At 59.2% G+C, this 69,533-nt stretch overlaps 1 protein-coding gene and 1 pseudogene across 1 annotated transcript; both read left to right on the top strand.

Annotated features, from left to right (window-relative positions):
• Positions 1–11,074: 11,074 nt before the first annotated feature.
• On the top strand, positions 11,075–25,709 carry LOC101435347 (mitochondrial dynamics protein MID51-like; annotated as a pseudogene).
• Positions 25,710–35,462: 9,753 nt separating this feature from the next.
• ADRA1D (adrenoceptor alpha 1D) lies at positions 35,463–54,700 on the top strand. Its single transcript, XM_058287489.1, has 2 exons — positions 35,463–36,962; positions 53,396–54,700. The coding sequence occupies exons 1-2, from the start codon at positions 35,867–35,869 to the stop codon at positions 53,971–53,973; spliced, it is 1,674 nt and encodes a 557-aa protein (XP_058143472.1). The 5' UTR covers positions 35,463–35,866; the 3' UTR covers positions 53,974–54,700.
• Positions 54,701–69,533: the final 14,833 nt, after the last annotated feature.

The following is a 69,533-nucleotide window of genomic DNA, read 5'->3' as shown; positions in this document are numbered from 1 at the left end:
GTGGTGACATAGTTAAACCCCCAGGAACCAGGACCCGCTGCAGGGAGGACGCGTCCCCGGACACCTGTCAGGAGAAGCAGAGCAAGCCCCAGTTGGCCGCGGACCCCCTCCTTGCTGGGCCCCTCTTTCCTCTTGGGAAGAGAGCATGGGCTCGAAAAATGCCTCCTCCACAGAGGGCCAGGGGGCTCGGCCGGGTGGCCTGCACCCGGGAACACTGGACCCTGGAAATCCCCGAGGCCTGGCTTCTCACCGCCAGGAGGGGAAGGAGACGAGCTGCATGGTGTGGCCGCGCGGCTGGGAGCGAGGGTGGCTGGGGAGGAAGACGATTCAGGCCTACCGTAAGGCAGCAGGCGCGTGGGCCTGCGCGCTCCCCAAATCGTCAGGACAAAGAAACGGCGGGCTTTTCAGAGCAGCAGGCTCCTGGGGCGCGAGGAGGCCGGTTCCTGGGCACGGACAGCATTCCAGGGTGGGGGGAGCAGGGCTGGGAGGGGGAGCCCGACGGGCCTGGCACCCGTGGCCTGGCTGTGGGCCCATCGGCGCGAGCGGGAGGCCACGTGTGCCACGCAGCGGGCCTGGGGAGGAGGCCCGCGGCCGCAGGGCTGGCGTGGACGGGCAGCAGGGCCAGGGAGGGCTGGCACCCCAGCACGGCCCGTCCTTCTCTCTGCAGGCCCCGTCTCAGCATCCCAGGCCGTCGTGACAAAGCCCCACAGGCCGGTGGCTTAAGACACGCGGACGCTCGTGGCCCAATCATGGGGCTAGCAGTGACACCGCGGGGGCGTCCAGGCCTGGGGCAAGTCCCTCCCGGCCGAGCTCCTGGCTCCTGGCAGCGGCTCGCCGGAACCCGCGGCCGTTCCCCTCTCTCCGTCCTCTCCGCCCCTCGGTGTCTCCTCTTCCCACCAGGACACCAGCTGGACGGCCTCATTGTCACTTGCCGGATTCATCTGCGAAGACCCCACTTTTAACGAGGCCACATTCTGAGGTCAGCGGGTCAGCATTGCAGCGTCTCTTTCTGGAGACGCCATTTAATCTGTGACAGCCGCTGGCTAGAGCCTTCAAGCACGTGGACCCCGTCCGTTCCCTCTCGAGCCGGCTCCACCCGGGACCGGGGCCCCTGTCAGCCGTTTCCCGCCTCCCACCAGCTCCTGCAGCCCCCCTCAGGCCCCCTCGAAGCGGCCGGCCCTCCTACCCACAGCTCACCCAGGCCTGCTCGCTGAGAACAGTTGCCCCCACCCCACACCAAAAGGCAGTGGCCCGGGGGCAGCGAGCGCGGGAGCGCGTGCACCGCGGGGCCGCGTCTTGATCCCATTCTCGTCCGTCCTTGCCAGAACTGAACCAAGGAAGTGGCGTGTTCATGGCAGGACGTCAGGCCTGTGACAACGGGAGGGAACCTGCGCTGAGGCGGCCTCTGGGTTGGCAGTTACAGAGAAGGGTCTAGAACTGGCGGAGGAGGACGCTCCCGCGCTCATCCACGCGCTCCGTCAGCACGGAGGCTCTCCTGGGACCCAGGCGGGCAGTGGGGCTGACGCGCGGACTCTGCAGAGGGGGACGGGGTGGACACCAGATGTCCGACAGCAGAGCTAGATGATTAACTACTGATTAGTGTGAAAATTCCCTTCCCTTGGCCCTTAGCGACTTTCATTCTGGATAAAATCAAGTCAAGGCCAGTTATAAGAATAGCTCTTTGGGATCTCAGAGCGGGTGGGGTCCCCTAAATGGTACTCAGGGAAAAAATGAATTAATCATCTCCATGTTCTGCTTGCAAGCCAAATGAATATCTGGTTCCGGATGTTTCTTCGTTCAAGAAGAAAAAGACACAGATGAGCCGCGCCCCGAATCACAGGCCCTGCGTGGGGAAGGCCTCTGCCGGGGGGCGGCGAGGCTCAAGGGAAGGCTCAGGGCTGCGGCCTCCCTGCCTCACGGTGGGGTGCCCCCCGGCCCCGTCACCTCCGTCCGGCTGGGGTCTCCCTGCCCGTCACTATCACCTCTGGGAGTGTCACTCTCCCCCTTCGTCATGTCCACCGTCACCACCAGTGATGACCTGCTCCACCTCCACTCAGCACGGCAGCTCAGCGTCACCCCCTCTGGGAAACCCGCCCAGCCCAGCTTCTCAGGCTCCGCGGGCCGCTCCCTCCCCGGTGCTCCAAACAGCACGCACGCACCGATGGGGTCCGTTGTGGGTGATTGCCTCCCCCCAGGCTGTCAGCTTCTCGAGAACTGAACTGCTTTTCCCTCGTTGGCTTCCCAGCACCCAACAAGTGCACAGAGCCCAGAAGGTTCTCCACACTCAGCTACGGAACAGGATTCAGTGAGACGTCCCAACAGCAGGGCGCTTACTGCCACCTCCACCCACCCTGCCTACATGTCTCTACGTGAACCCCCTTCCTCCCACACCCCCACTGCGGCTGCGGCCCTCAGCCAAACCATGTGCCTGTGTCCTCCCTTCTGGGTCTTCCTGTCCCCAAGGTATGGTCTGTCTGGATCCTTGGAGAAGAAGGGACAGCGGTAGGAAGCTTTGGAGAATAAAAGCCTACAAGGCCCGAGAGTGGACAGGACATGGAAAGTGAGAAGAGGGCCGAGCCCGGGGCCAGCAGGCCTGACGCAGGCCGCCGTGGGGACGGAGGGGTGACCTCAGCTCAGGACATGCTGGCTGTAAGCGGTCGTCAGTGCTGGGGGTCGATTTCCCACAGGTCAGTGGAAATACAAGGCAGGGACCCACGAGAAGAGAATATGCCCGGAGCCGAGCTGCAGGAGCGGGGTCGTCCACGTGGAGATGGAAGCCGAGGGTGCAAGTGGTATCCCGGGCGAGCGCGAACGACAAGGGGGCGGCAGGGGAGGGGGCGCGTGCAAGGACTCACGAGCACTAGCGGAGACCGCGGGGGCGTGGGCCTGGGGAGACGGAGGCGGGGACCCCGGAAGTAAGGGACCTGGCCGTGCCCCGCCGAGCCTCGTGGACCCGAGGGCAAAGAGAAATCCACCACACGGGCCTTCTCTTTACGGAAAACTTTTATATTTTATTCATCGTGGAGTTTCGTATTTGATTTTTTTTTTTAAATACTCTTTCTCTTCGAGACAGGAGAGCAACGTCCTTCTCCAGTGGGAGAACGGGGCAGCCAGGCCCAGTGCCTGGAGCCCCGCGCCGGGTTCCACCGTCCTGGGCTCAGATCCTGACTCTGGCGCCTCAGCTGTGTGACCTCAGGCAAGTGGTTTCACCACCCTGTTTGGTTTCCTCGCCTGAAAAAAAAACATCTTCCTGGCCAGGGTGTCCCAGCGCCTCCCCCAGGGAGGCCCTGAGATCTGTCGCCGTCCCCCAGGCACCTGCAGGAGGGAAAGGAGGTGGAGAGGGCCCAGAAGGAAGAGGCAGGCCGAGGAGGAGCGAGGGGCCCGCGGGGCGGATGGCGCAGCCAGGAGACCAGCCGCCAGGGCGGCGCCTCCACTGCCCGCCCCGTGCGCGCAGGAGACCCCGTTCTTTATTTTCTTGACTTCCTTCCGGATGGTTGCACGTGGGGCATCCACAGGCTGGACGGCCTGGGGCTCACGGCAGCCGCAGGCGCCCCCGCCCGCCCGCCGCCCCCGCCTCGTCCTCCGGCCCCCGCCCAGCCCTGTGCGGTGGAAACACGCAGCGGCCCGGGAGGCCTGGGGGAGGCGGCGGGGGCTGCCTCCAGTCCCTTCCCTTCTCTCCTCAGGCGCTTGTGCTCCCCAGCCTGCTTTACCCTGGTGGAAAATGTCCATGTTTGGTGTCTGCCCAAAGAGGAATCTCTATGGAAAGTTTGAGAACGATTCCCTCTGGCTGGGAATGTGAAAAAAGCCTGTGCCTTTCCCGTTTGGAAAAAAATAAAAAAGAACATACTTGAGACGTGGTTATTTTTGTCTCAGATTCGAAAGGAGCTGGTTTGGGCAGTGCTCGCTCGGCCTCGGTCCCCACCGCTTTGTTTGTAAAAGTGGATAGAACAAGCCAGAGAGGTGACGCCGACCCAAAGGCGCGTGTCTCGTGAAGAATCTTTTTGTTTTATTCAGCTACAACCGACATACAATAAAGTGCACAAATCTTACATGCATAGTCTGGTGAATTTTTATATAGTTTATACCATGTAAGTACCACCCAAGTCAAGATATAGGACATTCCAGCACCCCAGAAGCTCCCTCGTTCCTTTCCAATCGATCTTCACCTGCCGGAAGTAACCCGTTAATTGTTCCTGTTGTTGAATTTCATATAAATGAGATCACACACTACGTACTCTTTCGTGTCTGACTTCTTCACTCAACATTTTGTCTATGTGACTCACCCATGCTATTGCAGATAATAACTTTCTGTTTAATTTTGTTCTGTTTTATTGCTGAATTGTATTCCACTATGTGACTCTACCACACATTGTCCATTCATTCTCTTGCCAATGTGCACTTAATAGTTTCCACTTCGGGACTATTACGAATTCTGTGGCCATCGCCATCTGTGCATGTGCTTCAGTGAACATAGCTACTTCCTCCTGTCCAGTAACTACACAGGAGCGTAGCTGCCACGTCCCAAAGAGCAGGGATGTGCGGTGTAGCAGCTTGATATGGTTATGAATTCCAAAAATAGACATGGGATTATGTTTGTGGTCTGGTCTGTACCTGGGCGTGATTAAGTTATGATTGGGGCTTTGATTGGGCCACACCATTAGGGCATTGATTCCCCACCCTTTGGTGGGTGGGGACTCACAGATAAAAGGCATGGCAAAGGACAGAGTTGAGGGTTTTGATGTTGGAGTTTTGATGTTGGAGTTTGATGTTGAAGTCTTAAGCTGGAGCCCCAGGGAAAGAGGCAGACCTTTCACCTGATAGTCTACAGCTGAGCTTGTGGAGGAAACAGGAGCTGAGCCCAGGAAGCCTGAGCCCTGGCAGACGTCGGCAGCCATCTTGCTCCAACACGTGAAAATAGACTTTGGTGAGGGAAGTAACCTATGCTTTCTGGTCTGGTGTATTAGTCAGCCAAAGGGGTGCTGTAGTAGTTTGACATAGTTATGAATTCCAAAAATAGATACTGGATTATGTTTGCAATCTGGTCTATTACTGGGCATGGCTGAGTTATGATCAGGGTTTTAATTGGGCCATGTCATTAGGTGCTGATGCAAAATACCAGAAACTGGTTGGTTTTTATAAAGGGTATTTATTTGGGGTAGTTGCTTACAGAGACCAGGCCCTAATGATGTGGCCCAATCCAAGCCCTAATTATAACTCAATCCAGCCCAGGTACAGACCAGATTATAAAAATAATCCAATATCTATTTTTCGAATTCATAACCACATCAAACTGCTACACCAGGTACCTGTAAGCTCCAACCCAAATAAATACCCTTTATAAAAGCCAACCAATTTCTGGTACTTTGCATCAGCTCCCCTTTGGCTGATCCATGCTGCCCACTCACACGCCAGCAGCAGCGGAAGGGAGAGCTGGCTGCCCCACTCCTTTTCCAGTGCTGGCATCATCAGCCCTTTTTATTTCAGCCCCTCGAAGAAGCTTGAAGACGATTGCATGCAAGTCTGTCTGCAAAATCTATGCTCTTGAGAATTAAAGGGTCTGACATATAAATCCATGGAGAACCCCCACTGGCTCTGTGCCAAGAGCTCTGGCCTTCTGCCCCCACCCACTCCCGATCAGGGTGGAAACCTGCACGTGGGATTTTGGGGGGAAGGCTCCAGAGGTCAGGATGGGAAGGGGAAGGGAAGGCACTGGAGATGGGCCACAGCTGGCGAGTAGCTGACAGGGAGCTGGGGGGAGCAGGGGACACAGCATCTGCACCTGTCGGAGCAGGTTGAGGCACTGATGATCCTCACGGACGGGTGGGCAGCCTGTGAGAAGGACACCCGCGGCTCAGTGCCGAGTTCCCCATGTCGGGCCCACTGGGGGCTTCTCAGAGCACACCTGGACGGCCTCCAGCCCCCCGTCCCACCCGCCCAGGGCCTCAGTCCCCTGGACTGCCGCACCCCCTTTCCTGGTGTCCTCGAACCTCTGAAGACCGTCCAGGGTTAAAAGGAGCAGGCAGTAACACGACTCATCCAGACCCCGAGACAAATCTGCTTCCTCAAAACCAGCAGCGCGGCGACCCGTCTGGAAAGGCAGAGGCAAATCCTTCTCATTCTTTATGCCAAAATAAATCCAGCTGAGGGAAGCAGATGTGGCTCAAGAGACAGGGCTTCCGCCTACCATATGGGAGGACCTGGGTTCGATCCTTGGAGCCTCCTGGTAAAAAAGAAAAAGAGAAAGCGTGCCGGCGCGGCAAGCCAAGCACCCACGTGGCAAGCCAAGTGCCCATGCAGCAAGCAGAGTGTCCACATGGTGAGCCAGTGCCCACACACGTGAGTCACGCAGCAAGATGATGACTCAGCAAAAGAGAGACAAGGGGAGAGTCAAGGTGAAGCTCAGCAGAAACCAGGAACTGAGGTGGCACAAGTGACAGGAAACCTTTCTCCACATCAGAGGTCCCCAGGATCGAATCCCAGTAAATCCTAGAGAAGAAGGGAAAAAAAGAGAAGACGAAAAGGGAAATAGACACAGAAGATCACACAGCAAATGGACACAGAGAGCAAAAACAGCAGGGAGGAGGGAGGGGGAGGGGAAGGGGGGAAACCCAGTTGAAGCGAAGGTTTAAGCGTAAAAAAGAAACCATAAAAGCATTAGAGGGAAAAGGGCCAGTGCATTTACAGCTCTGGAATGCAAAGTCCTTTCTAAACAAGATGAAAATCCCAGAAGCCGTGAGGGGAAGTGCTGAAATGCACAGCTACAGAGAAAGTGAAGGCTTCGAGGGCTGAAAAATGTCATGAAGAACATAAACAGATAAGCAACAGACTGGGGGTGAAATGTGCAATAGAAGTCAAAAGGCTAACTTCCCAAGCTCACCAAAAGGAATTTCACAAATTAGGTAGAAAGATCCTAGAAAACTGAGGCAAGGGTAAGAGCACGAGGTAGTGAAAGACAAAATGCAAACGGCCAGTGCACGTGAGAAAGGAGGCGCAGCCTTCATCATTATAAGTAAACGCGAATTCAAATTGTCAGTTACCTGATCAAATTTTATTTTACTGTTGGGAATATGCTCACTTAGCAGGAGCCCTTACAACAAGAGTCTGGGGACACAGGCACGTGTGTGGCTCTCCAGGGTATGTGTACTGATAGAATCCTTCTGGAAGACAATTTGGTGACACTTTACATTTTAGAGTAGCGTTTATCCAGCAATTCCACTGTTAGCACTTTAACCACTAGATATACTGGCAAAGGTGGGCTAATTCATAGATATGTACAAAATGTTCATTACAGTTCCATTTTGTAACAGCAAAAAAACCTGAAAGAAATCTAAATTTCAACCAACAGGGATTTGAGCAATAAATCAGGCTCCGTCTCTGTAATGGAATATTATGTGCCTATTAAAAAGTATTAGGCAGACCCATGTATAAGGCTAGAAATAAATCTCCAAGATAGAATAGGCCAAGGATGCGATTCACTGAACAATGAGTGATTTGTGTAAAGAGACAGCCTGAGAGCAGCACAGGAGTGCTTTCGGCTACAAATATTCAGACACCTGCACAACAGTGGCTTCAACCCAACGATGCTTAATTTCTCCTGTAACTCATAACCTGAGGGCTGGTACCCAGGGTTGACAAACACGAAGTCGTCCAGGGCCACCTCCGCTGCCCAGCTCGGCTGGTTGCCCTCTGCCGACTCCACGCCACAAGGTGGCCGCCTCGGCTCCAGGAGCCACCGTCACATTCCAGGCAGGAAGGAGGGAGCAGCTTGGGCGCCAGTGCGCGCGTCTCATGCCTGCCTCTTACGTCTCCTGGCTGGAGCCGTGTCACATGACCCCACCACCACCGTCCAGCTGCCAGGGTTGCTGGAGAAGCGAGTATCTGGCAAAAGGGGACCCACGGCCGCGTGGGCTCTGCCTGCCTGTCTGCGGGGCAGGGCACACTGCCACCGAGGCAAACGCCTAGCAGGGAGCATCTGGGCCATAATCCGCATTCTGTAAAGATAACAACGTTATGTTAAGCCTAACCGTAGAAATGTGTCAAATGAATGAATGAACGGGCCACCAAAGTGGCCAGGGGCATGGCCCTCTGCTCGGACTTTACTGAGAGCCAAGAGACGATAACACCGTTTCAGGGACCCGAGCTGGGGGCACTTGAGAGCGCCTGCCTGGAGAAGAGCTGGAACAATTCTCAGAAGGGTCCAGGGTCTGCCTTAAGCCCCCAGGCCACTCCCTCCCAAGGGGCTACCAACAGCACCAGAATTTACCAGCAGCTTGACCGTACCTGCAGGCGTAAGTTACATCCACGTCTCTTCCTGCAGCAGGACCACGTCGTCCCCCGCCGCCCCCCCAGCCAGGTCCGTGGTCCCGTCCAAGGTGCTGACGGCTCAGGTGAGCTCTGAGCACCCCCAGGATACTGAGGGCACCCCTGCTGCAACCTCCTGGGTTCGGGGGGACGTGGGACTGGCCGGGCTCTCGCGCTTGCGGCAAGCGTCCTGATCTTCAGGGGACTCGGTGCCCTCCTTTTAGTAAGCAAGGGGATTCAGGATCTGACAAGGCCCTTCCACATCTGCAAAGCAGCAGCTCTGAGCAAACCTTCCCCCACTAGAGATTCCGAGGACCCAGCACAGCAGGATTCAAACCCAGCGCGCCCATCAGGAGACATGAGCAGTTAGCTCACCCCTCTGAATCCGCTCTCATCTAAATCACGGAAAAACTAATACTTCCCAGCGGAGGAGTTCACCTGGCTGCTACGCCCCCACTCCAGCTAAAACCGCCCCGCCCGGGAGCGCAGCGGCCGCCGGCCGCCAGGAGCACGCTCGGCCCTGCCCCTCCACCTGCCCTGCCCGGCAGTGTCTCTCCTCTTTGAAGTTCTTCCCGCCCCCTTTCTGACCCCAGTGTCTCCAGCTCCTGCCCGGGCCACTGCTTCTCCCTTATCGACTTTCTTCTCCAATCACCCTGTAAATGCCAGTGATTTTAAACCCATGAAAAGACGGTCAACCTCGTTCGCAGGCAAATGCAAATGGAAACAATGAGAGGTCATTTTTCACCTGTCCTATTAGCAAAGCTTGAGGGGTTTGGCGTCGCCGTTTGCGGCAGTGACGCAGGGAAGCAGGCACTCGCGTGCACTGCAGAAGTGTAAACTGGTAAAACCCCTTTGGAGAGCAATTTGGCACAATTAAAAATGTAAGCGTAGCAGGGAAATGAATCCAGCAATTGCACTTATAAGAATCGATAGTGGAGATAAGAGCCACCCAAAGCCCTCCCAGTGCCCCTCTCTCGGTCTGACCGCTGGCAGCAGCGGAGCCGTCACAGGCGTCCCCCGGCCGCCCTCGAGCTGGGGCGGCTGCTGGATACCAACCCGGCCCGCAAGACATAAGGAGAAGATTTTTGAAAGGCTTCCAGGAAATGTCTTAAAGAAGAGCAGAATCAGGAGGCAGTGCCCCTTCTCCTCTGTTGTCCTCCCGCCACCCAGGACGTGCACGTGGCAGCTTAGGACCGTGAGGAGAAGGATGCGAGAGCTGCCGTGACCTCGTTCCACCCCCGAGCCAAGGCCAGCACCTTCTCCCTGCATGAAAAAAAGAAACCCCATTGTATTTAAATCCCTACTGCTCGAATTTTCTGTTAAGTGCAGTCAAAATTAATCCTTAAATGGTGTTTGTATTTACAAAATTTTCTTACTATGCCGTTTATAGAGCAAAAGTCTGGAAATTTCCCACTTGTAGGGAACTGGTTAAATTACGGGATATGAATATTATGCAGCTGTACAAAAGGATGAAGTAGGCTTTTTTGGTACTACAAGGGACGATCTCTAAAATACTTAGTCAAGTTTTAATAGAAAAATGGAGAAAGGCAAACACAGTTTGCTAACGTCTATAGAAACTTGCTTTGTAGGCACAGAAGGTTCCAGAGGAGCGCGTCAGAGTCCGCCGTGCCTCTGGGGATGGCCTGGGAGCTGGGGTTCAAGAGAGGGGCCCCCGCGATTCCCTCTTGTGCTGTCGGAGTGCTAAGAATGGCCTATTTTACCTTCCCCAAATGTCCGTTCATCGGCATCTCACTGCTTCACGGAAGAAAAAGAGGAAAGGGAACTTCGGAGCTTCCCAGGGCTTAGCCTCCTTCTCGCTCCTCCCGTGGCCTCCTCCCGTGGCCTCCAGGCCACGCTGTGGTCACCAACTCAGCCATCCCCGTGGGCACTGCACTGCTCCCCCACCTGCGCCCTTGGGGGGCCTCCAGCCCGCGTAGCCCCCGCGGCCGCCCCCGACGGCCTGACCGCGCACGTCCCGCCTTCCTCCCCCCGCTGGCCTCCGGCCTCGCCCCCCTCCCATCCCCCTAAGACCCCGCTCTGGTGGAAACTTCCAGGGCTCGGCTAGATGCCCGAACCCCATCCCGGGCCCCAGGCTCCGCCTCTCCCCAGCTCCCCCCATCGCCTCGCGTTTGCCGCCCTCCCCACGGGCAGAGCCCCCAGGGAGGGGGAGCACACCGGGTCTCTGCCAAACCCCCGAGTGGATGGCCACCCTGGCCACGGGGACCACGAGCTGGATGGCGCAGCCATTGCCCCCCAACTGCGTCCTGCACGGTCAGGCCTCCGCTGGCCGCGGCCGTCCACACCACCAAAGCCCCCTCCTGACCTTCATCGCGCCTCCCCGGGCCGCAGCGTCCGCCCCACAGGGAGTCCCCATGTCCAGGCCGGCCTCGGCCAACACCCACGACAGCGGAACGCCAAAACCACACGCCCTTGTGCCGCCCACCGAAAACAAGCAAGTGGATGCTGCAAAGGACCCGCTACAGCCCCCCCCCCGCAGAGCCTGTCTCACATCCTTGGCCTCCGCCACAAGGGACCGTGTCCGTGTCCTCAAAACGGCCAGCGTGGAAGCTGCGGCCCCCCCACCCCCGGAGCGTGGCCCCGTGGCTCTGCAGTTCCACCCTTCACCAGGGCTTGAGGCCGCCTCCTCCAGGCAGTAGCCATGCCTGCACATCTGCCAGGGCTCCGCCCTCGGCCCCTCCGAATGCCCAGGCTTCCTCCCCGCCACGGCACTCCCGAAACTGCCGCTGGGTGACCCGACGGGCGCAAGTGAGGCATGGACACCGTGGCACAAGCGTCCACACCATGCAGGCGCCCACCCCCCTCTGGCTCTCCTGTGACCCGGTTTCCTGTCTCTCCACCCGTGGGTACCGGTGGGGCCCCTTGAGGACAAGGAAACACCATCCAGGCGCCCAGCTGCTCGGCTCGCCACGCGCCAGGGGCCCACCCTGACCGCCAGGGCCTTTTCCGCCCCCCCAGGCCCGGGGGTCCCAGGCCTGGCGGTGCTGCTGGGAGGCTGGCGCAGACACGGGTCCTTCCCTCTGAAGCTGAAGGTGACTGAGGAGAGAGACGGGGATGTGGGGGGAGGGCAAGGTGGAGCCCCCGCCAGAGCTGCTCGTGAGGGGCACGGCAGAGCGGGAAGCAGGGCGAGCCCCCCTGGCCCGCCTCGCCTGGCGGTGGCCCCGGAACAAACCAGGTGAGGCCCCTGCAGGCCGGTCCACCGGCCAGTCCTGCTCTGCCCGGGTCCGGCCCCCCGGGGCCTGTCCCAGTTGCCCCCCAGCCCGGCAGGTCCTCCCGCCCCAGCCCCTCCCCGACGCCCAGGCCTGGTGCAGGCTGGGGACGCGTCAGCCCCCCGGGGACGTGGGTCCAGGACGCCAGGCCCGCCTTTCTGGGGTGCTCTGGATGGAACGAGGTGGGCGGGCGGGAAAGCTCTCTGGAAGCTTCCAGGGTTGTGCCGGTTTATTATGACTATTATTCACGTCTGGTTCTGCCGCCGCGGTGGAGCCCGGCTGAGTTTATGCCCACGCGACGCCAAGAGACCCAGGGAAATCCATCAAAAAGTCACTCCGCTGAGTGGGAAACAGTGCAGGCGGCTGTTGTGATACCAGAAAAGAAAGCCACCAGCAGGTCGCCGGCCTTTCTGAAAGCTTGCCACGGGCTGTTCCGGGCGCTGTTTTGAGTTTTTCTAGGGCTTTCACCTCCCATGAACCAAAAACTGTCAGTGGAAAATTCAAACCCTTCGACTGTGCCCCAGAGGTGAGGAAGGCGTCGCGGCGCCAGGCTCAGGGCAGGAGAGGGAGGCAGGCATCCCGGCCCGGCCCCAGCACACCGGGGGCCGTGGGGTCTCCTCAGCAGGGGGGCTCCTTCTCCAGCTGAGAAGCACCCCGGGAAGGCCCCCACATGCAGCAGGGACAGTTGGCCAAGCCGGCCACGGCCATGGGATCCTGGTCCCCAAATGGCATGTGCGGACTCCCAGCTACAGGGGACAGGGCACGGGGGGCTGGCATCGGGGGGACACAAAAAGGCCTGAGAGCAGAGATCTTTTTTAAAAATAAATGTCCCAAGAGTGCTGTTGCAGGGTGGGAGAGAGATGCACGGGCCAGTCAGCTGTGCACCACCTGAGCAGTTTCACGAAGGGCCTGGCTGGGGAGAAGACAGAGGCTAAGCTTCCCGCCGCCCCTGGCTTTAGGATGCTGCCCGCCCCAGCGCTCCTTTCTCGTGAACCGTCAGGAGGAATCCGCCTCTGAAATGAAGTTTCTGGGTGGAAATGGGACTAGAGAGGCGTGAGGACACAAGCCGCCACCTGAGTGTAATTCTGTCAGCGAGCCCCGAGGCCTTCCCCGCATTTCCAGGCCCCAACCAAAGGCAGGTGGCAGGTGGGACAAGAGGCAGCCACCACGAGACGGCCACGCCAGCAGCGGTGGAGCTGGCCCCGTGCACAGGATTTGGAAAAGAGATTTGGGGAAACCCTGAAGTATCTGAATCCAAAAACGTATCTGGATGATGAGTCCACTGAGATGGACGTGCAGGCGGAGGCGGGTGGAGACAGAGGCAGCACCTGCAGCTCTTCTCCTAGAGCAGGGGTTCTTAGCGGGGCTCCACTAAGAGGTGGAAAAACTCAACTTGCCTTCCTTGTGAACGCGTGCAGTAAATAAGCCACAGCAGTTCTCTTTTCACCTGACCCATGAAGGGCCCGTCCCAGAGGCTCCAGGACTGCCGGGGCTGCCCTGCCTGAGCGGGGGCCGGCGGGGCCCACAGCCAGGCCGAGGCCCGCGGGGAATTGCCCCAGGCCCCACCCTCTGAGGGTGTCCCACCGGGCCCCGCCAGCGCAGCTGCCCCCAGGTGAGCGCTCCGTAGCGACCTCACGACAGGTCACTGCCCGTCCCGCCTCACCCTCCTACTCAGGGGCCACTTCTTGGGGAACTCAAATTGAGGGAACCCCAGATAGCATCGTCCTTTTGAAGTTAATTTCCTATTTTCACCCTATTTAATCCTCCAGGAACCTAAAGAAGCAGGAATTACTCTCATTTTCCAGATGATGGAACCGATCGACGAGCACCCAACTGGTAAGCGGCCACCGTTTGTGCGTCTCGTGCCCCACCGCGGCGCTCCGCCCCCGGGCAGCTCCCGTGGGCAGTGACATCCTGGGAGGGAACTTGGAATGACGCGCTTTCTAGGGCTCTGCATAGCTAGCTCGTAAGTAATCGTCCTCATACCCTTCCACCTGAACCACAACTCAGAAGAGTCAAAGCCCTTGGGTTGCCATCCAGCTACCGGGCAGCTGAGCAGGTGCCAAAACTGGCGTATGCGAGACGCTCTTGCGTGGCCATTCACGGAGGCGTGCCGTTTGCTATGGGGAAGTACAGGTTAGCAAAGATAAACCATTTTTTTTTACAGTTAGTGCGCTTTGTCCATGCACAGCTGGGAAATGTGCTTTTTTATCGCACATATTACAATCCCAACAGCGATCTTTCACTAACGATAGAGATGTGGACCTATAGATATTTAGGTGCACTGTGCATAGACCACACCTGGAAAGGTTCCGTGTGCCGCTGTAAAGAGAAACGGGCTGAGCGCGGGGCTGCAAGCGAGGCCGCTCCCACTGCCGGCCTTTTGCTCCACTATATTTTGTATCCTATGTGGCATTTTCTCTTCCTTTTCTCTAATCCCTAAAACAGAGCTGTATAGAAGCAAAGTCATCATACACAACTTTTAAACAGTAGGAGAAAATGCAACAAATACAGAGTAATAGATATTAGGAACCTCCTCCTAATTGGAAGGGGTTGAGCTTATGTTTTTAATTATTTTTATCTTTTAGAAAGATATGACGCATTTATAGATGAATTAATTTAATGTCTGGGATTCTCTTTAAAATACCTTAGCAAAATAAGTGCATCCAGATAAGCTCAGAGAATAATTCCCATCCTACTCTTTTTACTAGATGGATGCAGCTCTCTGGTGAAATCTCCATCGGTCACCTATATTCAAAGGCATATTAAACGTGAGTATTTTTAACTCTCCAGTATCTGAATTTCCTATGGGCTTCTTTTCTTAAGCCACCCCCCCCCCTTTGTTCTCATCAATTGTTTTGCCCTCTTGGTACTCCTGGTAGTATTTTTTTTTTAATATCAGATACTGTTTAAGAAAAATTTTAGAGGGCTCTGGATTATGTCATAGCCTCTTGCTTAGGCCGGACAGCAGGGGCAGGTCACTTTAATCAGACTGAGATGCTCCAGGGCAGGTTTTATGTCTCTTTTAACAGCTCGTCTATTTGCCTTGACCCTTATTCCTAGGATGTGGCACTTGGGAGGCCTCAACTGGAAGCCCGCAGGCCCAGCAGGGAACCTCGCTGGTGGCGGGCTCTGATTTTTTTTTCTCTTTTTTATTTTATTTTTTTTCTGTTGGTAGGCTTTGAGTACCAATTGCTGTCTCCTCAGCACCATAAGGCTCCCAAAGGCTCAGCTCAGTTTTAGACTCAGCGCCTCGACAGATGCGGAAAAGCCATTTGCTACACACCAGCACTTGTTCATGCTTTTCTCAGAAAGTGTGATAAGTTAGCAGTATCAGGTTTCCTTAATCTAAAAGCTGGTACCAACAAAACCCTACACAAGGGAAGCGGCTGTGGCTCAAGCAATTGGGCTCCCGTCTACCATCTGGGAGGTCCTGGGTTCGCGTCCCAGGGCCTCCTTGTGAAGGCAGGCTGGCCGCACCCGTGGAGAGCTGACACAGCAAGATGACACAACGAAGGGAGACAAGCAGACACAGAAAAGCGTGTGGCAAATGGACACAGAGAGCAGACAGCGAGCAAGCCGCAAGGCAGGGGGAATAAATAAATAAAATAAATCTTCAAAAAAAACAAAAACCCTACATCACACATTAAATGTGGGACTGACGCAGGTAAAGCTTCCCTCCTGAGAGCTGGAAGGAGATAAAGGCCCCCTGTGGGAAGGAATGGTCTTTACAATTAAAAAAAACATTGATTACACACTGTTTATCCCTCAAAAAAGGAGACGCCAGACCAGACTTCACAACATGCACAAAAATAAATTACAAGTAGAATGTAGTTCTCAACATACAATGTAAAACAATAATGTTCCTAAAACATAGTATAGACATACTAAAAAAAATAGTATAGAATAGTATACTATAGAATACTATAGAATAGTATACTATATATACGATAGAAATAGCATACTATATACTATACTATAGAAATAGTATAGAAAAGTTTTCATGACCTTGGGGTAGGCAATGAAATACTATAGTATAGTATTCTATAGAAATAGTATAGAAAAAGCTATATATTATATATTTTTCTATATAGAAAAAATAGTATAGAAAAATTTTCATGACCTTGGGGTAGGCAAAAATTTCTTAAACAAAAACCCCCAAAACCCATTAAATATAAAGTAAAATACTGATAAACTGGATTTCTTTAAATTAAGAACATCTGTTCATCAAAGATGCTATTAATAATGCATAAAAGCCAAACCAGAGAGTGGAAGAAGATAACTGCAATATATGTATTCAGCAAAGGACTAGTATCAGAATATATAAAGAATTCTGATCAATAAAAGAGATAGACAACCCAATCTTTAAATAGGTTAAAAATAAATGTTTTAAAAACTTGAACAGGCCCTTTACAAAAGAAGATCTGTAAATGACTAAATGACCAATAAACACATGAAAAGGGCTCAATCTCATTAGTTATCAGGGAAATGCAAGTTAAAATGAAGATAAGGTATCACTACACACACATAAGAACATCTGAAAGAAAAGATTTTAACTGATAATAGTAAGTATCCATAAAGATATGGAGCAACTGGCACTTTCAACACCATTAAAGGGAGTATAAAATGTTACGCCCACTCTGGAAAACAATTTGGCAGCATCTCCTGAAGATGAATACACACACACACACACACACACACACACGAGCCAGGAACGCCACTTGCAGGAGCACACCCAAGTCACATGGCCAAGGCAGTCACAGCATCTCTACTGGCCACAGCCACCACTGGACACATCAGAGCATTTTGTATCCATCAACACTGTTTGACGTCAGAGTGAGACAATTGGGACGTGAGACCAGCGACGCGGGCGAGGGATGGTCGAGGGGACCCAGCAGGAAGGGTCGAGGCAGGAGCTTCCGCCCGGCCCTGGCGGAGGCGGCGTGAGCTTGTGCCGCACAGGACGGGGGGGGGGGGCACGCCTGGTCGTGGGAGGGGCAGGGGCTCAGGTAGGACCCGAGGGCAACAGCGTGGCTGGGGGCGGCGGGCTGGGAGCAGTGGGTTCTAGGGGTGCGGGAGCAGTCGGTGGGTCCTGGGGCCCCTCTGTTCTTGTGAGGAAACGAGCTGTATCTGGACACCTGGCCTCTGGACGGGCTGTTGTGTCACGGGCGGGCTCCTTCTGAGTAAACGGCTGGTTGCACCTCCACAGAGGGACAGGTTCATAACAAACGTGCAGCTTCTGCGAGTCGTGGCTGTTATCCGGGTTGGGGGCTAGGGAGGGGGCCCAGTCCTGTCAAACACCACAATGGATAAATGATTGAAGTAAATTCATATAAAGGAATATTATACAGCAATGAAAAGAGACTACAAGCAACAGCATGGATCAATGGAGCAAAAGAAGGCAGGCACACAAGGTTACATGCCATTTATATAAAGCCCAAAAAGAAGCAAAACTAACCTGCTGTGCTCGAACTCATAAAAGGTGATGATTTCTTTCCTTTCCTTCAGTGTGAGCATCCTCTGTGCCTCCAGCTGTCTGGACCTCGGGGCAAAGCCCTCAAAGGACCCCCCAGAAGCCGTGTGGTAGTCAGCCAAGGGGCGTGGTACAAACACCAGGAACGGTGGTTTTTATAAAGGGTATTTATTTGGGGTAGGAGTACAGTTACCAGGCCATAAAGCATAAGTTACTTCCCCAAGTCTATTTCCACACGTTGGAGCAAGATGGCTGCCGACGTCTGCGAGGGTACAGGCTTCCTGGGTTCCTCCCTTCCGTGGTCTTCCTTCTCTCTGGGCTCAGTTTTCCTCTCTTTCCGGGGCTTGCTTCTCTTTCCTCTGTGTGCTTACTTCTTGGGGTTCCAGCTTAAGGCTTCAGCATCAAACTCCAACATCAGAAATCCCCAACTCTGTCCTTTGCCTTGCCTTTCATCTGTGAGTCCACACCCACCAAGGGGCGGGGAATAAACACTACTGGCACAAGAGTTTCCTTGATTATTTAATCGAGTAGACCTCTGAATCCAATAGAATCTCATGTGCCCAGAGGAAAAGACCAGTCTACACACATAATCCAGCATTTCTTTTTGGAATTCACCAATAACATCAAACTGCTCCGCCCCGCTGGCCTTGTAGTGACGGGGGCAGCCTCCCGCTCCCCTTTCGCCTGGCACGGCCTCGCCACAGCAACAGCACTTTCCAAAGAGATCTCACCAGATCCCTCCTTCGTTGTCTGACCCCCTCAACCCCTTGCCAGCCCAGAGTCGTGGCCTTGGGGACTGTTTCCTTTGTAAATACCACTTCCCGGGATCCATCCCTGGATTCCACATCCATTGTCACTTGGAGTCTTCACCAAAACTTCGGTTTTAATGCCCTACTCTAAGATATTTTAATTTCTGGCCAATTAGATGCGTGACAACTGGTGTCTTGTGCTTTTTTGCCATCATTTGCATTTCTTTGATTGGCGCTAAAGCTTCCCATCTTCTCATGTGTTTATCGGCCTTTCAAGTTTCCTCTTGTGTCTGCATGTTCCTTCTTCAATCCATTTCCGTCTGGCTCCACCTCCAGCGCCACGCTGGAAATAGTTCTTGGCAATGTCCCCGGGGACGTCCACGCTGCCAGACCACAGGGTCCTTTCCTGTTCTCAGCACCAGTCAATGTCCTGACCACACCCTCCTTCTTAAAGCTCGGTCTCCTCTTGACCTCTGTCACCACCCCCGAGCTTTCCAGCAGCTCCTCCTCCTCTCCTTTGCTAGCTCTTCCTCCTAGACCTCGTGCCACAGGGGCATTTTCTCTTCCCTCTCTGTGCTGCCCACCAGGTGACCTCATGCACTTGCAAGGCCACCTGTGTGCCACCCACTCACAGGTGAATGTCGCTGCGACGACTCCTCAGAGCTCCATCTGGATATGAAAATGCCTCCTCGCCACCTCCACCGGGAACTCTCGTGGCCTCCCAAACTTAACACGTCAAAACGTAGCTCAGCTTGCTCCCCACACACAAAATGTCCCCTCCCAGCCTTCTCCACCTCAGTAGACAGCACCCCCACACACTGCACCAGTTATGTGAGTCACTGTTGGGGGTCGTCCCTGACGTCTCCATTCCCTCGACACCCCTTCACATCCATCCCTGGAAGTCTTGTCAGTCCACTTCCAAAGTACCCCTCAAATCCGGCCACTTCTCTCCTCTAAGCCACCACCAGCTCCTGCCCGGACAAGCGCCACGTTCTCCTACTCGGGCTTCAGTGGTTTCCACCAAGTGTGAGACCCGCTGAGACCTGGCCTCCTCCTCACGCCCCTTCTAGATCCTTCTCCACAGCCTTTGCCTCTTCTTCCGGCTCCTTTTTTGTCTTTCCTGTCACATCTCAGATGTCACACACAACAGAGAGAGAGTCTCTGATTCGGCATCTGAAGAAGCCACCCTCAGCCTGCCTTCGTGTCACTCACCAGTGACTCTGCCTTGTCCCCCTGCCAGCAGCATGAAAGCTGGAAACTTCTCTGCTATGTCACCAGCCTCCCCAAAGCTGAGGCTGGTGAGTGACACAGAAAAGGTGCTTCACGAAGATTTGTTAAATAAACGAATGACAAATCAAGTGGGACCAGTCAAGCTCCCCCTTTTGTGCTTCCCATTCTCAAACCAGCCCCCAGAGGGACTGTTGAAAAACACGCGTCAAGGCAAGCTGTTGCTCCTCTTGGAATTCTTTTCTCTACTACATAAAATGTTTACAGTGGACATGTACCCTATTGATAAAAACAACGGTAATTGCTTTTAAAAAGTAAAGCTACCTAAAGATTAAATCCAATCATGTAACACTCCTCCCCGAAGCCCTCTGCGGCTTCCCGTTGCATTTGGAATTCAGGGCTCACACCTTCCCCCCTCCCCGGGCCCAGCTTCCTCTGCAGCTCGCTCTTGGCCTCACCTCCTCCTCTGTGTTCTAAGATCACCAAGATTTCCCAGCCCTGAGACTTTTCCACGTGCCTGCTCTTCTGCCCGAGGTGCTCTGGTCTCGGCTGAAATGCCATCCTAGAGGGCCCCCCCACCTGAGGAGCTCAGCGCCCCCCGCTCTCCTGCCGTCGAGCCCCAGGTATGCTCCCACCGCACTCAGGCCACTTCACTTTTGTTTGTTTGTATCATCTGTCTTTCATAACAGACTCTAAGATCGAAGGTCAAGGCTGTGTCCTGCTCAACACTCTACCTCCAGGGACCAGCAAACTGCTCGACGTATCGTTTGCCCCTGGAATAAATACTTGTGGCATGAATGTAAGTGGAAGGCGATGCTCAACCCAAGAGAAGCGCAGCAGCAGCCTCTCGGCAGCCTGGCAAGAGGTGGTAAGGCTTTGCGGACAAATCCAGGGGCCCCACTCAAGGACCCTAGAGAGGGCAACTGGGATTACGGACTATAGCTAACCCCAGAGCAGACCTTTTAAAGTGAAGGAGCTGCGTTAAACAGCACGACGAAAGTCCCGACCAGCCCACAGGGGAGAGGTGGCATCACAGCTTGTTCTTAACATGGGCCCGGGGCAGGCCTGGCTCGTCAGAGGATGTGAGTCAGGGCATCGGTGTGCAGGTGTGCGGTGCTGCTTTGACCACACAGGCAGCCACGTGCAGGTGTGCGGTGCTGCAGTGACCACACAGGGAGAGGCTGCAGGCTGTAATTCTTCCCTGGGCCCCTATTGTCAAAGCCATGGCGCTTCCTCCCCAGCCTTCGAGAACAGCCAGAAGGAACGCCCAAACCACCAGGCAGGGCTGGGGAAGAGCTCTCCTGTCAAAGGAGATGTAGGGAGCGGCAAGGGCACAACCTTACATGAGAGCTGGTCAGAAACAGGATGAGTTTGGCCAGTTTCACTGAATAAGCCCTACATTGGTAAGTCACCTCCAGAAAGATTCTGGCCAACCCCCTTGCCCTGCTCTGACCTCTCACCTGCCCACATCCTGACCCTTACCTGCCTACAGCCCAGCCCCCACCTGCCTACAGGCCAACCCTCACCTGCCCCCAGCCCAGGCCCTACCTGCCTACAGGCCAACCCTCACCTGCCCCCAGCCTAGGCCCCACCTGCCCACATCCTGATCCTCACCTGCCCACAGCCCAGCCCCCACCTGCCCACAGCCCAACCCTCACCTACCCACAGCCCAGCTCCCACCTGCCCACAGCCCAGCTCCCACCTGCCCACAGCCCAGCTCTCACCTGCCCACATGCTGACCCCCACCTGCCCACAGCCCAGCTCCCACCTGCCCACAGCTCAGCCCCCACCTGCCCACAGCCTGACCCTCGCCTGCCAACAGCCCAGCTCTCACCTGCCCACATCCCGACCCCCACCTGCCTACATCCTGACCCCCACCTGCCCACAGCCTGGCCCCCACATGCCCACAGCCCAACCCCCACCTACCCACTGCCTGACCCCCACCTGCCCACAGCCTGGCCCCCACCTGCCCACAGCCCGACCCTCACCTGCCCACAGCCCGACCTTCACCTGCCCACAGCCCGACCCCCACCTGCCCACTGCCTGACCCCCACCTGCCCACAGCCCGGCCCTCACCTGCCCACAGCCCAACCTTTACCTGCCCACTGCCCGACCTTCACCTGCCCACAGCGCAGCCCTCACACTGGCCTCACATGGGCTCCGGGTCCCAGGCCCTTGAGCACACATCTTACTTCCTTACCCAGACTCTTCACTCTCTGGAGCAAGACACGAGTATCTCCAGAGATCCTGAACCTACAAAAGCCAGTGGCCAGGTCACAGGGTCAGAAAGCAGATTAGTGGTCACCTGGGGAGGGGGAAAGGGGTGGGCAAGGTGAGAGCTAAATGGCACAGGGTTTCCTTTTGATGAGATGAAAATGCTCTAAAATTGACTGCAGTGATGGCTGCACATATCTGAATATCCTAAATAACACTTTAAATGGATGGATTTTATAGTATGTGAATTATATTTCAATAAAGCTAGTATTTTTAAAAGTTTCAGCAAAAGGAAAATTTTGCCAGATGAAAATATGGACCTATAAAAACAAATGAAGAGCACTGGAAACAGTAACTATGTGGAAATTAATATTTAAATTCCTTTAAAATATACTTGATTATTTAAACAAAAGTGATAACAATGTAGTACTGTGGAGGTATATGACATATAAAATTGAAGTGCATAAAAACAAGAAGACAAAGGCCAGAAAAACCAAATCAGAAGTATGCTCTTCTTATAAGGTTCTTAAACATATGTGAAGTGGTATAAATTCACTTGAATATAAATTATGGTAAGTTAAATATATATTATAAAACCTTAAGTAAAAGCTAAAATAAAACAACAAAGAGTTGTAACTAATAATCAAAAAAGGGGAGCAAAAGAATACTCAAGAAATCCAAAAGGCAGAAAATAAGGCAAGAGGGAACAAAGAACAGATGAGATATATAGAAAGCTAACAGCAAAATGACAGGTCTAAACCTAACAATATCAATAATCACATCAAGTGTAAATGATCTACATATCTCCATTAAAAGGCAGAGATCATCAAATTAGATAAAAATAAAACAAAACCCAACCAGATGCTGGCTATAAGAAATGTATGTTACCTATAAAGACACAAATTGGTTAAAAGCAAAAGCCTGGGGAAAAAAATACAGTGCGCTAACACTAGTCAAAATAAAGCTGGAGTGGCTACGTTAATATCAGACAAGGTAGATTTCATAGCAAGGAATATTATCAAGGACAAAGAAAGACATTTCATGATGATAGTCAATTCATCAAGAGGTCATAACAGGGAAACGGACTTGGCCCAGTGTTTAGGGTGTCCGTCTACCACATGGGAGGTCCACGGTTCAAACTCCGGGCCTCCTTGACCCGTGTGGAGCTGGTCCATGTGCAGTGCTGATGCGCGCAAGGAGTGCCCTGCCATGCAGGGGTGTCCCCCGCGTGGGGGAGCCCCACGCGCAAGGAGTGTGGCCGTAAGGAGAGCCGCCCAGCGCGAAAGAAAGTGCAGCCTGCCCAGGAATGGCGCCGCCCACACTTCCCGTGCCGCTGACAACAGAAGCGGACAAAGAAACAAGACGCAGCAAAATAGACACAGAGAACCGACAACGGGGGGAAGCGGGGGGGAATTAAAATAAATAAATAAATCTTAAAAAAAAAAAAAAAAAAAGGATATAACAATCCTAAGCATTGATGAAACTAATAACAGAGCTTGAAATACATGAGGCAAAAACGGATAGAACTGCAAAAGAAATAGACAAAACCACAATTACAGTCAGTGATTTCAATGACCCTATCTCAATCAATTAAAGAACAAGCAGGGAAGTGGATGTGGCTCCTGCCTACCACATGGGAGGTCCTGGGTTCGGGTTCTGGTCCCTCCTAAAGAGAAGACAAGCAGACACAGTGAGCACACAGTGAATGGATACAGAGAACAGATGGAAACAGCAAACAACAATGTGGGGGGAATAAATAAATAAAATAAAACTTTCAAAAAAGAAAGAACAAGTAGACACAGTATATAAAACACTTGCAAAATCTTGCAAAAAACTATCTTCCAACTTAATTGACATTTAGAGAACATTCCATTCAACAACACAGAATATAAATTATTTTCAAGTGTATGTGAAACACTTGCCAAGACATGCCATATTTTGGGCCATTAGACAAGTCTCATAAATTTAAAAATGATTCAAATCATGTAAAACATGTTCCCTGACCACAGTGAAATTAATATTTCTACAATCTAGGGAAAGCCCAAATATTTGAAAAATAAGCAAAACACTTCTAAATAATCCAGGAATCAAAGAAAAAATCAAAAGAGAAACGTGATTTGAACTCAGTAAAATGAAAGCACAAGATCTCAAACTCTGGAGGGTGTCACAAAAGTGATACTTAGGGGAGAATTCCTAGCACTAAACACCTATGTCAGCAAAGAAGAAAGGTCTCAAATCAAATATCCCAGCATCACTTTAAAAAAAAAAAAAAAAAAAAAAACAAAGAAAAGAAGAACAAAGGAAACCCAAAGTAAGCAGAAGCATGGAAATGACAAAGATAAGAACAGAAATAACTAAAATAGAACCAGGATGAATAGAGAAAGTCAATGAAACCAAAAGTTGGTTCTTACAGAAGATCAATAAGTTCAATAATAGTCTAGCAAGACTGATCTGCAAAAAGAGAGAGAAGACAAAATTGCCAGTATTAGGAATGAGAAGTGACATCACTAGAGTCTAAAGATATTAAACTGACAAGGAAAAAATTGAAAATGATGAAAACTGAGAAGAAAAGGACAAATTCCTTGAAAGATGCAAACTATCAAAGCTCACTAAAGAGGAAAGAGATCGCCTAAATGGCCTTGTATCTATTTTAGAAATGAAGCTGTAGTTAAAAACTTGTCCACAAAGGAAAGCTCCAGATGACTTAACTGGTGAATTCCGCTAAACCTTCAAGGATGTAATAACACCAATTCTACAGAAGCTGTTTCAGAAAATTAAAGAGAAGGGAATATTTCCCAACTCATCTTAAAGGCCACGATATGAAAACCAAAAACATTACAAGAAAATAGACCTGGCAGAGCAGGTGGGAGGGGCCGTCATGGGGGGCCCTGGGAGGGGTGCGGGGAGAGGCAGAGCCCGGAGAGCGGGGCGCACCCGCCAGCCCCTGCCAGGCCCCTCCCCCGTGGGCCAAGTCCCCACGCGGCTCCGTGGTGCCAGGGCAGGGAGCTGCGCTACGCGGATCCACTGCGCCTCCGCCCGCCATGACTTCCAGAACAATCAGAAGCTGGAGCATCCCAAGGTCGGGGAGAGGAACTGGAGGAGGGCCTGGGGGAGACCATATGGAGTCCTCTCCTTTCCTTCCCTCCCCGATTCCAAGGCAGGGAGGACAAAGGGGTCCTCCACAGACACCGCCGCTCTCCCCGAGCAGCCGCAGGCGAGCCACGGCAGGTGCCAGCGCGCAGTGGCAGGAGGGATGACAGTGGCACCGGCTCGGCGTTGACCTGTGCTCTCAGTGCCCGCTGGTGCTGGGTGTGGCAGAGCGGCCATGCTGGGCGTTGCACCCTGGCGGCGAAGCGGGTGCACGATTGGGCACTCAGAGCCCCTGCCCGCCCCACCCCCCTGAGCCATTCGGGGAGAGCCCACCTGGCTCCCCAGCTGCTGAACGAGGGCGAGAAGACCGGCGAGTCCCTGCAGGCCCGTGCCCAGACTCCTCGGCCCTCAACTCAGATACATCCTGCCCACCCCGGCCCCGACCACTGGCCAGGAAGGGCCGGGCAGATTTGACGAAGTCACAAGTGCGCGTGTCCCTGCAGGAGAAACACCTTTCTTACTACCTGACCCGGGCATCCACCCGGTGGCAGGCAGGCTCGGGCCAAGCAAGCTGCCGTGGACACGAGTGCAGAGCTGGGGGGCTTCCCAGGGCCAAGCTGCCCGATGTGCCCCCTCGGGACACGGAGCTGAGTGTCGGCCTCTAGGCTGGCCTGCGGGTGGTGACGGCTGGCCACAGCTGACTCATGGTGCCCCCCGTGCTTGAGCAGAACCTGTGGCCCCGTGTCCCTGGCAGGACACCATCATGAATGTCCTGGCTTCTTCCCGGTTCGTCATGAGAACTGGGGACCGCTGGATAGTAAGGGGCCACCTCTCCCCAAGACAGTGGCAGACACGCTGGAGGAGGTAGTGGCTGGCTCCATCAGCCACCGGCCACAGGGTCCCTCCTGGACTGTGGCCCGACAGGCACCACCCCTGCCGGCGCTGACCCTGGACGTGCAGTGTGAGTCAGATAGGCGCTTCGTCATTGACTTCCTGCCATCGGTGACCCCTGGTGACACCAAATCAGTGGCCAGACTACACCAGCCAGCCCTCTATGACAACTCGTGGCAGCCGAGCCTGCGTCCTGCCGACACGGCACGCCTGCGGGCTTTGGAGCAGACCGACTCCGGCTGCCGAACTCTGTGCCTCAAGGTCCTCAAGGCCATTGCAAGTCCACGCGGCCATCTCCCAGCCAGCAGGCTTGCCAAGGTGAGCTTGTGTGCAGAGCTCACTCCTGAAGAAAGAGACGAGTTGGGGTGCACTCTCTACTGCTCCAGACGAAGGGGAGCTGGAAGCCACGTGGAGTGTGGGGCGGTCAGCCCAGGGCGCTCCGGTAGAAACCCGTGGCTCCGTAGCTGGGACCTCCCAGGTTCCCGGGCGCCTCCCGCCTCGCTGGTCATGGCCCTGCTCTCCGTGCTGCCGGGATGAGCTCTTCCCAGTCCATTTCCTCACCAGCCCTTCCTAGATTGTTACCAAACCCTGGGCTGCCCGCCTCTGCCATCCCTTGCCCCAGGTAACTTTTCAGAATGAACTCAGAAGGCCAGCCCCAGCCTGGCTGTTGAGACCACGTGGTGTCTCACATTTTGGCCTAGGTATCCTGCTTCCGTCCGCCCTGCCTTTTTGCCTGCTCCTTTTCAGGTCTCTTTCTTTCCCACATTTTTCCCTCTCGCCTGCTGTTTTGCTCGTTTCCCTGGGGCGCATCTGCCTGATGGAGATGTTGCCTCCGGCCGAACGTCAGTGAAGGGCTCTATTGCAGGTCTTCAGGCTGCACTCCGCAGAATGGGCGCTGAGACAGTATTTAGGGTTTCTCGGGGTAAGGCTGGCAGAAGAGCGGGCTTTGACCCTGGTTTCTGGAAAGAGTAGCCCATCCCCGTCCCCTGAGCACCTCATGTTCGTAAGTGCCCAGGATGTCCCCCAGGAGCACCCAGTGATAGACCCACATGGGAGGAAGGGCACAATGTAAACTGGACATAAAGCTAAAAAAGAAAAAGAGAACAAATAGGACACAATTAAAAGATCTAATACACCCAAGTGGAGTCCTAACAGAGAAGAGAGAGAGAATGGGACAAAAACAATATTCAAAAAGAAAGTCAAGAACTTTCTAAAACGGATAATTGGCATCAAGCTATATGTTTAAGAATCACTACAAATCCCATGCAGGATAAATACAAAGGAAAGCCAGACCTGGGCACATCATAAGGAAACTGATGAAAACAAAATACAGAAAGAAAAATCTTAAGCTCTATGAGAAAACAGGCACTTTACCTTTAATGAAGCAACAACAAGCAAGAGTGACTTTGGAACAGAAACAAGGGAAGTCAGATGAAAAGGCAGCTCCAATGGACAGGGGGGAAATGCCAGCCTAGAATTGTATTCTCAGCAAAAATAATCTTCAGAAATAAATAGGAAGGAAGCAGATGTGACTCAAGCGTTTGAGCTCCCGCCTACCACACGGGAGTTACCTGGTTTGGTTCTTGGGGCCTCCTAAAGAAGACAGTGAGCTGGTGCGATGGAGCAAGCTGATACAAGATGGTGCAACAAGAGACACGGGAAGAAAAACATAATGGAAGACATGACAATGCAGGGATCGGAGGTGGCTCAAGCGATTAGGCACCTCCCTTCCACATCAGAGGTTCTGGGATGGTTCCCGGTGCCTCCTAAAGAAGCAAGGAAGATGAACAGACCCAAAAGTGCAAACGACAAGGGGATCGGGAGAAATAAATAAATCTTAAATAAATAGGAGATAAAAGCATTTTCAGAGAAAAGAAATGATCCAATAACAAGCCACCGTTACGAGACAACATAGAATCTGTGTACATCACAAACAAAATGTTGAGTGAAACAAGGGATGATGAAAGAACACCTCCTGTATGATTCCATTCGTGTAAAGTTCAAACTCAGGCAAACTACGGTGCCAGAAGGAAAGATAACAGTGACCCTGGAGAGGGTGGAGTCGTGGCTGGGAGGGCGCGAAGGGCTGGGGGTTCCTGGCGATGCTCTAGGTCTTGATCTAGGGGTGGCGACATGGGCGGGTGCACCTGTGAGAATTCCACGGGCTGCACACTAGGACCAGGGTACTTTCCTACATGGGAGTTTTACTCAGATTCCAAAAATTAAGAAAGGAGGGAGGGAGGAGGGAGGGCAGGGAGTGGAGCGCTCCTCTCTGTGCACACCGGGGCCTCTGAAGACACCTCCTGGAGGCTGGCGCCCCGCCCTGCCTCGACAGGCCACGTGGGCCATGGGAAAGGCTCCCCGCCCGGGCTGCTGCAGGCCGGCGCCCCGCGACAGAGACGCGCACCCTGGCCTGGGAGGCGTGCGGCTCCTGGCCGTGTCCCACGTGTTCCTTTATCGTTTCCGATTTGCGCTGTCCGCCATCGACTCAGGAAACCCCCCCATGCGCCCAGGGCAGCACTGCTCCGGTGGCTGAGCGCAGAAAGACAAGCGCGACAGAATCACCAAGGCCCAAAAGCCCACTCCTCCAGGAAGGACAGGCCAAGAGCTAAATGGCAAAGCGTGACTCTGCAGGGGAGTATACCAAGGCCAAGGGGGACAGGGAGGAAGACGCGAATGGGGTTTCTGCCTCGCGTGGGGCAGGTTGCTCCCACCATTTCACGCAGGGGGAAAGGGCCGATCGGAGGAAGTGACCAACCCACAGATGCGAGAGAGGAAAGGAGAACTGGCCGGAGCCAGGGGGAAAGCAGGGAATGCGCAAGCGGGGGGACCGCCGAGCCACCCAGGTTCTCCTGGGGACAGCTGGAGTCGTGGGCCCCCGGCTCCTGCTTTCCTCCAGGGACGCTCACAAGGGAGCCCCCCTTTCCTCGCCGACCTCTGCAGAGACTGACCCCGGCCCAGGAGAAAGGAGATGGAGCACGGCCGGGGGCTCTTACTCGTGAGCGGGGGGACGGTCTCCACCCCCGACGGGGAGGGCAGCTGCCAGACCTGCTGGCCTCCCGGGCTAACTGCTGGCCACGTCCTCGGCCAGGACCGGCCTCTTCTAATTCTGTAAGGGAATCTCCCTTACTAGCACTTGCTGCTCCATTCAGGCCCCAGAAGATCCGCCAGGTTGGCAGAGTTTATCCCTGGAAACTTCCCAGCTGTCTGTCACCACAGAATACCCCCCCAGAATCTCTTCTCCATTCCCCCCAGTTCCCCAAGCCACAGTCAGACTCGGGCTGGAGGAGAAAGCAGCCTTGCACGTCACCTCTGCTCGGCGGATCAGGAGTTTGTGGTAGACTGAGAAGCACGCAGATTCTCAGAGTTAAGACCGAGATCATGAGGGGATTTCAGGCGCTGATGGAGGAAGGTGAGAGGTCCCGCTGGCCCTGGGTGGGTTCTACCAGAGAAAACTGCTTCCTCTACACGAAGGTTGAAATGACGCTGAGCCCCAAAGCGCACCCTAATTCTCCTCTGCATGGCCAGGGCCGACTTGAGTTGGAACTGTCACTGTCACCAGCACATTCCCAACGCAAACCCTCTTTGAGCAAGCCATGCTGGAAATGTGCAGATGAGCCTGGTCTGCAAGGAACAGCCAATGAGAAGGTACAGCGATGTCTGCTGGGCCTGGTGGAGTGTCCCTGCCGGTCCCAGCAGCCAGTCCGCTCTCCTGACCATCTGTCCGTCCATCATTGCCTACCTAATGCCTACATTCGGTCTCCTGTGACTCTCGATGTCCTGCAGCAGAGACAAGCTCATCGTCACCAAGTCCTTTCCCTCTTCCTGGTCTCTTGGCTACACCATATTTCCCAGCCCCCTTGCATCTTCGTGGGGCCATGGGACGGTGGGTTTGGACACAAGTGTTGTGCTTGTCTCCTAAAATACCCACGGGATCCTCCACAATCTCTCTTGGCTCGCTGAGCAGGTCTTCGAGTTCTAGAGACTCCAGAAGAGGTTTCTGGGGCCCTCAAGGATTGCCAGGCCCTGGGAGCGGGGGAGCCACCTCGGAAGGCACCTGGACCCCTGGTGGCCCCACGGAGGAGAGGTGCCTGGGAGAGCTGCTCGACCAGATGCACTCACACTGGACTTCGGCCAACGAGAACTAGAGTTCGCCTGTGCCAAGCCATTGGCCTTGGGGGTCGCTCACTCTAGCTCTGAGCCTGTCCTCATTAATCTCTGCCCCGTTGTGAGAGTTCTCCACCCCAGTGGGTCCTTCTCACTTTGTCCAATATCTGGCTTCCCAGGTGATTTCCTCTCCTGAAAAAACAAAAGAATATCTCTTAGGAGCAGAAACGCAGATTCTAGAAACAAACACAGCTGCAAGAGTAGGAGGCCAACAGCCACACACACGCCCCCAAGGGTCCCAGGGCAGTGGGCTTCGTGCCAGGCTCTTGAGTGGGGACCTCGTTCCACTGACCCGCCCCCTCAACGCCTCAACTGCTATCGTTTCCACCTGATGAGGGTCACTCATTCCCAGCTCCATTCACTTCAGGCAAAGATCACCCTCCCTGAGCCAATCATTCGGGGCTGCTAGCCCCCTGCAGCCCCTCTGACAGCGGGTTCTCAGCATCTCCTTCCTGCAGAGACCACTAAAGATGGCCAGCCTTGAGCACCAAGCTCTGCTGTCCTGAAGATGAGCAGGGTGCACTGAGCCCTCCCCCCTCCACCCAGGGCCCGTGCTGACCACAGAACTACCAGGGTGTGGGGACTTGGAGCTGGGGACCCCAGAGAAGCACGCTCTTTATCTTAACCCACTGTAAACAGGTCCTCTCGACGAAGCCACTGCAGGTAGGGTGGGCCCAACTGCAGCAGGACAGGCCTGATGAAGAGGGGTGCCACGGGGAGCAGGACGTCAACGAAACCTGGAAGAGAACAGAGAAGATGCCACCACGGGACAAGACAGCCAAGGACCGAGGACACCAGCCCGGAAGGCCACGGACTTCAGAGAGAAAGCAGCACCTGGCCAACGTGTCGACTTCACACTTCCAGCCTCAAAACCGTGAGCAGGTCAACGGCCACTGCTCACGCAGCCGGGAAGCCAGCACACTGGAGCAGAGCGGCGCGAGCAGGGGGTCGGGCGGGCCCGGGTTGCGGGCGGGCATTTATGGGCGAGGCTGGAGCCAGGGTTAGAGCCGGGCCACCGCGCGCTTGAAAGTCAGGCCGTGTCCGTGGCTAGGGACCAAAAACAGAACGCGTTCCCACGTCCTTTCCAGGGCCCCGTTCCAGAAGTGACAGCCCCAGCCAAGTCTCCGACTGACATTTGTGAATTTGGATCCTTTCAGGTTTCATACTCAGCTCCCCACTGTTATTCTGCGGCAGGGAGGTACTGGGAAAAAGAGGCTTTGAATTCAGCTTGTCTTTGAGGACGTCACTAAGAGTCTCCTCGAGAGGCGGCTAACTACCTCCCACCTCCCCATCCCAAAACCAGAGGAAACATTCATCCACAATGGGATAAACATTGTTACTATTATTGTTGTTGTTATTCCCACAATGGGAAGGCTCGCCTCCCAACTCTTCCCCGTGGTCCTCTGTCACCTGAATGGGAACATCCGGATGGCAGGGACTTGCTTTACTGATATCACATCCCCCCACGTCCAGAACCAGGCCTGGTATGCAGTCGGTGCTCAGTGAACGTGCGTTGAATGAATAAGTAAAAGTTGGCCAGGCTTGGTGGGCTGGGAGGGGACTGGGGGTTGGCCCGGTGGTCCCCGCAAACAGGACGCCTGTCAAGAAGCCTTTGCCACACGCCCAGCCCCCGCCCCATCCAGCCCCCGGGCTCCACGCGCCAGCCTCAGTGGTGGGGGGGCAGCCCCCCGAGGCCCTGGTGGCCTCCTCCGGGGCTCCCCCCAGCCCCCTCCTCAGGGGCTCACCAGCGGGCACCACCCTCTCAGGCGCAGGACGAGCCCTCCTTCCTCCCCCAGCTCTAAGGGCCCTTTCCTCTCCCGCAGCTGCCGCCACAAGCGCCCACGAAGCTGACAGCCTGAGCAGCACAAACGTGTCCCCCGGCAGCCCAAGGTCGGGGGGGGCTCTGGGGGGCTGAGCCTCGTCTCCTCCAGCCTCAGCGCCCACAGCGTCCTTGAGGCGCGCCCTCCCCTCTCTGCCTTGCCCCCATTCTCCGGGGTCCCCTCCTCCGGCGTCTGACCTCCCCGGCCTCTCTCTTAAGAGATGCTCGTGGCTGGACTTAGGACACATGGACGGGCCAGGACGGGCTCCCCCCACGGTCCTTCGTGCACTCACCTCTGCGAAGCCCCTTTCTCCAAATCAGCGTTTACAGAGTCCAGGGATCAGGGCACGGAGGGCACAAGGAACCCACAGGCCGGCAGGCCTTCGCTGGCCAGCAGGTCACCCTGCAGGGCCGTGGGGTCTCGGGGACCAGGCCACGGCAGGGTTTGCCCCCATCCAGCCGGAGCCTCTCCACCAGGGCCTGCTTTACTTACTGGGCTTCTAGGGAAGGTTTCATCTGAAGAAAGATTCCCCTTCCTTAAAAAACAAACAGGGAATTCTCTGATCCAGCCCAGTGTCCTGTACTCCATTCTATGAAGGAGACGACTGGCACCCAGAGATGTGCCCAGCACCCACCGTGCGGGAGTGCAGAGCCCACCAGCTGGAGTCAGACGTGAGGGGGCACCCCCGGCCACACCTGCTGGACGCCCCTGCGCCCAGGACTGCCCGCCCCGAGCAGGCCCACCGCCTCCGCCCCGGCCTCCTGGGGGCTGCTGAGGCCGCGGCGAAGCTCACGCCACCCCACGGCGAGACGGCACCCTGGCCCACCAGTCCTGCTTCCACCACCTTCGAAAATTCCTCAGCTGTGAGCAGCGCTGGACCACACACACTCACACACACACACACACACGGCAGGACCACACAAACATACATCACACACACATACACACCACACACACACACATGCAGCAGGACCAACAAACACACCACACACACAGCAGGACCACACAAACACACTCACACACACAACACACACACCAACCACACACACATACACACACACGGCGGGACCACACACACACCAAGCACACACACGCACACGCACACACACGCGCATACACACGGCGGTTTCGGAAAGCCCCCCGGCATCTCGAGAGCCGCCCCTTCCAGGCCAGGGCAAGGCGGGGACCGCTGAAGACTGGGGACAGCCGTTGACCCAAGGCCCTGAAAGCCCCTGACCCTGGCCCTGAGGCAGCCCTGGGGGAGGGGGAGGGCTGAGGTGGGGCGGGTGGACCGGGCTCGGCAGGAGGCCTGGCCGTTCTGGAGGAGGTCCCTGTGGACGAGGTTCTGTCCCCACAGAGTCGTGGCAGGTGCGGGAACCTTCTGACACATCCCTTCATTTGTAACCCAAATACATCCCACGGGACACAAGCCATCCAGGCTCAAAGCAGCATCTTACAAAGAAACCGCCTCGCTGTGCTTCCTGGGATCACCTCCCAAACACACTAGACACCCCTCCCCGAAAAAAGAAGACGAAGAGGAGAGAGTCCCGTCCCACAGGCCCTTCCATGGGTGAGCCATCAATGAAGTGTTCCGAAAACAGTGAAACGAGATGTGATGTACGTATTTAGAAAGCTCCATATGGCGGCAGACTGGGAGGACAGTGTAGCAGTTTGATATAGTTACGAATTCCAAAAATAGATACTGGATTATGTTTGTAATCTGGTCTGTACCTGGGTGTGAATGAGGCTTTGATTGCCTGATTTGATTAGGGCTTTGATTGCCATGTCATTAGGGCATTAGGGCACCCACCCCTCGGTGGGTGGGGACTCCCAGATAAAAGGCACGGCCAAGGACAGAGCTGAGGGTTTCTGATGTAGGAGTTTTGATGTTGGAGTTTGATGCATAAGAGTTAAGCTGGAGCCCCAGGAAATAAGCTCACAGAGAAAAGAGATGCAACCCCCAGGAAGAGAGGAACCCTGAGCCCAGAGAGAAGCAAGACCCTGGAAGAGAGGAACCCAGGAAGCCTGAACCCTCCCAGCCGTCGGCAGCCATCTTGCTCCAACACATGGAAATAGACTTTGGAGAGGGAAGTAACTTATGCTTTATGCTCTGGTATCTGTAAGCTCCTACCCCAAATAAACTCCCTTTATAAAAACCCACCGATTTCTGGTAGTTTGCATAGCACCCCTTTGGCTGGCTAATACAGACGTGCTGTTGGAGTCAGGGTGAGGTGTGACCACAGGCTGGCCAGGGGGCAGGTTGCCCAGAGAGAGAGGGAGCTCAAAGCGCACGTGCACGGGGGGAACTGGCCGGATGTGGCTGGAGAGCGAAGACAAGGGTCGAGGGTGGGTGTCCAAGGGCGGCCCCCGCCGAGGGTTCCCTGCTCAAACGGGAAGGGTGAGCTCAGGCTCCAGGTGTAGGACCCGCGGGTTCAACTCAACATGTCTAAGTCGGGGTGCTGGGGCGCCCGAGCCGGGAGGGGTGTGCTTGGAGAGGAGCCGGTGCCTCCTCCACCGCTGAGCCCCCCAACATGTCTAAGTCGGGGTGCTGGGGCACCCGAGCCGGGAGGGGTGTGCTTGGAGAGGAGCCGGCGCCTCCTCCACCGCTGAGCCCCCCAACATGTCTAAGTCGGGGTGCTGGGGCGCCCGAGCCGGGAGGGGTGTGCTTGGAGAGGAGCCGGCGCCTCCTCCACCACTGAGCCCCCCAACATGTCTAAGTCGGGGTGCTGGGGCGCCCGAGCTGGGAGGGGTGTGCTTGGAGAGGAGCCGGAGCCTCCTCCACCTCCCTGTAGCACCGTGCGCCCTCCGGGGTCCAGCATCCCACCCCGCCCCTGCAGGGACCCCAGACCATCCCACAAGCCCCGCCCTTCCCAACCTCCACGTCCCCCCCAGGGCCTAGAGCCATCAGACCTGACGGGTGAGGCCGCCCCCCCCTGCCGGCACTCCTCACGCAGCCCCCTTCCACCCTGGACCAGAATCAGCACCGTCCGGGGCACCCGTCAGGGAGCCCCAAGCCCAGCATAGCAGAGCTCCCACACCGCAAGGCCCACCAAGCCAGAAGCTTTACCCCTGCCCCACGGTCATGGACACAGAGCTTGCCGCCCCTCCCGGGAGACAAGCCCCTGGGCCTCCCCTTCAGAAAGGAAGCCCGAGGGGAGGTTTCCCCTTTGACCCCCACCAGCTCTGCGTTGCCTGCCATGGTAAGTTCCCAAAGACCCTCACCTGTGGGGACGAGTAAAAGCTGGACGTGCCCAGCCTGCCCAGGGCAGTAGAAACTACCAGTCCAACAGCCTGGGCTCCCGGGTGGCCCACTCCCCCCTCTCCAGGGCTCCTTCTCCGCTGGAGAGCTCAGCGCCTGCCCCTGCGTCATCCGCAGCCAGCACCGAGGCCAGGGCCCCACCGCCCCTCACAGGCACCCGGGCGAGGGGGCGCCCGTCCCCCTGGCATGGCGCAAGCCCACCCCCAGCAGCGGCAGGGCGCCAGCCACGTGCCCGCGGCGGGGGAGCGCTGGACGCTGGGTGACGAGCGGTCCCTCGCCATCGCCCCCTGGCCCGCCCCTCCACCTCCCGTGTCCAGTCCGCACCAGCTCGGCGCCCGCTGCCCTCTCTCTGCTGCCTTCACCTCCTTGCCACTACGCCCCGCTCTCCCGCCGCCCCACGCTCACCCCACTTCGCTGGCTCAGCCTCACCACGAGCCCGGAGGGGGGCTCCCGCTCACCCACACTTCACAGCCGGGGAACTGAGGCCCAGAGAAGGGCGACGGCTCGCACGCCTGCCCCTGCCCCTAGCGCCCCCCCCCCCCATAGCCGCCCCCCCTTGGCCTTTCCCGCAGCCGGTTTCGGAGCAGGGGGAGGGAGCTGGATTCCACTGTCCGATGCGGGGTAGGTGACAGTGCGGAGCTAGTACCTGTGGGCCCACGGGTCAAGGGCAGGGCCCCTGGTCCCAGCAGCCGAGCCCCGGCGCAGCACGGGCGCGCGACCCCTCCCGGCCCTCTCCAGGCCACCGCGGGGACCCTCCCGGAGCCGACGGCCTGCGGGGAGGAGGCGTCACAGGCCCGGCCATCCCGCGCTGCGCCGTCCCGCCCGCAGGCCGCAGACCCGGGCGCTTGCTGCTCCCTGGCGGCGGGAGTGGGGAGCCCGGGGACCGGCAGTCGCGCCCTCTCCGCCCCGCGCGCCCAAGGGCACCAGTGAGTGACCGGGAGCCGGGGAGAGGGAGGGACGGAGGGGGCGCGGCCGAGCAGAGAGGGCGCGGGGGCCAGGGAGGCGCCGGAGCGGGGCGGACGCGCGTGGGCCCCGCGGGCAGGCGGGAGGGCTGCGGTGGGGCCGGAGCGCGCGCCGGCGCCGCCCCCCCGGACCGCCCGCCCGGCGCGCTCGCCCCTGCTCCGGGGAGCGGCGCCCCCTCCTCCCCCCGCCCCTCCGCGGGCCCGCCCCCGCGCCGACTGGAGCGCCGCAGTGGCCGCCGCCCGCACCGCCCCGCCGCGGAGCCGCCGCGCCGCCCGCTCGCCCCGGCAGCGTGAGAGCCGCGGCGCCCGCCCGGCTGGCGCTCGCTCCGACCCCGCCGCGGGCCTCGCGCAGCCCGCCTCGCCGCGCCCGCGCCCCCCGCAACGCGGGCAGAGCCCCGACGGCGCCGGCGCGCGCGACCATGCCCGGCGCCCCCCTCCCCGCGCGCCGCTCGGCCTGCCCCCGGGCCCCGACGGCCGCGCGCTGAGATGACTCTCCGCGACCTCCTGGGCGTCGGTTTCGAGGGACCCCGGCCGGACAGCAGCGCCGGGGGCGGCGGCGCGGGCGGGGGCGGCGCGGGCGGCACGGCGGGCTCGGAGGGCGCCGCGGTGGGCGGCGTGCCGGGGGCGGCCGGCGGCGGCGTGGTGGGCGCGGGCGGCGGCGGGGACAACCGCAGCTCGGCCGGGCAGCCGGGGGGCGCGGGCGCGGGCGGCGTGAACGGCACGGCGGCCGTCGGGGGGCTGCTGGTGAGCGCGCAGGGCGTGGGCCTGGGCGTGCTGCTGGCCGCCTTCATCCTCGCCGCCGTGGCGGGCAACCTGCTGGTCATCCTCTCGGTGGCCTGCAACCGCCACCTGCAGACGGTCACCAACTACTTCATCGTCAACCTGGCGGTGGCCGACCTGCTGCTGAGCGCCGCCGTGCTGCCCCTCTCGGCCACCATGGAGGTGCTGGGCTTCTGGGCCTTCGGCCGCGCCCTCTGCGACGTGTGGGCGGCGGTGGACGTGCTGTGCTGCACCGCCTCCATCCTCAGCCTCTGCACCATCTCGGTGGACCGCTACGTGGGCGTGCGCCACTCGCTCAGGTACCCGGCCATCATGACGCAGCGCAAGGCGGCCGCCATCCTGGCGCTGCTCTGGGCCGTGGCGCTCGTGGTGTCCGTGGGGCCGCTGCTGGGCTGGAAGGAGCCCGCGCCGCCCGACGAGCGCTTCTGCGGCATCACGGAGGAGGCGGGCTACGCCGTCTTCTCCTCCGTCTGCTCCTTCTACCTGCCCATGGCCGTCATCGTCGTCATGTACTGCCGCGTGTACGTGGTGGCGCGCAGCACCACGCGCAGCCTGGAGGCGGGCGTCAAGCGCGAGCGCGGCAAGGCCTCCGACGTGGTGCTGCGCATCCACTGCCGCGGCGCGGGCGCGGGCCCCGACGGGGCGCGGGCGGCTCGCGGCGTGCGGGGCCCGCACCTGCGCAGCTCGCTCTCCGTGCGCCTGCTCAAGTTCTCCCGCGAGAAGAAGGCGGCCAAGACGCTGGCCATCGTCGTGGGCGTCTTCGTGCTCTGCTGGTTCCCCTTCTTCTTCGTCCTGCCGCTCGGTGAGTGACCCGCCCCGGTCCGGGGGCACCCCCGCCCCCCCTGCCCTCCCCTGACAAGCTGGTGCGGTCGCGTGCCTGGCGCGCCCCTGCGCGGGGAGGGTCGAAGGGCCCTGGGTGCCGGCAGGTTTTGTGTCTGGGCCTTTCCTCCCAGCCCGGGCTTGTTTCCCAGCCCCGTGGGCACCCACCCTTAGTCCGCGCGCGCCTGCGTGAGCCCCCTCAGTGCCCGGCCCAGGTATAAAGGCCGCCCCAGCGGCGGGTGCCCGGAGTGGGTGGGCCCTCGTGTGTTCAGGCCTCCGTGGCCGCCCGGTCCCCCAGCCCAGGGTGCTCAGCAGGCACCCGCGGCCAGCTGCCCCCACCCTCCCCGGGGGTTTCCGTGCCCTCCCTTGGCTCCCATGGCTGAAGTCTCCCCTGGGACGTGGGGTTGAGAAAGAAAAGGCTGAGGACAAATTACGGAGAGGAAAGATCTCCTTACTCGCCGTTTTGTGCGTTTGCCGGGTCCTTGGCTCTTCTGGGGACCCGGCCCGGGAGCTGGGAGCGTCCCTGCCTTCTTCCACCCCCAGGCCCCTCTGGGGAGGCTGGGGGCTGCGCCAGCAGGGAGGAGACCCAAACGCCCTCCCCCGCTCCCTGGCAGGGGTGGCGGGCTCCCTCCCCTGCAGGCCCTTATTATGAGTTCATGTAAGTTAATTGAATCAATTAGGCTGTGTCACTCCTCTGCTAAAAGTCCCGGTCGCCTTCCCACTGGCCTGGGAACAAAACCCCAGCTCTCTCCAGTGGCCAGGGGAGGGTGACCTTCATACTAATCGTGCAAAGCAAATCGGGACATTTACATTATTTATGCTGGGACCTCAGGCGGGAGCCAGAGCTGAGAGCAGCCCCAGGGGCGTGGCCCTGAGAGGGGACACCACCAGCTCACACATGCTCTGTCTTCTTTGACACCCCCCCTCCCCCCCCTGCCTGTTTCCAGCCTTTGACCTTGCTGTTCCTGGGTCTGGACTGCCCTCCCCCACCCTTCCTGAGGAACCTCCCACCCTCCAGGTCTCAGTTTAAATGTTCCTTGTCCCAGAGGCCTTCTCAGACCATCTGTCTTTTCCTTCATTCAGTCATTCGTCATAATTGCATTTGCATGTGTTGATTGGTTCCCAGGAGCTCTGGGAGGGCAGGGCTGTGACCCCTGTCATCGCTCAATCCTGAGCCCAGCACAGAGCCGCAGAGGGTGGTGGCGAGGGCGACGGGCTCTGGGGCCGGACAGCCCGGGGTCGAAGCCCAGCTCCGCCCCTTCCTGGCCCTGTGGCTTTGCGCAGGTTGCTTGGCCTCTCTGTGCTTCTCTTCCCTCATGCGTAAAGCAGGGGTGGCAGTGATGACCGTCCACCTGGAGGACTGCTGTGGGAGGTGGGTGAGCTGCCCCGTGTGGACGTACCTGGGCGCGCAGCCAGGGCCATGTGAGCTGCCCTCTGGTAGGAGGCGCTTGGCGCAGGCCCAGCCAGCCGAGGCCGCCGTGGCCGCGGGCAGGGGCAGGTGGTCAGGGGAGAGAGAGCCCGTGTGCCCCTGTGCCGGCCTTAGGACCCCCGGCCTCCCTGCTCCGGCCTGGCCACCCCCCTTCTCCCCCGCCCTGGCGAGCGCTGGTCCCCAGGGCACGCCTGCCTGGGTGAGGAGTGCCACCTCCTTTTGGTCTTTCAACTCATTTTTAAAATTTTAGCTACAGGAAAATGCACGGATAAGGGGAGTAACCTAGTGAGCTCCCTGCCCCCTCAGCCAGGCGGGCAGATGTCCTGAGAGCCCTCTCCCTGTCCCTTTGAGGAAAAGGAACACGCCCCAGCTTAGCCCCTCCATGCCCCCCCCGGGAAATCCAGGGTGTCTCCCCACCCGCGTTTAGACTCTGCCCACGAGCTCCGTCGCTGTAGAAATGCGGCCATTTGAGGGTGTGCAGAAGCAGCACCGTCTCCCTCTCCCACCCCCATGCTGCCGGGGTCCACCCATGGGGTCCCTTCCGCCACACTGCAGGGCGCCCCTGGGGGGCACAGGCTGCAAGGGTCCGGGGCTGAGCTGGTACAGGCAGCACTGCACGTGCCCAGGTTTGGGGTCTGGCCACACGGTCCCCTCTTCCAGCCAGCCCTGGCCCCCTGCTGGCGCACACAGCGCCCTCCACCTCGGTGCTTCCAGCTGGCGTGGTGACGGCTCGAGGCACCCCTGCCCCGGAGCAGCCCCGGAGGCCGTCGGAGCCGATGCAGTGGGATCTGGAGACGACGGCCCGGGGAGGGAGGCCAGCGGGGAAGCAGGGTGTTCCCGTCTGGAGGGGCCTAGAGGCTGGGCAGGGGGCCCGGGACCCCTAGAGCTGGCCCGCGCCTGCGGGGAGGGAGGCGTCGCAAAGGAGAAGGACCCCCGGGGCTGTGGGGTCCAGGGGCTGCCCGACCTTGGGGTCGAGGTGCTGGGCGGGCTGCGGGCAGCTGTGGAGACTCGGGCAGGGGCCGAGGACGGTGGCCGTGGGAGCAGAACCGTGGGGTGCGGCTTCCCAGGAGGAGGGTGGAGGTGTGAGGGCACCTGCTTTGAAGGGGCCGGGAGGCAGCCAGGAGGAGCGGGGGGCGCCCCAGGGTTCTGCCTGCCCGTCACCCCAAGAGCACCAGCACAGGGAGGGGTGGAGAAGGGGCACCCGGAGAGGCAGGGCGGGGCGGGCGGGGCCTGAGCGGACAAAGCCAGGCAGAGCGGCCGGGGGAGCCAAGGACGTCGAGGGCCTTAGGGCAGGGCCGGAGTCCGAGGGACCTGAGGTGGGTCACCACTGCCTTGACCCTAGGCTGCCCTGGGTCAGGCCGAGAAGGCAGCGAGGGACCACAGACGGGGTGCCCTGAAACGGGGGGCCAGAAGAGACTGGGAGAGGGACACGGGCACCTAAAATCCCAAGGGACATGGAGAGCAGCCGGGGCCACCCCCGCACCTCTGCGCCCCCCTCCCCTGCAGGAGCCGCTGCCAGCTCGTGTCCAGCCCTGGGACCCGGGGGTCCGCCGGCCTCGGCAGCTCGTGTCCAGCCCTGGGCCGGGGGCACCACGGGAGCCCAGGGAGGGAGGCCCGGCAGCACCTCCTGCCCCACGCGGTCCGGTTTGTGGACACAGCCCGCTTAGCCCGTTTCCCTGGGCGCCTGCTGGCGGTGCCGCCCCCCACTCGCCAAGGGGGTCCAGGCCGACGATCAGGTCCTCGGGGGCCTGTGGAGGGGCTCAGGTGGCCCTGCCCGCGAGGGATCCAAACCCCACGCACCCCCAGCGCCTCGGCACAGCCCTGGGTCCAGGCCCGGCACGGAAGCTGTGCAGAGCCCCTCCCCGCAGGGCCCTGGAGCCCCGGGGCCTGGAGGAGCCCAGGCTGGCGGGGGGCTGCGGGGAGAGGAGCCGCCTGGCGGCTGTCGCGGAGGGGGCTGCGCAGGTCGGGCTGGTCAGAAATGTGCTGGCCTGGACACAGCGCGGTGCCCCGCCGGCCATTCTCCCTGTGGGCCGGGGGAATGGGGTGGCCTGGGGGGCACCCCCACACAGAGGGAGCCCTCCCCAGGCGCCCCCAAGCTCCCGGGGGCTCTCCAGGGCCTGGCCTTAGTGGCTTCATGTGCCCGAAGGTGGACCTGCCCCTGGGACACAGGCAGCCCCTGCCCACACCCCACCCACACCTCCGGCTGTCTCCTGGGGCAGGCCTGCCAGGCACGGGGCAGCCTCAGCTCCAAGGCCAGGGGACCCCCAGACACGCCTCGGGGTGAACGAGCAGGGGGACAGAGGTGGGACATCCCCACGGCCCAGCCCCCTGGCCTCTGTCCCCTTCTGACACTCTGTGCCCTTCAGCCTCCTTCCTCCCTGACAACCCCAGATTTGGTGAGGTGCCCCCGGGCTCACAGAAATGCACCCACTTTTATCACAGTACGTGTGCCGAGAGTGACCCCTGGGGCCGTCCCGTCCTCATGACACCGGTGAGCAGAAGGCGGCCTGCAGGTGCGGGCAGGGCAGGCCGCAGGCGGTGCCTGTGACCTGGGGCCTGGGGCAGTGAGGGAGGTGAGGGGCCAGCCTGCAGCGCAGGGCGCCGCGTAGAGCAGGGAGCCCAGGAGCAGAGGCGCACGCGCACGGAGGCCAGCAGGCTCTTTGTGACGCCGCGAGGTGCTGGGCCGTGCTCCTTCCTGTGGGGGTGTCAGCAGCCGGGGTCACGGGCCAGTGGGCGGGGCGCTCGGGCGGGTCTGCTGGAAGGAAGGCTGAGGGTGGGCGCCGGCTGTGTAACGTCCCCACTGCGGGTGGAGGCTGCGGTTACAGCCCAGGGCAGGAGGGCTCTCCAGGAGCAGAGCAGGTCCCGTCACCGCGCAGGCTGATGAGCGGCGGCTCATGCGGGAAAAGAGCTGATGCAGACGGTTTCCCCCCCTCGCCAGGCGACAGTGACGGGGCATATAGGGGTACGGGGTTCGTTTTGGAGCAGTCAGAGTGTTCTCAAATGGATTGTGGTGATAAATGCACAGCTCTGAGTCTACCCAGGGTCGTTCATTGTGCGCTTTTGAGTGTGTGAATAAAACTGTGTAAAAGAGGGAGATGAGGCAAGGGGCTGCCAGCAGCAGGGCAGACAAGAAAATCGGGGTGCCCCCGCAGGCTGGAAGGCTGCACGGCCGGGAAAAAGCTGCCGGTGGGACGACAGTGCTGACACATCTCAGGTGTCACGCAGGACAAAGAGCCAGGTCCACCCTCGTGTGCGCTTGGGATTCCGGGCAAGTTCAAAAGCAGGAGGTCAGGGTTGGTAGACAGGGCGGCGGCCACGTGCGTGCGTGTGTCTGGGTGAAAACGCAGGGACGCCTTCTGGAGGGCAGGCGCTCTGGAGCGGGCTGGAGCGGGCTCAGCTGGCGTCCGGAGACTAGAGCACCAAAGCGGCGACTGTGCGCTGTGTGAACGCCACCACCTGTGTCGCGCGGTCCTCGGAGAGAAAGAGAGGGCGGGAGAGCGGCTGTGACCTTGCCGAGGAGGCCGCTGCCCAGGTCGCCGGCCGCCGGGGGCCAGGGGTGGGGAGCGGGCGCAGCAGGTGCTGGCGCGGTGGCCAGTGATGGGACAGGGGGCCACAGGCCCCCCGGAGCCAAGCAGGGGCTGCTGTTCCGCATCACGTCCCCTGGCCCCAAAGGCGTGATGAAGGGCCGGCGGCGTGGCCATGTGGTCCCCGGTGAGCGAGCGAGGAGGCGGCTGACCCCCGCCCAGCCCCGGCGCACCGCGCAGCCTGACCAGCACCCTCCTTGGCGGTGAGGGGGTGCGGTGGCCCCCTCGGTGGCCTTGTTGTTAAACCTAACCGCTGACATCTACTGAGCGATGACTGGGAGCAGCGAGCTAAGGGTTTTTCTCATTCTTTCAGTTCCTGGGAAGTTTCCAGTACACACACACACACACGGAGAGAACAGGAGGATAAACTCGCGGGAACCCGGGCCGGTTCAGCCCCTGGCAGCCACCAGCCACCCCTCACCCGCTGTCTCACCACTGTGGGTTATTTTGAAGCAAATCCCGTTTCATCTGTGAATTCTTGAATACGTATTTCTAGAAGATAAGCACCCCTTTCAAATATTATCACGTTCTGTCATAACAGAAAAATAGTTCCTTAATATCATCAATTATTAGTGTTCCAATGTTGCTAATTGCCTCCAGTTTTTACTTTGTTTGAATGAGGTCCTAAAACAGGCAAATGCTTGTTTGTCTTCAGTGCATTGACCTCCCGGGTTTCTTTTTTTTGGGGGGGACAGGGACTGAACCCAGGACCTTGTATGTGGGAAGCCAGCGCTCAACCCCTGAGCCACGTCAGCAACCCTGAGTTGTTTTTTTGTTTGTTTTGCTTTATATTTTTTCAGGAGGCACCGGGAACCGAACCCGGAACCTCCCATGTGGGAGGCGGGCGCTCAATCGCATGAGCCACATCCGCTCCCCTGAGTTTCTTTAATAGATAAGTTGCCCCTTCCCTTTTCCCTTTCAGTTTATTTGGTGAAGAAACCAGATTGTTCCCAAACGGGTGTCCCCCAGCCGGGAGTTTGATCTCCAAGTGCCATTTGACAAGTTCCTCTGTTCCCTGCATTTCCTGGAAGCTGGTGGGATCACATTTGGGCAGGAATCCTCTCTTTAGCGCCGGCAGCCTGACGCCTCCGCGGTGTCCCTGCAGCTGTCGCCGTGGGTGTGGCAGCCCTTGACCTTGGCCGGCCCGTTACTTCATTCCGGCTTGCTGCGTGCTGTTCTAATGCTCTTTCCTGCATTCATTCGCTGGAATTCTGACAGCCTGTGCCCGGCTGCCACTTGCTTAGAACAGAGCACCCCTGCGTCTGCGCAGGAAAGGTGGAGGGGGGGGGTGAGGCCATTCCCCGGGCCGTCCCCTCTCGTGGTAAGCCGTCCTCCGTGGACATCTCGCTCTTCTCGTGTGCCGAGCACTCAGTGTGCCCCGTCCTTGGCCGCTGGACGCCCACACCTCCAGGCTGGCCCGAGACCTGGCTCCTCCCGCAAGCGCGGGGCACTTCCTGCTCTCGGCACCCACCAGGTGCTCCAGGCTCCATCCGTGGGGGCGGGGGCAGCGGACGACAGGCTGGAGCGGTACAGGGAGAAGTCACTGAGGCTCGGGGGGTGGGGGGGTCGGGGTGATGCTCGGCCAGGGCCTGGCCCGGGAGGTGGGGGCGGAGCCCAGGGTGGCGGCGTGGCCACGTTGGAGCGTGGGGCCCCCGGACAAGCAATCGGGGAATAGTGGGGGAGAACGCCGGTGGCTCGGCTGCTGGGTCGCTCATGAAGGTGACGGGGAGTCGAGGGTCCCAATGGCTCGGGGCACCGTCAGCGGGGGAGGTAGGTGAGGAGAGGCCCGGCCAGCGGTGCTGTGTTTTGCTTTTTTTTTTTTAAGATTTGTTTTATTTATTTATCCCATCCGCCCCCCCATGCTCCGGTTGTCTGTTCTCTGTGTCTGTTTGCTGCGTCTTCTTTGTCCGCTTCTATTGTTGTCAGCGGCACAGGAATCTGTGTTTCTTTTTGTTGCGTCATCTTGTTGTGTCAGCTCTCCGTGTGTGTGGCACCATTCCTGGGCAGGCTGCACTTTCTCTCACGCTGGACGGCTCTCCTTACGGGGCGCACTCCTTGCGCGTGGGGCTCCCCTATGCGGGGACACCCCTGTGTGGCACGGCACTCCTTGCGCGCATCAGCACTGCACGTGGGCCAGCTCCACACGGGTCAAGGAGGCCCGGGGTTTGAACTGTGGACCTCCCATGTGGCAGGCGGACGCCCTAACCACTGGGCCACGTCCGCTTCCCTGTGTTTTGCTTTTACAAAAATAGTGAAGTGTCCTTCCCACTCTGTCTGCTGAGCACCCAGCACCCAGGCTGAGCCGCCCAAGGGTCGTTTTCCACCAGGAGAGCCCGGGGCTCTAGAGGAACAGCTGGTTCCGGGACTGGTCACCAGGCCCCCTCCCGGCAGCCAGCGCCGCGGCCCCACAGTCACCTGTGCACGCTGCCCTCAAGTCCCTCCCCGCCGCCTCCCGTGAGACCCCAGCCCCGAATCGGGCTGTCCCTCCGGGTCCCAGGGTGCTGACGGGTGTTGAAAGGCTCTGAGGGGAGCCGCTGGGGCGTCCCCCGCATCCCTGGTGGACGGTTCCCCGCACGGCCACGGCCAGGAGACACAGCAGCGGCAGGTCCCACAGTCAGCACTCACGGCCGGGTCTGGCTGAGCTTGAGAAGGCGGAGCCCCTTCCCCACAGGCAGCCCCTGCGCCCGGCCGCCCTCGGGGCCTCCCCGGAGACCCTCAGCTGGGCCAGGGTCCCCGGCTGCCCTGCTTCAAGCTTGAAATGCCTCGTCACACGTCCCCAGGCTGGGCTCACGAGGGGGCCTGAGCACCGCCACGGGCTACGGCCCCGGGAGCTTCTGAGCCCACCCCTCGGGGGACGTGCTGACCCCACCTCGGGCCCCTCCTGAGCTCTGATCCCGCCCCCTGCTTCATGGGTTGTCCACCCACCCAGGGGGTTTCTGTGAGCGCTGGAAGATTTACCGCCCTTCGCTTTGTGGGTGCTGACTCAGGAGAATGGGGTGCTGGCCCCCGGGAGCCGGGGCGACTCTGCTGAGACCCTGGACAGAGTGACCCCTACCTGGGGGTCTCCTCGCCATCAGCGCTGCCCCCCTCGGGCTGTGAACTTTCACCCACGTGGCCCCGGGGCCAAGAGCCTCCAGCTGGGACCAGCGTGTGTCTGCCTGTGTCCCCTTGGTCGGCCAGGGCTTGGGGCGTGGATGTCCCAAGGCCACAGACTTAGGAAATAAGTGAGTTCAGAGCAAAGAGGACAAGGAAGGAAGGGGGGGGGAGGACGGCGAAGGAAAAGGAGTGAGGGAGTGGGTGGCCCGAGGAGGCGAGAGGCGGGACAGGCAGCCCCCCTCCGTGGGCCCCACCAGGCCGGAGCCCTCCCCCCGCAGCTGCGAGAGGACGTCCAGGGTCCGGCCAGCCCGGCTCATGGCCCCCAGGCTCGCTGGGGCGCAGCGGGAATTCCCAGCCCTCCTCCTCCCTCGCGAGCCGGAGGCCGCCAGCAGGCGCTTCCCACCGCGGGAAATCGGCAACGCAGGGAACCCCGAGGCTTGGCTGGCGCGGCTGGCCGGTGACGCCCTCCGCTGACCCCTCCGTGTCCTGGCCATCCGAGGCCGGCCCCTCCAGGCCCCACTGATCATCCCCCCTCTTCCCCGCAGCCTACGGGAGTCGCTTCCACTTCCCACCCCGCGCTGCCCACCCCCCTCTGCCCCCAGCACCCTGACCTCTTGGCTGAGTCTCCAGCTCGCAGGGCAGGCTGCTGCCCGGGGCCTTTGCACTGCTCTTCCTCCTGCCTGGAACTGTCCCCTGGGGGAGGCAGGCCCGCGCCCCCTCAGGGTCTCCGGTCTCAGGTGCCGCCTCATTCGAGAGGCTCGCCTGGCATTCCGTCAGAATTCAGCCCAGAGGTGCGCCGGGCCCAGCGCCAGCTCTCCCGCAGGAGGGCCCGTGGTGCAAGCCTTGAGGTGAGAGCTGGGCGAGGGGGCGCATCTGAGGGGAGCTCCTTCCCTCCCAGCCCCCCTGGCCCCGGGAGACCTGACGGCCAGGAGGATGCTGAGCGCTAACCCTTCTGGGCCTTTCCATCTCAGGGATCCGAGTCCTCTGATGGGGGGGAGGGGGCGCGGCCGCCGTTTCACGGAGGGCCGCGCGTTACGGGTGGGGCTGGCCGCGGGTCCAGACCCTCGGCCAAGAACGAGCTCCTCGTGGCGGCGCCGGGAGAGGCTGCTAACCCCGCAGCGCGCCCGCCCGCCGGCCTGCCGTAACCCACACCTCGCCTCCAGGCTGCCTCAGTTTACCCAGCGACACGAGGACACGGGGAGACCCGGCCTCGTGTGCGCAGTGGCCGCCTGCCCCTCTGGACAGAGGCCGGACTCCTGGCGGAAGGCGAGAAGGCGCAGCCAAGGGGCTCGCCAGGGACTCGCCCGCTAGTGGGCGCTGAGGAGGGGCCCCGCGCCTCGCCGCGCAGGTGACCGCGCCCCCAGCGCTGACGGGCTCAGGGCCCCCCCCCCCCCCCCCCCCGCACACGTCCTGCCCCTCCGCTCCCGGCAGTGGGCAGCGGGGGGTCCTGGGCCGAGGTCTGGACTGAGCAACGGAGTGTGATGTCCCGTCGTGCACTCGGCAGGGCCGCACGCAGCGCTTGAGACGAGGCTCGTGTCTGGGGGTCTCCTGATGGCGCAGCCTGCGCGAGGGGCGCAGGGAGGGCGAAGCCAAGGACGCAGCCTCGCCGGGGCGCGTGGGCGGGCGCTCCCCTCCCCAGCATCCTCGGAGGGGGCTTCGGAGAAGGGCGGCTGGAGCCACCAGCCCCCACACCTGGGGCGGGGGCACCTCCCGGCAGCCTCCAGCCCCGACCGTGACACTGGGGGGGGGGCCTGCGGGAGGGGCCGGAGATGGGCCGGCAGCCTCCGGGCCCTCGCCACCCCGGGTGGGCTCCGTCCTGGAAATGCCCCGGGGGCGCTCCAGAAGGAGCCGGGGAAGCCAGCAGGGCCGCGTGTGCAGGCCGAGGCAGGGGGCTGCCCGCGGGCAGGGGCCAGGGCGGGTCTTCTCATCCTCACAGGCCTTTGGGGAGCATGTTCCGAGCCTGCCCATTCCCTGGGGGCCCTCTACGTGACTTCACCCCAGAAGCAGGATCTGTTGGGGGAGCCTGAGCCGCCCGAGGCGCACAGGGCAGCACCCCGAGGCCGTCCTCACGGGGACCACCAGCCCAAACCCATCATCCATCCGTTCAACAGGGTTTAAGATTTATTTTTATTTCTCTCCCCTTCCTCCCCTGCCCCCAGTTGTCTGCTCTCTGTGTCCATTAGCTATGTGTTCTTCTGTGACCGCTTCTGTCCTTATCAGCGGCACAGGAATCTGTATTTCTTTTTGTCGCATCATCTTGCTGTGTCAGCTCTCCGTGTATGCGGCACCATTCCTGGGCAGGCTGCACTTTCTTTCACGCTGGGCAGCTCTCCTCACGGGCGCACTCCTTGCGCGTGGGGCTCTCCTACGCGGGGACACCCCTGCGTGGCAGGGCACTCCTTGCGCGCATCAGCACTGCACATGGGCCAGCTCCACACGGGTCAAGGAGGCCCGGGGTTTGAACCACAGACCTCCCATGTGGTAGACGGACGCCCTAACCACTGGGCCAAGTCCGCTTCCCTCGTTCAACAGGATTTAGAGCCTGTTCGGGCCAGACGCTTGCCTTAGCGGCCTGATGAAAAGAGAAATTAATACCAAACCACCCTCGAGAGTCGCAAGCCAGGCAAAGTCAGCTGGGGGTGCTGCTTGCTGCAGGGGCACCCTACTGGGTGTGGCGGGTGCCCTACCTGGGCGGGCGCCGAGCACAGAGGCCCGGGGAGCCCTGCTTGGGGGCGGCTGAAGCCAGGAGGCAGCACCAAGGGGGGCTTGTCCCCCAGAGCTGCCGCAAGCCACTGGTGGGTGTCAGTGGGAAGGACGGAGGCGGGTTCAGGGACCCGACCCAGCAGCGCGTGCAAGGTGCAGGGTGCAGGCGCCTCAGCCCTCAGGCGGTAAGGAGGCGCCGGGCAAAGGCTTCTGGGAACAGGGTGCGGCGGCTGGGCAGGGAGGAGCGGGATGCGCTGCCGCGGCAACCAGGCAGGATGCAGGGAGGGATGGGACCAGCAGGCGGTGGATGCAGCACCAAGCGCAGCAGAGGCGCACCCTGCCCGTGCAGGGAGGGGGGAATGCCGGCCAGGTGGGGCGGTGAGGGCGATGGCGCCATGGGGGGAAGCTGCCAGGCGCGGGGAGAGGGCGCGGACAAGCCGTCTTGAGTAGGAGGTTGGGTGGCCTCGCTCGAGGGCGAGCATGAGCTTGTGGCTGTGCAGGGAGCACAGCGGCACAAAGGCCCCGGGGCAGAGGGAGCTGGGAGCGCCGGACGCCCTGGGGGGCAGCATGGCCAGATGGGTGGGGCGGGAAGAGGAGGGGGGAGTAGAGGGCGGGGGAGGAAGGGGGCAGAGGCTTTACTCTGAGGGGGGGGAACCGCTGGGGGCTCTGCGCAGTGACGTGATCAGTTAACCCATGGAAGGAAGTAAACTCGCTGCAGGGTTGAAAATAGACTGTGGGGCTAGCAGATGAGTGAGAGACCCATGAGGAGGGGTGGCGGCAGCCGGGCAAGAGCGGAGGGTGTCCTGGGTGCCGGCCGGGGGGTGCGGGGTGCCTGCGCGCTGGCCTTGCCCCCGCTGTGCCCCGTCCTGGCACACTGCCCCGTCGTCCTTCCTGGTCCCCCGCTGTGCCCCGTCCTGGGCTCTCACGGGGACTTGGCACCTTGCCCCTCTGCCCGGAACGCCCCCCACGGCTCCCCAGTTGTGTCCCCAGGGCCTGCCTGGGCACTGTGTCCACCCCCAACCCCAGCCCATGTGCAGACAGCTCCATTTTTGCGCCACTTCCGCTTTCACCTTGGTGGGCGGGGCGAGTGCGTCGTGTCCCAACACGCAGGCAGCCGGGCTCTGGGTGGGAATTCAGGGGCACGGCCTGAGCTGAGCGGGCACGTGGGCACCGGCCGCCTGGGCTACCAGTCAAGGCGGGGAGACTGGAGGAAACGAGCAGGAGGGCACAGGGGCGCAGCTCCTGCGTGAGGCCGGGCACAGGAAGGGCAGCTGCAGAGCAACGGGGGCGACGCCAGGAGAGCGCATCCTGGGCGCCCCCGCGAGGGGAGGCCTTGGGCGGGCACGCCCGGGAGGCGGCGTCTGGGGCCGGGGGTGCCCACCGCGGTGGAAGGAGGAGCCCAGAGCAGGTGGGAAGGCAGGAGGGGGAAGAGCGGCGCCACAGAGGCAGGCCACGGCGGCTGGTGCTCCCCGGGCTTCACGACCCAAGTGGACCCGAGCGCGGCATGGGAGAGGCTTGTCACCAAGCAGGGGAAGGGGCTACCCTGGAGGCCGAGCAGGGGGACGGAGAAGGAGCCAGTGCCCAGGCTTCAGCCTCAGTTTCCCAGTGAAGGGAGGTGAGATAGGCTGCTCCTTGCCGGAGGGGGTGTCGAGGCCCAGAGGAGCTGGGGCAGGAAGAGGGGGTGCTGGCTGGCGCGGGCCAGGCCTCGGCGGGCTCGGGAGTGGATCAGAGGCTCCAGAGGGCTGTGGGGGGCTGGGGGTACAGCTAAGGGGAGAAGGGGGCAGGCAGGAGAAATCCAGGAGGGAGCGGGGGGTCAGGGGCGGTCAGGGGCGGGCGGTGGGCTTTACGCACAGAAGCAGGAAACTCAGGCTTCCGTTTTCAAAGGGTCCCCCCACCCAGCCCCTCCCCATACCAGCTAAGGGGGCCCCGGGGACAGGAGCAGGGGGGCACCCCGAAGGGCAGCGCAGGTGGACACTGACGGAGGCTCAGACCGGGGCGATGAGGAGGGGGCGCGACGCGAAAGGACCCCGGAGCTGACGGGAGCTGGTGGTGGGCGGCGCTGGGCGTGAGCGGCGGTGGCGGGCGTTCGTCGGCACCCCCAGTGCCGAGCGGGGGGCAGGCAGCCGAGCACTGCGGCTGGACGGGCAGGAGGCCGGGTGCTTGCGCTGTCCTCGGCGCGCGTAGGGAATGGGGCACGCGGGAGCAGCACGACTGACGCTGCTGGGTTGGGGGAGGGTGTTGTAAGGAAGGCTTCCAGGAGGAGGTGTCCTGGAGGTGCAATTAAAGGCCAAGCCCACAGCCAGCAGAGGGGAGCGACAGGGCGTTCCAGGATGTGGAAAGTGATGGCCCCAATCCCCGAGGCAAGACTGGGGAGCCCGCCCCGACCTGGGGGCAGGAGAACGGCTGTGGCGGCTTGGCCGGGGTGAAGCAGAGCGCAGGGCGCGGCCGGTGCCCCGGGAGGAAGGGGGTGTGCCGGGTGGCGTTCCCCTTTCCAGGGCAGTCTTAGGGTGCGGGAGCACGGGCGGACCCCAGGCCTGGTGGGGGCTGCGGGTGAGGAGTGGGGAGGGGCAGCTCCCAGCAGAGGCCGCCGCGCACTTTGTCGGGGCGCGGGGCGGCCCTGCGCGGGGTTCGGGGCTGGCAGGGCGCGTCAGGGGCGGCGGGGACGGAGGACGCAGGCCGCGGCGGGGCCGTGCTCACGGTGGCTGGCGGGGGACGCCGGGGACTGAGCAGCTTGCCCGCTGGTGGCCCCGCGTGGGCGGCTCCGCGGCGTGACGGCCGGGGTCTTGGGCGGCGCCCCTGCCCCCCAGGCGTGCTGGGTGGGGGTGCCTTCCGTCTCAGGGCTGCAGCGAGTCTCGCCGCCGGCTGAAGTGGGGCAGCTGCGGGGAGGTGGGTGGGGGCGAGTGGGCTGGCGGGCCTGAGGGGACAGGACGTCCGAGAGCCCGTGGGGCTCCCCAGCCCTGGCACCCACGCCCGCATCTTCCAGGAAGGAGTCCACATGGCGGGCACCCCCACCCCCGCCCCAGACTTCACCCTGCGGTGCCCGGGGGGCTTCCCCGGCACCTGCGGGCTCCTGGCCCCGGGCTTCCTCTGCCCCCCACGTCCACGCCACCCCCACGTCCACGCCCCCCCCCACATCCACGCCGCCCCCATGTCCACGCCACCCCCACGTCCACACCGCCCTCCCACAGTCCACGCCGCCCCCCATCCATGCCGCCCCCACGTCCACGCCCCCCACGTCCACGCCCCCCACGTCCACGCCGCCCCCCACGTCCACGCCGCCCCCCACAGTCCACGCCCCCCCATGTCCACACCGCCCCCCACAGTCCACGCCGCCCCCCACGTCCACACCTCCCACATCCACGCCCCCCCACAGTCCACGCCACCCCCCACATCCACGCCCCCCCACGTCCACACCGCCCCCCACAGTCCACGCCGCCCCCCACGTCCAAGCCGCCCCCATGTCCACACCGCCCCCCGCCCCGCAGGCACAAAACCTGGCGCACACCCCCCAAGCGCCTGACCCATGAGGATGGGGTGAGCGCCTGTACCCCCGCCCCAGCCCCACAGTGGAGCCCCCAAGGTGCACCTTCTCTGGCCTCGGGGTGCAGTGACCCCGGCCCGCCGTGCGCCCCTTTCCCGCCCCTGCCCCTCTGCTCCCGGGGTCTTCTCCACCTCATGTCAGTGTCTGCTTCGGGGGGACCCAGAGTAAGACGACACCATGGCGGGATCAGCACGCGGGCGGCGAGACCAAGTTTGGATCCAGTCCCCGTGTCCAGGTCCCGGTGCCCACGTTGGCGCCTCCGCGTCTACAGCGCCCTCTGGCCCCGCCCCGCGTGGCACGACGTGGAAGCCCGCGGTGACACGTGCCCGGGGCGGCTCGTCCTGCGCGTCGTCCCTGGTGCGTCATCCTGGGCTAAATATACGCAGCCCAAGCCCGAGGCCAAGCTCTCTCCAGCGTTGCGCCCACCTCGCGCGGTCAGGGGTGCTGCTGGGAGGCCCCGGACGCCGGGAACCCCGGTGGTCCCCATTCCAGGGACAGCTGCCCCACTTCTCCCCCAGGGAAAGTTGTGTCCTCGGCACGGCGCCCCCAGACCGCCCGTTTCCGCTTCTGCTTCTGGCCACTTTCCAGGGCTGGGAAGCGCTGAGGTCTCCTCTTCGCCCCAGAAACGGGGGGCAGTGAATCGCAACCGGTCTGCAGAGTGCTGCGCCCCGAGATTTATGAATCTTCACAAAACCCCTTCTAGAGAAATACGGCCGTCCCTGCTTCCCAGGAAAGGCAAACGGGGCCCCGGGTGGTGGCCGGCTGGGCGAGGGCGCGTGTCCAGGTGGAGGCCGGGCCCGCGCTGCACGCCACCTGCCCCCCGCGCCTGCCGGCCCCCGGGCTCTCTCCGGGCAGTGGGGGTGGGTGTTGTAAGGGTCCCCGGCCGGAGGGGAGGGGGGTGCCTCTGCCCCAACTGATGACGGGGCGAGGGGAAGAGCTGCTTGTCCAGGCCCCGTCCTGGCCCGGCGTCCCCCGGGAGGGCGCGCCTGCCATCGCCATGGATGAGCCTTTGCGTCCTGTCAGTGCCTTTGGAGACGCGGGCTCCCTCCAGGCCGTGCTGGGAGCCAGGAGGGGTCTGTGGGGAGCAGGTCTCCGGGCACAGCTCAGAGCCCAGTGCTCCCCACCTGCCGGGGGCTCCACCCCCACAGAGCCTTCCAGAAGCCTCCCCTGACCTCGCCCGAGCCCCCATCCAGCAGCCCCTGGGCACTGTTCCGGGCCCTTCTGTCTGCTTCAGGGGTGCCCGTGCCCCTGGCCTCCCACAGCCTCGGGGCCCTCGGTGTCTGTCCCAAGTGAGGTTCCAGGTTCCACCCTTATAGGCTCAGCCCTTGACCACCTGCCCCACCCGTATTGCCCCTGCCCTGCCCTTGCCCCTCCCCCGAGCCCCCGCCCCACGGGCACCACCCAGCCCACCCGTCACCCCCGGCCGTGTCCGTGTCTTGCTCCCACTGCTCCCCGGGGCGAGGGCAGGTTTGGTGCCTCCTGTGCGGGGGCCGGCGCCGCGCCTGGCACGCAGCAAGTGCGGCGACGTCCCAGGCGGCCCCTTCTGCAACACCAGCTCCTCGGGCACTTGGCGAAGCCCGTGGGTCCATCTCACCGTCGTGCCTCCAGGCGTGTGAGATGAAATGCAGAGGGCTGCGGGAGGCCGGTGTCGTTGTAAAGTTGTCGAAGCGTTTTACAGTGAAATTCATGGTTCAGTCACACACGCGCCTCACGAGGCGTGAGGGTCCCGTGGTGAGTTCTGGGGTCTGACGTTCCGACGGTGAGGAGCCTCGACGGTGTTTCAGAATGCCTACAACGACGGTGCGTGCTAGGAAAGCGTCTGGGATCTGCTAACATTGGGCCGAACCCACAAAAAAAATGGTTTCACGCGGTCTTGCCTAATTTTGAGCATTTTTGTCGCCCACGCGTCGTTGCAGGAAGTTCCGAATTTCAGGTGAACGTCACTTTCTCCCACCACGTCCCTGGGCGCCCAAGCTCCATCAGGGACCTCTCGGGGGAGACCAGGCGGAGACCCGCCCGGGGCGCAGGGCCGCCCGCGCTCACGCGTCCCTCTCCGCCCGCAGGCTCCCTGTTCCCGCAGCTGAAGCCGTCCGAGGGCGTCTCCAAGGTGGTCTTCTGGCTGGGCTACGTCAACAGCTGCGTGAACCCGCTCATCTACCCCTGCTCCAGCCGCGAGTTCAAGCGCGCCTTCCTGCGCCTGCTGCGCTGCCGCTGCCGCCGCCGCCGCCGCCGCCGGCCCCTGTGGCGCGCCCACGGCCACCCGTGGCGGGCCTCGGCCTGCGGCCCGGGTGCCGCGCCCCCCGGGGCCCCGCCGGCCCTCCCCGCGCCGCCGGCCCCCCGCTCGCCGGGCGCGGCCGAGGCGCAGGCCCCCGGGGCGGGCCGTGGCAGGCCGCCCTGCGCCCGCCGCGAGTGGAGGCTGCTCGGGCCCTGGCGCGGGCCCGGCCCCCAGCTGCGCGCCAAGGTCTCCAGCCTGTCCCACAGAATCCGCGCGGGGGGCGCGCAGCGCGCGGGGGCCGCCCACGCCCTGCGCGCCGAGGTGGAGGCCGTGGCCCTCGGCGTCCCCCAGGACGCGGCCGGGGGCGCCACCTGCCAGGCCCACGACCTGGCCGACTACAGCAGCCTCCGGGAGACTGACATCTAGGGACGCCCCGGACCCCCAAGCGAGGCAGGCCGCGCTGGGGCGGCGGAACTGGACGGGGTCGCTGCGCCCAACCCAAGGCCTGGGGCGGGGCTGGGGCTGGGGGCCTGGGAGGGGGCAGTTGTGGGGTGGCCCCCTGGCCCCATGTCCCAGCACCCCCCCTTAGGGGACTGGCCATGGAGGGGCCGTGGGCTCCAGGGGGCCGTGTGCACCCAGCCCCTGTCGAGCGGCACAACCGACACCCCACGCCCCGAGCCCTCTGGGGAGGGAGAGGCTAAGAGGCCCCTACCTGGTCCCCCTGGTGCCCCCCCCGGAGGGGCTCGAGCTGGACACAGCCGTTTGCTCTTACTGCCAACTGGAGACACGCAGTGGACCTGCCACCCTTGCCCACACTCTGGGGTGGCACACTGACGGCCACCCTGCCAGCCTGGGGTGCGCGCCCGGCCCCCTCCCTGCCGCCCAGGCCCCTCCGTGCCCTCCTCATCGCCTGGCCCTGCCGTCGTGGCCCCCTCGAGGGCCTTACTGTTTACACTGTACATAGCTCATCTGCCTGTGCCTGTCACTTCTTGCTGGGATTCGGAGCCGCCAGTGGGGGCCGGGGGGTGGGGAAGAGCTTTATTTGTCATTTTGAGACATATTTATTGGTAAGAGGACTTCTATTTTGTCCAAACCGTGCAAATTGTCCCTCATTAGCCTGTAACCCATAAAGAGCTACATTTTTTTTCTAAAATTTTTCCAGTGGTAATAGTTTCAACTTACGAGTCTGTTTCACTGATGGCTGCTGTCCTTTGGGACTTCTAGCATGACCAAAGCACTTGGGGTTTCATTGGCTTTTAAAATTCACTTAATTAGTCTTGGAAAACAAATCGTATTCATAAGCTCACGTTTTCACCCCATCAGTCTCCCAGATACGCCTGTGATGATCCGCAGGCCTCGTGAGGGAGGTGGCCCTCAGTTAAATGGGTGAACCCTCACCTTCCGTGAAGAGTGCACAGCCCGCCTGGAGCCTCACCTGTCGGCCGGGAGCAGCATGCCCAACTGCCACCTTCCCACGGGGTCTCGGGCAGTGCGGGTCTCCGCGGGGCCCTGCCCACCGCCTCGGCCCGCCTGCAGTGATGAGTGCGGCCCGGGTGCCTGGAGCAGGCATTCTGAATCTGGACAGGTCAGCTCCCGGGGCCACGCCGGGCAGGTGCTTTGAGCCAAGAGCCCTCCTCCTACCTGGGGGGAAGTATTTGAAAGGCCATCGCAATTTCAGGGCTCTCGCCCCAGTTTTCAAGGCCCTCGATACCCAGGCTTGGGGAGTGGACCGTCCACACCGTGGGGGAAGCAGGTTCTGGGCTTTTAGGCCTGGCATCCCCCAAAGCGCCGGAAAGGCAGCTGGTGGTGGGTGCTGGGAGCTTGTCACCCCGCAGCAGGCCCCCTCTGGGCTGTGGCTGCTCGGAGACAGCTCCCACAAGATGGGGGCCAGGGGCCAGACCGGGCCAGGGAGGGGCTGAGCCTGGGTCGCAGGACTGGCCAGTGGCCTCCTGGGCGGAGGTCGGGGAGCATTTCAGAGCAGGTGAGCACTGGCTCCGCGTGCCAGGGCGGTGGTCCCTGTCCACACTGGGAGCAAGGAGCCTTCGTCGGGAGGACCAGGGGCGCCTCCCTGCCCGGCTGGCCCAGGGGGTGCAGGCTCGGCCGCAGCAGTGCCCTCCGCCGCCCGTCCCCTGGATACGGCTGCCCACCTGGGTCCTGAGCCTCCAGGAGGTGGGGGCAGCCCCCAGGGAGGCCATGCCCAGAGCAGCCGTCCAGGGGTGCAGCTCGAGCCCTGGGGGCCACCTTGTGGTGGTTTGGGGGAACTTCCGGAAATGCAGTCCCTGCCCCATTTCCCATGCCGCTCGGCCTGGTGCTCACTGCACGCGGCCTGCGCCGACCCTTCCCGTCGGCTGGCCACCGCGTCACGGCCTTGGCCAGACCCCCCAGGTCCCCAAGGCTGCGTGCACGGGGGCCACGCCCCGCGCTGCTCCTGCCCTCAGCCCCCCTCGGGGTCCCACAGCCCCGCAGCTGCCCCCACAAGCCGCCCTCCCTCTCCTGCTCCTCCCCTCCCCTCGGGGACCCCCCACTGGTGTCTGTTCCCATCCTGTTACACCCCAGGGGTTACGCAGTCACCGTCCACTTGGAAAGAATCTCCTTGCCCTTTCCCTCCCGTGGCCCAAGGAAGCATAAAACCAGATGCTGCCACAGCAGCTGCAGCACCCCCCCCCGTGGGGGGGCGGGGGGGAGCAGTCGGGGGCGCCCCGGCCCCCGGCTGGGTGGGGCCTCGGGAGGGGATGTTGCCTGTCCCTGGGGGGCCTCTCGTGCCCCCCCACAGGGTCGCAGGGGGACAGGGAGGCCGAGCAGGACGCCCGACCCGCTCCAGGCGTGCTCCTGGCCGGGAGCAGAGACGGGGAGCTTTGCTTGAGCCGGAAGTAAACGGGGACCTGGGGTCAGGACGGGCCTGCGGGAGGAAGGCAGCTCGGGGCCCCCCACGCGCTCGGGCCTCCTCCCAGGGGTCACGTTTGTCCACCAGGCCCTCACACCCACCCCCCCTGCCCTGCCCGGAAGCAGAGGCTCCTCGGTCCCCGCGCCTGGGGCATCAGAGGGGTCCAGCTCGGCCTGGAGAGCCGCGCCCAGGCCGCGGTCCCCGGCCAGCCCCCGTCGCCTAGCCCTGGGTCAAGGCGGCCGGCCGGGCAGGGAGGGGACAGGTCACCCATACCGACACAGCTGGCCCCGCCCCGGCGTCTGGGGGCAGTTCTCTTAACCGGGACATGACCCACGCCCCCAGCACACTGCGTCCGTTAAGGAGGCAGCTACCAGTCCTGAGGAACCGGCGACAGCCGCTCAGACACGGGGCGTCGCCCTCCCTCTGCCGGTTTCGGGGCCCCTGGGGCGCCGGCCCCGGTGCTTGGCCCTAACCCTGGGCCAGCGGCTTCTGGCCGCTGCTGCGTGCGGCCACCAGGGGGCGCGTGAGCCGCGGTCCTGTGCCGGGCGGGGGGTGGGGGCGCTGGCTCAACCCAGACCAGGGAGCAGCCTGCCCTGACCAGCCCCCCCACGCCGCCCCCAGGCCGCCCAGGCCAGGCCTGGCCTCAGAACCCCCAAGGGAGGCCGATGAAGGAGGAAACGGGGCCCGCAGGTCCCGGGCCAGGGTCAGCGCCCCGGCCTCCGCACCCCACGGGCTGTGGGGCCAACCCCAAAAGAGCAGCATTTCACGGCAGGTGAAATGATACAAAGTGACCTCCGGGTAGTCGCAGGGTTGCCACTTGCCTGCACAGCCTAAGGCGTTTATCCCTCTAAGGAAAAGCGAGCGCGGCGGGGCCGTTGCCTTCCCTGGGCAGGTGCTGCCCTGAGCAAGCCCAGGGCCCCGTCTCCACCTCCACGCGGCCAAGCCTGACTCCGTTATTTAAGCTCCTGCCAGGAACCGGCACACGGGCTGTTCCAAAAAGCCCCTGCCTCCAGGGCGTCTTCCCAGATTGACCAAAGACGCCTGTAGGTTTCTGAAAGAGGCCTCTGGAAAGGGGGGGGGGGACCCATCCAACGGGCCATGGCCAGGAGGCCTCGTGGGGTCTGTGTCACTCAGAGGACCCCAAGGCGCCGAGCCTCGGAGGCACAGGTCCAGACGCCCAGCCGCGTGGACGCGGGCCGCCGGGCTCATGGGGAGTGACGCCGTCAACCCACCGCCAACCTTCCGGCCTCCCAGGGAAAGCCGCATTCCACGATTCCCAGGCCGAGAGTCACGCGAGGACAAGTGAGACGGGTGGGAAGCCAGACCGTGGCCGGAAGCCACCGAGGAGCAGAGCCGGGCCTGGCGGGAAGCATCTTGAGCGGGGCCCGGCCGCGTGGCTCGCCCTCTGGCTGCAGGGGGCACCCCTCGCCGCCCTCCTCTAACTGCTTCAGGACCCTCGTGCCTTCTGTCTTGCTCTGCGCCTTTCAGTTGGCTCTGACCCCGTCCACCGTGTGCCCATCGTGAGTGGACTCAGAAGGCAGTCCTGAGAGCTTTCATTTCCAAGCTTTTAGGGAGCAGGTTATGGCTCCCCTGGTCGACAAGCCTCCAAGACTCAATCACCTGGACCCCGTGCAGATGCCCCCAAACCGCGCTACGAAAATGCTCCTGCCAGGCGGGGCCAGGGGCCTCTGCAGCGCTTCGGCCCGCCAGCCCCTCCAGCCTGCCCCAGGCGGTGGTCACTGGACAGGGCGTGCGTTTGGCAGTATTTATTGAGCACATACTATGTGCTCAGTAGGTGGGGATCATCAGAGCACAAGAGCCTCCCGGGGTTCCCGTTATCAGACGCGGTGGCAGGTCATGAGCAACGTGGATGACAAGTGGCCGCGCAGCCGAGCGGGTCACAAGAGCAAAAGGGAGGTGTCGGCGAAGGGGAGGGGCCCAGGGTCGGGAGGTGGCGTCTGCGCAGAGGCCTGAGAGGCAGGACGAGGCGTGCAGACCTGGGGAGAAGCCGCGCGGAGGCGGCAGGGAAGTGGTGACAGCCAGGGGCCGGTGCGTCCAGAGGTGAGGACGAAGAGCGGAGCGGGAGCGGGCAGCGGTCGAGGCCGGGCGGCGCCGAGGCGTCAGGGCAGGGCTGTGGCTGAGCTGGGCCCGTGGGGGGCTTCGAGGAGGACGGGAAGACGCTTGGGGGTCAGGGCCCCTCTGGGGGCACTGGGACTAGCTGAGAGGAGCCAGGAGCGGACGAGGAGACCCATCAGAGGGGGCAGCCGCAGGGGCCCCACGGGTGGCGGCGGGGCCAGAAGCCTGGCAGTGAGAGGTGGAAGATTCTGGGGAGAGTGTGGGGATGGGCTGCGGGGTACAGGGTCTGCCCATGCTCAGCAGACGGGCCTGCCCTAGTCGGACCTTCACGCTTGAGGAAAGCCCTTTTGAAGTCAAGCAGTGACGTTCCCGACGGACTTTAGCCCGGGCTTTAGAAGACCCCTCCCCTTAAAAGCCTAAGGACGGCCTAAAAAGAGGATAAAAATTCAAAACGGGTCTGAGAAGTAAGGCTATCGGCTCACCACGCACACACACGGCTCCAGAGGTGAGGAAGCCACAGGAAGGCCCGACTCGGGGACCTCGCCACCGGCCAGCAGCTGGGGAAGGGGGTCTGCCCTGCACCCCAGCGCTGGGAACACGCCAGCGTTGGCCAGGGTTCTCCAGAGAAACAACCAGCGGGATGTGGCGGGGGGGGTAAGTATTACGAGATTTATTATAGGAATTGGCTCATGCAGTGGTGGGCTTGGCAAGTCCAACTTTGGTAGGGGAAGAAAAATAAAAATTTTTTTAATGAAAAATAAATAATTTAAAAAACAAATTTGGTAGGGAAGGCTGCAAGTTGAAAACTCCAGTGAAAGTGAAGTTGAATTCCCCATGAGCAGCCACAAGCTGCAAACTCCAGTGAAGGAGACGCTGACTGGCTGAAGTCGAGAGAGAGATCCCTTCTGGTTTCTGAAATCCTCAGTTCGGACTTGAAGACCTCCAACCGATTGGATGCTGAGGGCAGTCTCCTTTGTTGATTGTAGATGCAATTAGCTGTAGATGCAATACAATGTTACTGTGAAACAGTAACAGTCAGGCCAAATAGAAGGCCAAACAGCTGGACACCATAACCCAGCCAGGTTGGCACGTGAACTCAACCGTTTCAGTACCCATCAGGCCTCCAGAACGTCCTGCTGCCAGAGGGCAAGGACACAGCTGAGATCTCCCTCCTGCTGGTTGATAGCAGGAGCTTCCCACACAGCAGAGAAGCCTCGATGCCTGCTCCAGCGTCGCGGCTGTGGGTCTGGCATCAGAAGGGGCTTTGAGGGCAGACTGGACACCGTGGTTTCCCAGGTACTCAATTTAGCAGAAGAGGAGTAGCCAGCAGCTTTGAAATTTTAGAACAAAGTTCTTCCTCATCGTCTGAACACTGGGCAATGGGGATAGAAGAACTTTCCAGATTCTGGAAAAACAAAAGAATACCAGCTGGAGTGTGTCCTCTCCAGTTCCTTGGGCCAGAATCAAACTGAAGTGTGTCCCCCAGGGGCCCACGCCCCTTTGGCCCTTCCTGTTGGGACTGAGCTAGCCTCGCCCCTTGGTGGCTTCCCAGTCTCTGGGCCCATTGCTCACTCTTTCTCCAGTGCCAGAAATATCCATATTGTGCCCCCCTTGAGCTGGGTGACTCCCCCAAAAAAGAGGTATATTAGCTATTTCTGCAAAAGTGCTGCAGAGCAAGCCAATGCGAAACTCAGCGGTTGCAGTATGCATTCTTCTTCCTGCTTGTGTGTCTCCGTCTTCGGGTCGCAGGTTGGCTCCAGGCATTTATGGGTTCAGATGGCATCCCCTTTTCTCCTAGTCTCTGTCCCCTTTTCTCCTAGTCTCCTGGAGCCATCAGCTGTCCGGGGCATGTTCTTCTCATGGCAGAAGGCAGTGGCCCAGCCCAGCTGTGCGTTTAAAGCTGCTGCTCCCATCACATCATGTCTGTTCACATTCCATGGCCCAGAGCCAGGCTTATAGCCAAGCCCCGGGTCAGCGGGCCAGGAAAACAGGCTGCCGTGCGCGGGAGGAGAATTTGCTGAGCAATCCTGCAGTCTGTCACGGGGGGCTGGCTGGCCTATGCAGTTAGCCGCCCCCCAGCTCCCCTCCAGGAGCCCAGGGCACGCTGAGGTACCTGGACTCTAGACCCACGAGGGCTGGCCTGCTTGGAGCCACTTAACTTTTAAGATTTATTTTTTTTCATTTATCCACACATCTTCCCCACCATTGTTTGCGCTCACCGTCTGCTCTGTGTCTGTTCGTTGTGTGCTTGTGGTCTTTTTTTTTTTTTTTTTTTTGTCATCTTTCTATTTTTCGGCGTTTTTTTAGGACACACCAAGAACCGAATCTGGGACCTCCCACGTGGGAGCGAGGGCCCCGGTGGCTTGCACCACCTCTGCTCCTCCCCGTTGTGCCTCTCTTCCCGGGGTCCCTGTTCGGGCACCACTTGCTGCGACCCGCGCAGCTGTACAGGTTCTTGAGGGGGGAGGGATGTGAGGCTGAAGAAACGAAAGGCACGAAATAGCGGGGCTAGGTGGACCGTGAGGAGCGCGCAGCTGCCTCGGGGGCCCCGCTCGATCACGCACTTTATTTTATACCACAAGTGACATCAGCACGTCAGCCATTCTCACCGGAAGCTCTTGATTCTAGGCCACTACAAATACGAGAGTTACTCTTCTTTTAATTAGCCCTCTGAGAACACAGTCTTCTTAGGATTCTTATCCATACTCAGCATGTTTTGCTCAGCACATAACCTTGTCCGGGGCGTCTCCTTCTTTACCTTCTTTCTGTGAACTTTGCTTTGCAGGGCTCGCCACACCTCTCCTTGTGTTTCCTCACCCTCTCTTTGTTGCATCATCTCGTTGCATCTGCTCTCTCTCTTGTCTTCTTTAGGAGGAACCGAACCAGGACCTCCCGTGTGGTAGGCAGGTGCCCAACTGCTTCGGCCACATCAACTTCCCACCACATAACATTTGGGAGAAGTACATGTAGACAAATAAGGCATGAGGGTGGGAGGGCAGGGACCCCTCCGGAGGGTGGATGAGCTGCCACAGCTGAGCTGACCCTGGAACCCCCCCCCCAGTCCAGTGCCTGCCCTGGGGCTGCCCTCGACCTGCTCCAGGACCCGCCCTCCTCTGCATGGAGCGTGTCGGCGGGACAGAGCCAACGACCGCACCACCGACGGCCAAAGCTAGCAGTATTTGAGCAATAAAATAGAGTAACGTTAGATTACAACCCAAAGTGTAAACCAAACTTCCATGGGCACACACTAGTATAAACACAAAAACGTAATTTACGGGAAGCGGACTTGGCCCAGTGGTTAGGGCGTCCGTCTACCACATGGGGGGGTCCACGGTTCAAACCCCAGGCCTCCTTGACCCGTGTGGAGCTGGCCCATGCACAGTGCTGATGCGCACAAGGAGTGCCCTGCCACACAGGGGTGTCCCCCACGTAGGGGAGCCCCACGCACAAGGAGTGCACCCCGTAAGGAGAGCCGCCCAGCGCAAAAGAGAGCTGACACAACAAGATGACACAACAAAAAGAAACAGATTCCCGTGCCGCTGACAACACCAGAAGCAGACAAAGAAGAACATGCAGCAACTAGATGCAGAGAACAGACAACCAGGGTGAGGTGGGGGGAGAAATAAATAAATAAATTCTTCAAAAAAAATGTAATTTACTAAATTTAAAAATGAGGGAGAGAGGGCAAGTCTCCCATGCAGAATTACCAAATCCCCTCTGTAGAGCCTCCATCCTAAAGGAGGGGGAGCGGAGCCCCTACTCCTGAGGGGTGGGTGGGCACAGAGCACGGGGGGAGGGGCTTTGCCGTGGGGACCCCAGACCCCGCGCCTTCGGCAGGTCAGCAGCACAGCCCTAAGCTCTGCCGCTCTGGCAGGGTGAAGATGGCTCTTTATCTCTGCAATCTTCCTCCCCAAAACCCGTTACCCCAGTCTAATCATGAGGGAAACATCAGAAAAAGTCACGGAGGAACAGCCTGGAACAGAAAAGGGAAAGAAAGCTTTTTAGGGGAAACGAACTTGGCCCAGTGGTTAGGGCGTCCGTCTACCACATGGGAGGTCCACGGTTCAAACTCCGGGCCTCTTTGACCCGTGTGGAGCTGGCCCATGCGCAGTGCTGATGCGCGCAAGGAGTGCCCTGCCACGCAGGGGTGTCCCCCGTGTAGGGGAGCCCCACGCGCAAGGAGTGCGCCCCGTAAGGAGAGCCGCCCAGCGTGAAAGAAAATGCAGCCTGCCCAGGAATGGCGCCGCCCACACTTCCCGTGCCGCTGACGACAACAGAAGCGGACAAAGAAACAAGACGCAGCAAATAGACACAGAGAACAGACAACCGGGGGGGGGGGGGGGGGGGGCGGGGGGGGATTAAATAAATAAATAAATCTTAAAAAAAAATAGCAGGTGAGTAAATTTAAAAGCCTGCCTTTAAAAAAAAAGAAAGAAAGAAAGCTTTTTAGGCACAAACTAAGGAAAGCTGAGTGAACTCTGGACCTTAGTTGGAAATAATGTGTCAATGTCTTCATTAATTGTAACAAACACACCCCACTGATGTAGGATGTTAACACAAGGGGCAGCCGAGGGACACAAGCTATTTAATCTTTCTGTAAACATAATACTGTTATAAAAAAAGAAAAATCTATAAATGAAAAAAAAAACTGATTTAACCGAAAGGAGAAATAAAAAAACACACCAATATGGTTTAGAGACCTGAGCACTACTCTCTCAGCAACTGATAAGTAGCTAGATGGAAAATCAGCAAGGAGTTGGGGAGCGTGACACCATCGTCAGCAAGAACTCGCGCCGTCTTGAGAGCACGGCACCTCGAAACAGCAGGACTCACGTTTTCAAGCGCCCACAGAACATACACCGAGATAGACCGTAGGCTGGGTTATAAAACAACAACAAAGTCAAAAGAATTTAAATGACATGGAGTTTGTTCCCCGACTACAATAGAATGAAACTAGAAATTTTTTTTTTTAACTCCCAAAACTTGGAAATTAAAACACAATTCTAAACAATCCATGGGTCGCAGAGAAGTCTCAAAGGAAATTAAAAAAAAAAAAAAAAAGTTGAACTGAGGCAAAACAGAAATACAGCATATCAAAATTTGTGGATCAGGAGTTAAGGCTTCAAAAATACAGATTCTGTTTGGAACAATGGAAATGTTTTGGTAATGAATAGTGGTGATGGTAGCACAACATGGCAAATGTAGCTAACAGCACTGAAGTATAAATCTGAATGTGGTCAAAATATACCATAAACATATATATACATATATACATAGTAGTAGAATAATTTTTTTTAATCCATGAAACTGCACAACACAACACAACAAAAATTGGGGGACACAGCTAAGGCCATACAAAAAGACAAATGTATAGCACTAAATGTCTCAAATCAATAATCTAACTTCCCACCTCAAGAAACTAGAAAAAGGACAGCAAATTAAACAAAGCAAGCAGAAGGCAAGAAATACTAAAGAGTAGAAATCAATGAAAGTGAAAACAGGAAAACAATAGAGAAATCAATGAAACAAAAAGTTAATTCTTTTGAGATCAATAAAATTGATGAAGCACCTGCAAGACGGGCAAAGAAGGCAAGAAAGAAGACACACATCACTGACGTCAGAAATGAAAGAGGAAATACCACTTCAGACCCCACGGGCATCAGAACGAGCGGGATGATGCCAAGGCCATGGTTACAGAAAAATGTATAGCTTTAAATGCACGTGTTAGGAAGGAAAGCTAAAATCAACAAGCTAAGCATCCATCTCCAAATCAAAAGTGCAGGGAAGCGGCCGTGGCTCAAGCGACTGGGCTCCTGTCTACCACGTGGGAGGTCCAGGGTTTGATTCCCGGGGCCTCCTAGTGAAGGCGAGCTGGCCCACGAAAGAGTGCTGGCCTACCCTGAGAGCTAGTGCAGCAAGATGACGCAACAACAAGAGGCACAGAGGAGAGACAGTAAGAGATGCAGCAGGCCAGCGAGCTGAAATGACACAAAAGCCTGAGCACCTCTCTCCCACTCTGGGAGGTCCCAGGATCGGTTTGTGGTGCTGCCTAAAAAGAAGACAAGCACAGAACGATACAGAGAATGGAGACAGAAAGCAGACAGTGAGTGCAAAACAATGGGGGGGGAGGGGGTTAAATAAATAATAAATCACATTAAGTCTAAAAAAAGTAAAAGAAAGAAAAAATAAAGGTAAAGAGAGAAATGAATAAAATAGAAAATTCATTTATAAAAGAGAGGGTCAGCCAAGCCAAAAGTTGGTTCTTTTAAGACGCAGAGAATTCCTTTCTGTTGAACTTGAACAAGAAAAGGAGAAGGCATCAGTGATTGATACTAGAATTAAAAGGGGGGGAAGCAGATGTGGCTCAAGCAACTGGGCTCCTGTCAACCATACGGAAGGGCCCGGGTTTGCTTCCTGGGCCTCCCGGTGAAGGCAGGCTCCCCCGCACCATGGAAAATGGCAGCCCGTGCCAGGAGAGCTCATGCAGCAAGATGACACAACAAAGGGAGACACAGAGAGACAATAAGAGACGCAGCACACAGACAATGGAGCTGAGGTGGCTCAAGGAAGTGAGTGCCTCTCTCCCAACCCGGAGGTCCTGGGATCAGTTCCTGGTGCCTCCTGAAGAGAAAGACAAGAAGAAAAGAGCAGAGAGCAAGTGCAAACAACAGGGGGAAGGGGATAGATAGAACAAAAAGAATTACAAAGGGGAAAATCACTATAATCCAGTGGCTATTAACACAGGTAACTAGAGGATATTATAAACTTAAAACCAATAAATTTGAAAAACTTAGTGAAATGAAGAAACGCTTTTAAAAATACAACTTGTGAAAACTCTAAGAAAAAATTAGAAAATATGAATAATCTATAATGAATAAATAATTAAATCTGTGATTTACTACTTTTCATAGCAGCCACAAGTTAGAAATGACCCAAATACCAATCAAGAAAAGAGGAGGTAAGAAAAGCAAGTCTGAATAAACCAGAACTACACATGTGGCATGGATGAATTTCATGAATACAATGTTTAACAAAAGCAGCCAAGCTCAAAAGAATGCATTCTGTGATTTTCACAAGTGGTTGAAATCAGGTCCTTTGGGGAAGAGGGAAGAACTCATGTCTGGGAAGAGTCGTGAAAGCTGTTTCAGGAGTGCTGATGTGTCGGTCAGGCTACTGTGTCAACTCGGCCAGGTAACTGTGCCCAGTTGTTTGGTCAAGCAAGCACTGGGCTAACTGTAATACAAGGGCATTTATGGACTTTAGTCACCAGTGATTTTACTGCAGTGGTAAATCATAGATAGCTGGTTATAATTACATCAATCAAAGAGATTGCCATCAGCAATGAGTGACACTTTATCCAATCAGTCAAGTGCCTTAAAAGTGGAAGTGATTCCAGCATTGAGAGAGAATTCCCCTGCTGGTCTTTGGACAGCCAGCATCTCCCAGAACTCAGCAAGAGCCTTCACAGGACTGTCATTGCAGCCCCCAGTTGCAGCCTGCCTGGGAACCTGGACTTGTGCGTCCCCATGGCTGCGTGAGCGACTCTGATGAATCTCTTCTTATAGACAGATGTCTCTTGTTAATTCTGTTTCCCTAGAGAACCCTGACTAACACAGCTGGCAATGTTTCTTTTCTTTTCTTTTCTTTTCCTGTTTAGTGGCACAAAACTGTTCACACTGATAATTCACTGAGTGGACACATATTTTGAGGAATTCCCTATATGCAACACTTCAGTATAAGAAGTTGAAGAATAAAGGAGGGAAAACTGTCAAAGATGAAAAGAGGCTTAAAGGACATAGCAAAGGAACCCAATCAAATCTCTCCTCTGATGATTCAGAAAGTCATCTCCACACCTCTCAGGCATCGCTAAGATGTTTTACTGACTTGAGGTGGCATGGAAAGCTGATTGTGGAGAATTTCTAATAGTATAATAATTGTCCAGGCGCATAAATGGCAAGTTTAAGGAAATAGAAATGATGACGTCCAAAAAGTCATTCCTGGAATATAGCATTGATACTGAGCAAAAGGGATTCCTTTCTTCCCAATGCACTTTAAAGACCAATTCCTGAGACACTGGAGTTTCAAAGAAAGAGATTATTTGTGCAAACAAAGGAGGTCAGTCACCTTACATGGCCCCAAAATCTGCATCCTGGAACTGCAGAAATTCCAAGATGCTGACCCTTCATTAATAAATATTAATGGGGTGAACGAGGTGGGTGGGCACCAACCCAGGGTGGGTCACAAGGGGGAGACAGAGCAAAGGTCACACCACGCTTTCCACCTGCACAGCCGACAGAGGAGGGCTGTGCTGACCACCCCGACAGGAAGCACGCACAAGGGGAGCTCGATCCAGAAACCAGGGGAGCTCGATCCAGAAACCAGGGGGTGCTCGATCCAGAAACCAGGGGTGCTCAGTCCAGAAACAAGGGGTGTTTGATCCAGAAACCAGGGGAGCTCGATCCAGAAACCAGGGGAGCTTGATCCAGAAACCAGGGGAGCTCGATCCAGAAACCAGGGGAGCTCAATCTAGAAACCAGGAGAGCTCAATCTAGAAACCAGGGGTGCTCAGTCCAGAAACAAGGGGGGGCTCAATCCAGAAACCAGGGGAAGCTCAATCCAGAAACACAGGGAGCTCAATCCAGAAACCAGGGAAGCTCGATCCAGAAACCAGGGGGAGCTCAGTCCAGAAACCAGGGGAGCTCAATCCAGAAACCAGGGGGAGCTCGATCTAGAAACACGGGGGAGCTCAATCCAGAAACAAGGGGTGCTTGATCCAGAAACCAGGGGAAGCTCAATCCAGAAACACAGGGAGCTCGATCCAGAAACCAGGGGAGCTCGATCTAGAAACAAGGGGGAGCTCGATCCAGAAACCAGGGGGAGCTCAATCCAGAAACCAGGGGAGCTCAGTCCAGAAACAAGGGGGAGCTCAATCCAGAAACCAGGGGAGCTCAATCCAGAAACCAGGAGGAGCTCAATCCAGAAACCAGGGGAGCTCAATCTAGAAACAAGGGGGAGCTCAATCCAGAAACCAGGAGGAGCTCAATCCAGAAACCAGGGGAGCTCAGTCCAGAAACAAGGGGGAGCTCAGTCCAGAAACCAGGGGGAGCTCAGTCCAGAAACCAGGGGAGCTCAATCCAGAAACCAGGGGAGCTCGATCTAGAAACCAGGGGGAGCTCGATCCAGAAACCAGGAGGAGCTCAGTCTAGAAACACAGGGGTGCTCAATCCAGAAACCAGGGGGAGCTCAATCCAGAAACCAGGGGAGCTCGATCTAGAAACCAGGGGGAGCTCGATCCAGAAACCAGGAGGAGCTCAGTCTAGAAACACAGGGGTGCTCAATCCAGAAACCAGGAGGAGCTCAATCCAGAAACCAGGGGAGCTCGATCTAGAAACAAGGGGGAGCTCAGTCCAGAAACCAGGGGGAGCTCAATCCAGAAACCAGGAGAGCTCAATCCAGAAACCAGGGGTGCTCAGTCCAGAAACAAGGGGGGGCTCAATCCAGAAACCAGGGGAGCTCAATCTAGAAACAAGGGGGAGCTCAACCTAGAAACCAGGGGAGCTCAGTCTAGAATGCCCTCATAAAGACAAGCATACACAAGCGTGAGGCTAAGCCTAGAGCAGCTATGAACAGGGGTGGGGCCACTCTAGCCAGCTTCAGTAATTTCAGGTATTATTAACCTTTGCTGTTTTATAATATAGAGGCATCTGTATACTGAGTTAGTCATAATTATTTGTCCATTCTTAACCCTCAGTTGCAGCGTAACCCGTGAATTGCATCTCTGGAGGCAAGCTCCCTGCCCCAGGCCCTTGAATGGAGGGACAATGAGGCACATTCGAGGACGGGCCCTGCTGGTCTGCCAGCTCTGTCCTGTGAGCTCCCTCCTTCCACAAAGGGCCCTGTGCCACCGCTCATGTGGGGGGAAGACCGCTCAGAGCTGCAGGTAGAAAGCTGACGGAGCTGGACCCAAGCCTGTCTGGTGGCAACCGAAGAGGCCTGGAGCCGCCCTAGGGTACTTCCCCAATGCCTGCGCAAAGGACAGCAGGAGATAAAGGGCCGAGCACGCCTCCTCGGCTCCTGATGGGTGCAGTGAAAGCCGCCACGGTGGGAAGCCACCGATGGAATTACTGAGGCAGGAGATGGATGCCAAGCCAGACTGGCTTCTCTCCTGACACAGCTTTAGAGCCAGTTCCTGGGGCACCAAGGGTTTGAAGATAGAAAGACTTTGCACAAGCAAAGGTCAGTCACCTTAGATGGCCCAAAAACTACTTCCCTGATCTGCAGAAATTCTAATATTTTATAACACCAGGGTGCCAATGAATGATTGGGGTGGAGCTAGACACGTGTTCCTTTATTCATGAACACTAAGGGGCCGAACGAGCTGGGGTGGACCCAAACCAGGCGGAGTTACAAAGTTACAGTCATATTCAGAGGTCAAGGTTCTGAGCTAGGAAAGTACAGAGTAGCGGGCGGTCACGAGGAGGAGGGTGGAGGGGTCCCCATCCCGACAGTCAACACGCACAAGGGGGGGCTCAATCCAGAAACAAGGGGAGCTCAATCCAGAAACCAGGGGAGCTCAATCCAGAAACCAGGAGGAGCTCAATCCAGAAACAAGGGGAGCTCAATCCAGAAACAAGGGGGAGCTCAATCCAGAAACCAGGGGAGCTCAATCCAGAAACCAGGAGGAGCTCAATCCAGAAACCAGGGGAGCTCAATCCAGAAACCAGGAGGAGCTCAATCCAGAAACCAGGGGAGCTCAGTCCAGAAACCAGGGGAGCTCAATCCAGAAATCAGGGGAGCTCAATCCAGAAACCAGGGGAGCTCAATCCAGAAACCAGGGGAGCTCAGTCCAGAAACCAGGAGGAGCTCAATCCAGAAACCAGGGAAGCTCAATCTAGAAACACAGGGATGCTAAGTCCAGAAACCAGGGGAGCTCAATCCAGAAACCAGGGGGAGCTCAATCTAGAAACACGGGGAGCTCAATCCAGAATTCCTTCCCAAAGGTTAGCATTCAGGAGAGTGAGCTGAG

This window comes from Dasypus novemcinctus, chromosome 24, assembly GCF_030445035.2.
Source record: "Dasypus novemcinctus isolate mDasNov1 chromosome 24, mDasNov1.1.hap2, whole genome shotgun sequence".
NCBI lineage: Eukaryota > Metazoa > Chordata > Mammalia > Cingulata > Dasypodidae > Dasypus > Dasypus novemcinctus.
This window is presented reverse-complemented; position numbering and strand designations above follow the sequence as displayed.

What these genes read in the sequence shown, in the direction of transcription:
- ADRA1D (XM_058287489.1), top strand. Translation starts at nt 35,867, where the DNA reads ATGACTCTCCGCGACCTCCTGGGCGTCGGTTTCGAGGGACCCCGGCCG. An exon ending in CTTCTTCGTCCTGCCGCTCG is followed by an intron (nt 36,963 to 53,395) that starts GTGAGTGACCCG and finishes CTCCGCCCGCAG; the next exon opens with GCTCCCTGTTCCCGCAGCTG.